Source organism: Anabrus simplex, chromosome 2 (assembly GCF_040414725.1).
Source record: "Anabrus simplex isolate iqAnaSimp1 chromosome 2, ASM4041472v1, whole genome shotgun sequence".
Classification (NCBI taxonomy): Eukaryota; Metazoa; Arthropoda; class Insecta; order Orthoptera; family Tettigoniidae; genus Anabrus; species Anabrus simplex.
This window is the reverse complement of record NC_090266.1, coordinates 201048789-201120877: the sequence shown is the minus strand read 5'-3', so window position 1 is coordinate 201120877 and position 72089 is coordinate 201048789. Positions and strand designations below refer to the sequence as shown.

General features: G+C 40.5%; 1 protein-coding gene across 1 annotated transcript; it reads right to left on the bottom strand.

Annotated features, from left to right (window-relative positions):
- Positions 1-27243: 27243 nt before the first annotated feature.
- LOC136862744 (zinc carboxypeptidase) lies at positions 27244-69580 on the bottom strand. The gene is made up of 10 exons (XM_067138973.2): positions 69572-69580; positions 60690-60846; positions 58778-58914; positions 51004-51076; positions 45352-45496; positions 39178-39338; positions 38836-38920; positions 34168-34370; positions 28206-28290; positions 27244-27731 (listed from the first exon to the last, which is right to left on the bottom strand). The coding sequence occupies exons 2-10, from the start codon at positions 60837-60839 to the stop codon at positions 27541-27543; spliced, it is 1230 nt and encodes a 409-aa protein (XP_066995074.2). The 5' UTR covers positions 60840-60846; positions 69572-69580; the 3' UTR covers positions 27244-27540.
- Between the last annotated feature and the right edge of the window lie 2509 nt (positions 69581-72089).

Sequence of the window (72089 nt, the reverse complement as noted above, 5' to 3'; positions counted from 1 at the left end):
GCAAGCGTCCGTGCAGTATATGTGGATGTGTGTATGAGAAATTGCCGTAATAATAAACAATTTGTGAACCAGACCAGTCTGTGATTAAACATAAAAAGGAAAATCACTAACGAGTGGCGAGAAAACACGTGTGTTGAATGTGTTTTCCAAATTTCGATAATAGAATCCTGGAAGTAGGCCTGATTTGGATGAAGTAACACGTACAGTGGCCTATGTAACAAGTATTTCTACTAAGGCGAGCTTAAGATTGATAGGAAGCTTGTTTCCAGTTCTCCTAAGAAAACACGTAAAGCGACAAAGCTAAGTGAAAAAATACGATCGTTTTACAAAACAATCATTATCCGTAAAACAAGTCATGCCTTCTTTTAAGAAATGAAATACCAACTCTTAATAAAATATTAGCTTCAGTTAATAGAGGCAATACATTGACTACATTTTCTCGTGCAACTCTTCACAGACTTTTAAAAATTAAGAACTTCACTTACGTGTCACGAAATCGCCAGTGGGCCTTATTGAAAAGAATGAAATAGTGTTGTGGAGAAGAAAGTATTTTCGTCTGATTAAGACATTTCATGAAGAGGGTAGATCTATTTATTTCCTTGATGAAACGTGGGAAAATGCAAGGAACACTACTACGGAAATTTGGAAGGATGAAACTATAAAATCTATTAAAGTTGGATTCCGTAGGATATTATCGAGTGGGTTGAAATCTCCCTTCGCGGCAAGCGTGAACGGCTTATTGCTCTCCACATAGGAAATGAAATAATCTAATGGACGAAAGAGAAATACAGACAGTAAAAAGTCTTCTCGTTTTATTCCTAGAATCTAACAGAAATTAAAACTGCCCTTAATTGCTAAAATTTCGAGGGTGCAATGTATAAAGTACGCCGTAGACTTGAACTACCCACACAAAGCTACAAATATTTTGTCGGAATACAGGAGCAGCTGATTATTACAGCGTTCATAAGGGGCAAGAGACTTTGTTGTCGACCGTAGCCAACACTGCAATATTTGAATACGAAGAGCGGCAATAATCGATAACAATACAATGACTGTTGACTATATCGCCAGTGAAATACTGTATATTCTGATGAATTTAGTTCTTTAAACAAAATTTACAAGGGTATCGTGTTATTTGATTTTAAATGTATTTTCTTCGTGATAGGCGGAACCGGTGAATTTCTATAAGAAATACCGTGTCCATTGCCTGTATGAATGTATAGGCTGCGAAAGTTACAATTCCTTATAATATCCTGTCTTTGTACGTATCCTATCAACAAACCTACCGATATTTCCGTACAAAAGTGAATGTCATTTCTTATTTCCCCAACCTAAAATCGAAACAGAATAATCCTAACGTACAACACATAATCTACCGAAGCCAACGGAGCTACTCAAGGTAAAATGTAAAGAAATGTCGCTAATCTTAATTACTACGAGGGGCGTACTATATTGTTTTACACTTTATTTTTTGTACGTCTGGGTATGGTTCATATTACACTTTTGAAGGTAGTGACGTGTAAGTAGTGTCTTGTTCCACCGTTTTGTAGCAGCACACGCATAGGAGCCAACGAATGCACTCGTCATAGCCATTTCATAACAAAACTGTCAGCGTAGAAGCAGACAACATGGGAAGCAACCGTCAGGGACAGGGCTATACGACTTGGTGAGAGTGAATTGCACGGAATCCGATGTGGATGACGTGCAGAGAATAGGAATGACTCATGAAAATAGGTCGATTAAGTTGCACATGGTATTCGGGACGAAAGTCTATCAAATTCTCTGGAATGCCAATACGGTTACTTGAAAAGGTCGAAATTATGAATCAAGAGAAAGTTGGCAGTTGAAGAAAGAAAGGAGATTAGAGTTATTTGCTTTCACCTGGGAAAAGCCAGAAGAGAGGGTCTTACAGCGTCCATAAAGTGCAAGTGACTTATCATCATAGGCAATGGTTGGAGAAAGAATTATTCGACATCTCAGCTGGAAACTTTGGCTCGAGAAGTCACTGCAGTGTCATCACCACAACGCGGAAGAATGGATGATGACTTGCATGAAATAGGAGTGGAGCACGTGTCAATGAGTTTACTGACAACTGAAGAGAATGAGGACATTGTCACCAGTGGCGAATGGCGTCCTGTGAGTAAATGCTGAACATCTTAGGTTGAATCGTGGGATAGCACCAGTAGAACACCGGTAGCTGTAATTTTTTTGTTAGTTGCTTTACGTCGCACCGACACAGATAGGTCTTATGGCGACGATGGAACAGGAAAGGGCTAGGAGTGGGAAGGAAGCGGCCGTGGCCTTAATTAAGGTACAGCCCCAGCATTTGCCTGGTGTGAAAATGGGACACCACGGAAAACCATTTTCAGGGCTGCCGACAGTGGGGTTCGAACCTACTATCTCCCGAATACTGGATACTCCCGCACTTAGGCGACTGCAGCTATCGAGCTCGGTGGTAGCTGTAAAAAGCAGTAGTAAAATAGATGATCATAAGAAAAGAAACAAGGACAGAATCTGAAATAGACAGGACATTGAATACAAGAAGTAAAACAGGAAGTGTGACTAGTAACAGAAAAGCGAAATAACTGAAATGGATTGTTGGCTTTGTTAATATAGAAGGCTTATTAAGTAAACTGGGGACTGATGGAGTGTCTGAGCTTGTAGAAAATTTTAAGATAGTTGTCTTTTAGAAACCTGGATGCCCAAAGGGAAGATCTTATCGTGGAAGGGGTGTGTTACGGGAAGTGTAATGAAAAGAAAGCGAAGGGCGTGAGGGAGGAAACCAGGAGGAATATCACTTCCAATAAAGGAGGAGATCACTAATCATATAGAAGTATTACCTAACAATATAGAGGATGCAGTTTGGATGAAGCTCGATGGTAGATGGTAGAAGACAGAGAGATATACTGTACCAGGAAATGATTGTGGAGCCAGAGCATGGGAAGGATCTCAGTTAGTGTTCGGTTTCTTCTTGGAGCAGGTACAGAGATGGATAGTATAGATGGTAAATCTTTTGATAGAATTCATTAAAAATATTCACAGGAAAAGCACCCTGCAATTGGAATTTCAAACTCAAATTTCCAGTCAATATTTTCCAAAAAGTGCAAAATAAAAGATCGATGCTATTATCTTCTGAGACGTCTATTTGCTTCGGAATGTCCAAAATAAATCACTCTTTTATAGATATCGTATACACCCTACAGTTCATCTAATATGAATTCAAATACAAAAACATCACTCTGCACCTTGAAGTTCATAAAGTTCATCACTTATGGCGCTGACCTACAGTCTTTCTAATATTTTGAACCTAAAATGAACACACACTGTCATGAAAAAGGTGATAGTTTAAATGAAATTATTGATCACTTGCTGTATGACTCTACAGTTCATTTAAGTTGAAAAATAAACTAAAGTAGTGCATTTGCAAATCCTAAAGTTCATCTATGTGAAATTAATTCAATTTATGAATGATTTTGAAAAGGAATTTACAGTTTAAAAGCATGATATAAACCTTTCTTGAATTATTGCAAATTACAAGGTGAAATTCACGCAGAGCACTGTAATTAACTGAGTACTTTGTTAAAAGTCAGTCAGTAAGATTACTCACTCAGGACATGAGAACATCAGCTGGAATCTGCTTATAAGTGTTGGTGTTGTGCTGTACTGCGGCTCGGTGCCTGGAACATTCCGCAGCGTGCAACCAAGGCTCGAACTCAGCAACGGCGACGCGTTCAGTGAAGATACCACGTTAATTTCCCTCTTCGACGTCCCTCGATGGGTACCATATCTGAAGAAATCACGTAAATTCCACGTTGGAAACGACGTTCGATGCAGCAGAATCTCACAGTACTTTGCCGAGGTTTCCGTTGTTCTTTGAGGTAATGTCGGAACACGGAAAGTTCAATTGGCACTATATATTTCTCATATATCACTAGAATTGATATAATACACCGACACAGGTTGTAATGCACATTTCTATTTTCATATTAGTTTTACGGTGTCCATGCTACCCTATGGTTTGTAAGTCAGGTTAATGGAGTAAGGACTTGCAATTGTTTTCACTACGGAAAACACAGTTTTTATATACACACAGTTTATGGAATTAAGATTCAACACTCTCACAGTTCATATAATGTCTGAAGTTCGACCGTAGAATAATAATCACAGTTCATAAGCACTTGAAAAATGTTATTAACAACAGTCTCTACAACAGTCTCTGAAATAACACTGTTCACAGATTAAGACGATTTTATGGCTGGATTTGCAACACACGAGTCTGTACTACTTAATATTGTCATAAAAAGTTCTTAATGTTCACTGAGTTTCTTGTAGTAGCGATCGAAAGATCGAGAAAATGCACATTAAAAATAGTCAATCCTAGCCTTGTTATTGGACGAATGTCTAGTGAAATAATGCCTCATACAGTTCACAATAGTGCTATTGTAGGAGAAATACGTCTCAGAATGACTGAAATGGTCTCAAATTAGGATTTTAGTTCACCACACGCAATGACTTAGAATCTTACCACAGTTCAAAAATACAGTTCAGAATTACGTATAAATGGTAAAGTTCACAATGTCGTATACTGATAAATGAAATACTTGACACTTCAATTCACAATTTATATTATAGCTTCACTCAGTTAACACACTTCTGAGCATTACCTAACGGCGATTTAGTCGGAGAAACGTTTAGAATATTTCCTTCGTCGCGACGCGGCAGAAACTTTACTAGCGACGTCTTCGTACTATTTTCAAAGAGTTCGAGTGTGACCACGATGTCCTCGCGGATCGCGACGGAGCATACTGTCCTTCATAATTGCAGAACACACACTTACTGCACACTGGCCATAACCTTGGTTCACTGACCTATTTATACCTGTCTGCGAGCAGCGATCGGAATCAGGTGACGATGGGGTGATAATTCTTTCCAAAGTTTAACTTATTATATTTCGAAAACCACTGGACGGATTGATCTCAAACTTGCAGGGTTTCACTACCAGAATAGTGGCTACAATTCAGCGTTGGTCTCGTGTTAATTGGTCCAGGCGTTAAAATGTTCATAAAATAATTTTCGAGGGAATTCTGAAGGGGAGGGAAGCTACAGGCAGCGGTGACGTCACTTGACCTTGCTCGACTTGCGCTCTCCCTCACGCAGCGCAGTGAGAACGAGAACATTCTCTCACACAGCTGTTCCTGCATCGGAACTTAACTGTACGCTCATGAGTACAATTTATAACTAGTATGTGCCAGGGCCTATGCCTTCCTGGTACAATATGTATAGGCTTCCTATATAATCATTCGTCAGGGTCACCATTTACAAACGTCTTTTGTTTTTAAGGATTCTTAGAGAAGATTAAATGAGAGGTAACTTCGAAGAAGCATGAATTATTATGTTGGAAAATTGGAATGCACGAACTGGGGAGTCAATCCCAGCATATAGTAAAGAGTGAATGGAGTCAATGAGAGGAAGCAGAAGTAGTCAGGATAAAGAACGGAATGTGTGTAGGGATAAAGTCCTAGAACTATGTGCTTCAGAAAATTATAGATTCTGAATAGATGCCGGTGAGGGATGAAATGGGAAACCTGACGTATATTACAACGCACGGAGGTAGTGTAATTGATTTGGTTGTGTGTACAGGAGATATTTAAAAATGTTAAATAAAATAGAGATTGAAGAGTGGGTCGAACCACATCATTCCCCAGTATCTGTTACGTCGTATTGTCGTTGTTGTTATTCCTTAATGTAATTAATTGTTAAATTGTATCTAATGGATCAGGGTCCAATAGATGGAATGTTTATTCCCCAGCTGTTGGTGTTCAGTAGCTGTAGGATGAGAACATTCTTTCATTCAATCATTCAGCAATGAGGGCTCTCTTTGCAGTTACTGGTTATCCGTGACTGGGAGTGAATAGGTTCCATTTCTTTTCATGCATGACCGGGCGAGTTGGCCGTGCGCGTAGAGGCGCGCGGCTGTGAGCTTGCATCCGGGAGATAGTAGGTTCGAATCCCACTATCGGCAGCCCTGAAGATGGTTTTCCGTGGTTTCCCATTTTCACACCAGGCAAATGCTGGGGCTGTACCTTAATTAAGGCCACGGCCGCTTCCTTCCAACTCCTAGGCCTTTCCTGTCCCATCGTCGCCATAAGACCTATCTGTGTCGGTGCGACGTAAAGCCCCTAGCAAAAAAAAATTTCATGCATGCATTAATTCTGTCCGTTCGTTGATTCATTCATTCATTCATTCATTCATTCAGAATAGAATATTCTCTCCGTAGTTGCTGGGGTTCCGCAGCTATAGGCCGAGTGCCTCCAATTCATTTATTTATTCATTCATGCATCTACTCATCAATTATGAATGCTCTACCCCCCAGTTGGTGGTTATCCGTGACTGGGAGAGAAGAGTCTTATTCATGTAGCTATTCATTTATTCAATTCATGCATAATTTCTGTTGAATGTGGAGATGTAAAGACTTAAGATAGAAATAAATAACACAACCCACATTCAGAATGTGTCTTTGGAGCTTCATACCCAATATCGGCACTTAAATTAAAGGAAGAAACATCAGTCTCAGATTCTGATTTATTGTGAGCCACATACTTAAAAGTCTGGACGTCTGCAATAACATCATGAATATCTTTACAGACATTTTCTGTAAGTCGCTGATAAGTTTTTAAAATTTTCCAAAATATGAAATTAACTGGATTAACTTCACTGCCTTGTCATTAAACCTTTGCTCCATTTCACTGATCATGGTCGTTTAAAATGTCTTCGCATTTTTTTCTCTTCTTTCGAACACCCTCTTTTCACTTCTGCTGCAGTGATCTCTAGATTTTTAATTTCACATACTACTTCGTCTTCACCATCTTCCTCACAGCAATTCTCTATGCTTCTTAAGTGATCCAGAGTTCCAGACATAAGAACATGAAGTTGTGAAACTGTAAGTGATTGATTTTTCAGGGTCTTGCTTAAGTTTGAGACAGTATGTAATGTCGTCTAAAATAACCAAACCTGCTAATAAATTGTAATTATTCGTTTCTAATAGACTTCCTCTCCAAACTTGACAAATCAGCACCATCCATAGCATCATAATGTCCATGTCATCATAATGAATTTGTTGCACAGGAGTACATTATGAACTGTGCGATAGGTACTCAACAAACTGATGTCAACAACTTCTGGAATTTCTAAAACTGGTTCATCGATAGCAAACTGAACTTCATTTAGTATTCTTTCTGTTTGAGGAGAAGTATGGAAGTGTTTGTACATATCCTTGCTAACATGCAATGTACGTCTTATCATGGGATGTTTCTTTCGACAGTTGGTGGCAGAAATCCGTAAAATATATACTCTGAAGTGAATATGTGAAGCGTATTTCCAAAAGGTACCAAATCCAAAAAATCTAAATTGAGATTATGATGGAAAACTTATGTTGGTAGGTAGCTCCATCGTATGAAAGAAAAAGAAATAGCCAAACGACCTAAATCCATATCACACAGGGCATTAAAAATCTCGTTTGATGCCAATTAGTACCAAATCCTGCAATCTTAATGTGCCAATACATACTGTATCCGTACAGCCAATGACAGGCCATTTCTGTGTCACATGAACAGGAGCAAAATGGCTGCGCTATGTTTATCATCATGTAGTTGCTTAAACTTAAACTTACACTAGCATTTTATTAACATCTTCCATTGCAGATTTTTGTTACCCAGTTTAATCTTGGATTTGGAAGTGTGGAACAGGATGTTTGCAGTAAATGCCTTCAGTTAAAAGTGAATTTGAAAGCATCCACTAATGAAGCAGAAAAGAAAAGCCTGGTTATTCAATTTGTTCACAAGCATCGAGCCAAGGACCTTTTTTCAGCATCTTAATGAGATTCTAGTGAATTTTGATCTGATGCAAAACCAGCCACTTCCCAAAACTAACATTAGTGAAGCATATTATGCCTGGCAGATGTGGTATTATGCACTAAGAATAGTGATTCATGAAACTCCACATACTAACCATTTCTATCTCTGCTTAGAATGTGAGGGAGGGAGAGGGCCCAATGAAATAAATTCATGTCTGTGGGACTTTCTCTTAACGGTGCAGAAACCCTACTGTGACAAAAATAATACTTCAATCATTCGTGTGTTCTATGACAGCTGCTCATCACAAAACAAGAACTACTGTAAACTTTTCTTGTTATGCACTAACTTATTGCCAATCATTTTACCTCCAAAGTAGAATGGCTTTTTCCTGCAAGAGGACACTCTTACATGCCTACATACCATTTGGAATGGTAGAGAAAAAGTTAAGGAAAAATTCACATTCTGCTTCCTGAGGAATATGAAGCTTTGTTTGGTTAAACTGGAACAGTTCATGTGTACAATGTAAATTTTCATTGGGTAAATCGGCAAGAACCGTCTAAGACATTTATGACACCAGGGAGAAACTTAAGAATAAGTAAGGGAAGAAGAATCACTGTGGAGCCAAGAACTGGTCTGGTTGGATTGCATCCTTTTTATTCCCTTGCACCATTCTGTGAACATAGAATCTTAAAGAAAGTTCTGAAATATGATAGCATTCCAACACAGCTTAAGCAGATTGAAAGTCAAAGTCATATCAAGGCTGCAGAGAAAAATGATGTAATCCAACTTCTCAGGGACATGGGGTACAAGGTTTACAACTTCCCCGTTTATTCACATGCATTAAATTTGCCAGATGATGGTGTTGTTAATCACTGGCGTAGCCAATGGGGGCCAAGTGGGGCCGGCTCCCCCCCAAAATATCTCCTGAAACTTACGCCGAAATGTTAAATTGACGTAGCGACAAAGAATCTGCTAGCAAGGCTCAATAGGTCTAATCATAATTTTCCACATTTATATTGCTTGAATGAAAGGAAAACACTTAGCATTGTGATGCGCGGCGATATTTCCCTGTAGAGGCATCAGTATTGGGAATGTAACCGTTTGTTGACAAATGTCAAGACATGAGGAAAAGGGGTAAAAAAAGAAATGAAATGGCGTATGGCTTTTAGTGCCGGAGGGTCCGAGGGCAAGTTCGGCTCGCCAGATGCAGGTCTTTTGATTTGACGCCCGTAGGCAACCTGCACGTCGTAATGAGGATGAAATGATGGCGAAGACGACACGTACACCCAGCCCCTGTGCCAGCGAAATTAACCAATTAAGTTTAAAATTCCCGACCCTGCCGGGAATCGAATCCGGGACCCCTGTGGCCAAAGGCTAGCACGCTAACCATTTAGCCATGGAACCGGACAGGAAAAGGGCAATTACCAAGGGATTACTCAGTTTGGGGCCGGAACGTGACCACCGAGATAACTGGGGCCACGGCCAGAAACAGCTGTAAGCTTACAACATAGTGTCAGATTTTTGCACATCAGTTCTGGGAAACAACAATGTCCAAGGGATCCTCGGGTTGTACCGTGGTTGAGAGATGTGCTGTGTTTAAATTGCAGTCTTGGTAAGCCTGTGACAGGATTTTGAGCTGCACGTCAGTTCCCCATTTTTTGCCATATAAGTAAATTTTTTTGAAGAGGGCCATTTCGTCACTGAGAAGCCAAAACTATGTACATCCTCGGTAGGTTATGAAAAAGTTTTTAAAATTCTAACAGTAGCAAGACAATCGCGGATGCGTGCCTAAGTTCGATATGAAGGCCTATATATTTTGTCAAATGGCCGGAGATTGATTGGAACATCAAATTGCACCATCAAATGTGCAGGTAAATATTTTGTAATTGGCGGGCGTGATAAGTCAGTTCCAATGGTTCTATCTTCTCATCAGGACGGCCCAGGCTTGAATCGCAATCGATGCATGAAACATTTTAAAAATTGGAAGTCACGTTGTATTGATATGGATTCTACTTAAAACACTAGATCCCGTCCCTTACCTTTCTTTATACTTTTGAGCCATAACCGCGTCATTTATGGTGGTGTATTTTGAGTATCCAACCATTCTTCGGGCTTACCTTGTACCTTAAATGGTGAGTGGATGCAGTGGCGCACCCACAAAATAATTTTAGTGCCGGAGGGTCCGAGGGCAAGTTCGGCTCGCCAGATGCAGGTCTTTTGATTTGACGCCCGTAGGCAACCTGCACGTCGTAATGAGGATGAAATGATGGTGAAGACGACACGTACACCCAGCCCCTGTGCCAGCGAAATTAACCAATTAAGTTTAAAATTCCCGACCCTGCCGGGAATCGAATCCGGGACCCCTGTGGCCAAAGGCTAGCACGCTAACCATTTAGCCATGGAACCGGACAGGAAAAGGTGAGTAATAATGCTGAACATATCAGGGTTGAAAAGACTTGGGTATTTATATAGAAGGGATTATTAGAGAATGCAAATATTAAGATAATAGAGAAAAGTAGTGCAGCAGAAGCCAAGGCTTGCACTAAGAAGTATTTTAGGGAGGCTTCTGTTGATATAAGGTTTTTTGTATCAGTTATCAAGGGGATAAAGGATAGAAGATTGATTTCAAACCCTATTCACACTCCTAGTCACGAGGTTGACGTAGCGGCAATAAGTGTACCTAAAATTAAAGTTGCAGTAAATAAAGTCTTAGCAGGAGTATTGAAGTCGAGGCCAGTAGTGTGGATACAACTTTTCCTTGGAAGGGGTTGTGAAAAGGTTTTTAAATTTTTATTTAGAATTTTCTTTGCGTCGCACCGTAGGTCTTATGGCGACGATGGGAAAGGAAAGGGCTAAAAGTGGGAAGGAAGAGGCCGTGGCCTTAATTAAGATACAGCCCCAGCATTTGCCTTGTGTGAAAATGGGAAACCACGGAAAACCATCTTTAGGGCTGCCGACAGTTGGATTTGAACCCACTATCTCCCGGATGCAAGCACACAGCTGTGCGCCCCTAACAGCACGGCCGACTCGCCCGGTGGACATGGAAAAAAAGCCGGTCCTACCGAGTGCAGTGACGGATCTTCAGTAAATATTGATGGTTTTGATTGTTACCATGTACAATCATAGCTTCTGTACTCTTAACATAAACCGGCCGCATTATTGAAACTGTTGGTAAAATTGATAATATCGTTCTTCGTTTGTGAGGAAGTAGCATTTTCATTTAATTTGTCTTCTTAAAAAAAGGAACCACGTTGGTACTACACCCAATGAAGGTGACTACCTTCCAGGTCGTAGATATTTCGATTACGGGAGACTCAAGTCCAACTCTACTGCACCCACAAACAAGGTTGTGTCTTCCCCATCCCATGACTTTCTTAACTCTGTCAGTGCCGGGAATCGAATGCAGGATGCCTTAAGTCAAATTCTAAAATAAGGAGACCTAAAAGTAACCAGCCGGCCCCGCGGTGTAGGGGTAGCGTGCCTCCCTCTTACCGGAGGCCCCGGGTTCGATTCCCGGGCAGGCCAGGGATTTTTACCTGGATCTGAGGGCTGGTTCGAGGTACACTCAGCCCACGTGTTTATAATTGAGGAGCTATCTGACGGTGAGATGGCGGCCCCGGTCTAGAAAGCCAAGGATGACGGAGGAGAGGATTCGTCGTGCTGACCACACGACAACTCGTAATCTGCAGGCCTCCGGGCTGAACAGCGGGCGCTTGGTAGGCGATGGCCCTTCGGGGCTGTTACACCATGGAGTTTGGTTTGGAAAAGTGAACAGAGAAGGAAGCGACACCCCTGCAAGGTTCTTTAGCTTCCAGCTAGTTCTTCTGTCCGGCCTCGTGCACATAGGACAGTTGAAAAACGTACGTCGTAATAAATGCTCCTCAAAAAACATTTGTAAAAATACTAATCACAATACTAATAACAATAATCACAAACGCCTCCTTTTCATGTGGCTCAGTTGGTTGAGTCGCTGTCCTTCTGAGTCTGAGTTCACAGGTTCAAATCCCGGCTTGGGTCGGTGGCCCTTAAAACGGTGTTGAAATGGCAACAGCTCCGTGTCGTTGGTTATGGACCGTTAATAAAAATTATAAATACGAATATTAGCGTCACAACACTGTAACTTTATACTACTATATTCTGTATCCCAGACTTGCGAGGGAAACTGATTAACAATTTGCTTTACGTCGCACCGACACAGATAGGTCTTATGGGGACGGTGGGATAGGAAAGGCCTAGGAGTGGGAAGGAAGCGGCCGTGGCCTTAATTAAGGTACAGCCCCAGCATCTGCTTGGTATGAAAATTTTAAACCACGGAGAGCCATTTTCAGGGCTGCCGACAATGCGGTTTTTCTTTACCAACTAACAAAATATATATACCCATTCGCTTTACATTCTATATTTATTTATTTATTTATTTATTTATTTATTTATTTATTTATTTATTTATTTATTTATTTATTTATTTATTAGTGCCTTCTGTACAGTGGCGAAGTTAGCGCTCCAGGCCCTCTCGTATACTTAACCACATACTAATCAGAATATTAAATAAATTACTGAGATACCTAAAATATTTAAATTACATGAATTAATAGAATTGAAAAAATAAATTTAAATATATTACTAAATTAATATTAAAACTCATTATTAATAAAAAATATTTAAAATGACTAATCCTCAGGCACGCACACATTCATATTCAACCATTAAGTCAGCTGCCCTCAGCAGGTAGTCTCGGCAGGTGACCTTAAATCGTGATTTAAGAATAGCTAGTTTCTCTGACCTGAGCTGGCAGGGAATTCCATAATCTGGCGACAGTCGCCACAAATGATCTATTAACTTTATTTGTGGGGCGCAGTGGAATAGAAAGAATGAATCTAGAACGTGTATTTAAGCTGTGAAATGATGATAAAGAAGCGAATTTAGAAGAAATATACAATGGCTGACTTTCAGTTACCATTCTAAACACCATCGTTAAAGTGTGTAGCTGCCGACATTTATCAGACATCAGCCATGAGACAGCCTGTTAGTATGGGGTGATATGGACATCGTGCCCGGTATTGTAAATAAATCGCAGGCAGGAATTCAGTGCTCGTTGAAGTTTAAGTGCTTCTTCTCTCGTCATGTCAACTAAAACAACATCACAAAAATCAAGAATAGGGAGAATGAGTGTCTGTATGAAATTGGCCTGTAGCTCAAATAGAAATACATCCCTCTGCCGTTTAAGAGGGTGAAGCACTCCAAAAATCTTTTTACGTATTTCTTTCGTGTAATCAGACCAATCAACCGTTTCATTCATAATTACGCCGAGATTTTTAACCGTTTTACTGTAGGGAATAATGTTACCATTCAGTAGGATAGGCGGGATTGCGACATTGTTTGAGCAGCTCAGTAATTTTCGTGATCCAATTCTGTTTGCCTGAGATTTCGTTGTGCATATATATTGAGTCGTCGGAGGTCATTGTTAATATCTTGTCTTGCAATGTCGATGTATTTGAAGATCGTCAGCATAGAGGTGGTGTGTGTTATATCCTGTCACATATTTATTGACTTGTTTTATATGGCGCGGCTCAGGCTATGAAGCCTGCTGTTATGCCAAACCATCTCATATGTACTACAATTGTACAAACTACAGGGTATTAACATTTATAATTAGTAATTACATATAATTAATTATAAAATTAAACTTAAATAATAGTTATAAACAAAAGGTAAATTTCTTAGAGTCACTATAAAAAAATTAAATACTAATTTCTTAAGTCTATGTACCATTTATAACATATTTTTTAAATACATTTCTACTATGTATGTCTCTAATTACAGCCGGAAGGGAATTCCAAGAGCGTATGGTTGCAGGTATGAATGAGTTGCCGTAACCGGTCGTGCGGTAAACTGGGAAGCTCAGCAGGGAAGAGGTTTCTGACCTTGTAGGTATACTGTTTGGAGATGATAAGTATTTAAGATCCATTGTCAGATAATTTGGTGTGTCTGTACGGAGGATGTTGTGAATAAGCGAAACAGAGTGAAGGTTTCTTCTCTCCGCCAAATATAACCACGACAGCTGTTCAAGACAAGGTGATATATGACAATACCTGGGCATATTTAATACAAAACGGATGCATGTATTAAAAGCCCGCTGAAGTTTAGCGTTAAGTCTGGTGTTTAGATTGCTGTATATTACGTCACCATAATCGAAGGTGGGTAGAATTAAGCTTTGAACAAGTAACTTTCTCGTATTTATAGGAAGGAGATCCCGTAAAGGTTTAAGAGAGTGCAAAGAAAAGAATACTCATTGGCATATTTTTGTCGTGTGCTCCGTCCAGTTTAAGTACTTATCAAAAATGAGGCCAAGGTTTCTTACAGTTTCGTTTATTTGTATTGGTGTTGCGTGGAATAGGATTGGGGGAATTTTAACACTTTTCAGTTTGGTATGATTACTTTTGTATCCAATTATGATTGCTTGCGATTTGAATGGATTGACTTTAAGAGAGTTATTTTTAGTCCAGTCTTTTATATTTTCCAGGTCATCGTTTAGTTTGTTAATGTCTAGGTGGATGTCTTTCGGGTTTGTTTGTATATAAAGTTGTATGTCGTCTGCGTAGAAATGGCATTACACGTTTTTATATGTTCTGGTAGGTCATTTAAGTACAGTGAAAATAGCAGTGGCGCTAGAACACTGCCCTGAACTACGCCAACTTCAGTTTGTTGCCAGTGTGATACTTTCGTACCTGCTGAAACGATATAAATACAGAAAATTAGAGGCCCTGGAATACTGCCCTGTGGAGCAACACTAAGTTTCATTTTCCATTTAGAGGCTTTGTCGTTTACTGTTGCACGCTGTTGACGGTTACTCAAGAAAGAACTAAAAACCTTAAGCGCAGCCAGGTCGAAATTTAGCAGTTTGATTTTCTTTATCATATTCGGAATTACTACAGTGTCAAAGGCGCCACTGAAGTCAAGAAGTATAAGTATAGTGAGCAGTCGTTTGTCCATAGCGTTTCTAATGTCTTCAGCAACCTTCGAAAGTGCTGTCGCGGTACTGTGATCCTTCTTAAATCCAGATTTGCAAATGGTCCAAAATAGCATTTTGATTTAGGTATTCCAGAACTTGCTCGTATACTAAACGTTCAAAGGCTTTCGAAAGCGCAGGGAGTATAGACATAGGACGATAGTCAGAGGGTGATTGTGGGTCTAAACTCTTAGGTATCGATATAATATTGGCCGTTTTACAGACAGTAGGGAAATTTCTGTTTGGTAAACAGTAGTTCAGTATGTGCGTCAGTAGTATAGGCAGGACAGCATCCATAATGTTATGTATAAAATTAGTAGGAATATCGTCTACTGTACACCTGTAGCCTTTGATTTAATGGAATGCAAAGCTTTTCAACCTGATTTTCTGTGACACTGTGAAATGTGAATGGTGGATTGGCTGGAGGGGAGGGCGGTGAGTCGGTGCAGTTAATTGGGGTAAGTTGAATATTTATTCTACTAAAGTAATCGTTCAGTTCGTCAAGTGGAATGTCAGAAGTCGTCTGTCTCTGTTGATGTTTTCCTATTCCCAGAGCTCTAAGATGGTCCCATGCGCGGTTAGCTAAATTCAGGAAATATATACTTCTTTTATTTCTGATTAACTTCTTTGTGCGATGTTTTAAGATGCGGTAAGATTCGAAGTCTGTGTCATCTAGGGTTTGTTTATAATATCGAAATAACGAGTCATGGTGGGCCATAATTCTCTTGGCTTCAACATCTAGCCATGGACAAGAAGGGCGAGAAACCTGTATTCGACGTGTGTGTGTATTTCTTTGCCGCATTATTTGTATAAAATGTCCCTTCTTTATTTCTTATCACATGACCATTATCATAATAAAATTACCGTATTTATTCTAAACCAGAATATTGCATCTTTACTCACACTGTTTATTCTTGCATTCATTTCACTTGTACTCGGAGTATATCAAATACTGCAGTTATGTTGGGATGGGAGTAACAGTGGTAGCTGAGGGAGGGGGGGGGGATCGTCCAAGGAGTCCAGACACCCCAGGCGTTTTAACGAATCTACTTTTTTTGAAGCATTTCATATATAACGTATTTTAATATTAGCTTCCGGAGTCCGACTCATTGGCTGAATGATCAGTGTTGAGGCCTTCGGTTCAGAGAGTCCCGGGTTCGATTCCCGACCGTGTCGGGGATTTTAGTCGCGTCTGATTAATTCTTCTGGCTCGGGGACTAGGCGTTTGTCCCAACACTATCCTCTTCATATTCAGACAACATACTACACTACCAACTACCAAAGAAACACACAACAGTGATTACATCCCTCCATATAAGGTTGGCGTCGGGAAGGACATCCGGCCGTAAAACAGGGCCAAATCCACATGTGCGGCACAGTTCGCACCCGCGAACCCACAGATGTGGGAAAAGCGTGCGGGGGCGTGGAATAATAATAATAATAATAATAATAATAATAATAATAATAATAATAATAATAATAATATTACTATTAGCTTCCGTAATCCGCACGAATCCACCACTTTTACTTGGATCCAAGGACACTAATTTCCTTTTATGTATTCTACACCACCTGAACTCTGGATGTTTGGACACCTATCAAAATAAAATTCTGGTTGAATGGGCCCCCCCAAACTGAAATCCTGGCTACGCTACTGTTGTTAATTATAATGATATTAGTGACACTGAAATACTTTATGATAGCATAGAGACCACAGAAGTAGGGCCTATAGAAGAAAGGGTCTGGATTTTGGTTAAAATTTTGACTAGTTAAATTTAATTTTGCATGCTTTTGTTGTCATATATTAGGAAATTCATTGTTTATTTATCTTTTGGTTATTTCACAAGTTATTTAGTATATTCATGTTCTTTAGACACAAACTATAATCATAATTCCTTAAGTTCAGTACTGGTACTTTGCATCATTTTCATTGTTTTTTTCAATTTTTTAAAATATTATTTAAATAATCTACGCCTTCGCTGCAAATAAATGTAATTATTGTATAACTAAATTTAGTCAGTTTTCGAAGATTCGGATGACTGCAGTGAAATTTATGTCTTTCAGGTGAAAGTATTTAGAGTTTCAGTGCCAAAAGTACCAAATCCATCATTTTCTTCGAATATTTCCTAAACCTCAAAAGGTTAAGCAGAAATACTTTGTATAACAATGCATTTATTCTATCTGAACATAAGAAAAGTACTCAAATGAATTTTCAGTTGAAATTTTACACTCTGAGTGTTTTTCCCCTCTCCTGTAAAATATTACATTTTGGATTTGGTACCTTTTGGAAATAAGCTTCTCATATATGGCAATTCATTTCCGTTTTACTTCGAAAGTCGAGGTTGGACGCCATTTACACATCTACTGATATTGGCAGCTCCATCAAACGTCACTGCTAGTACGGACTCATGAATACAGATTCAGAATTGAAACTCTTCAATTCTAACATACACAGAAACCTTTCCTCAACTTCAACAGGGGATTTTGCAGCATATCGAACCAACAAATACATTTCGCTAGAGCTACTTACCTTAGTAGATTCATCTGCCATTACAGTAAAGTATCTATCAAGGATAATAATTTCGTCTTGAGCGTCGTAAACCTCACTAGCACGATTTTCTAGTTCTGAATCTGCGTTCCTGCTAACATATGTAGTTCGTGCACTTTGAGATCTAACCCAGTTTTCAGGGTCATTGTTACTTTTTTATAACTTTTCTGTTAATTAACGGCGCATACTTTGTCGTATGGGAGATTTCTTCTTTCCAGAGGAAATGCACACTTTCGATTAAAGTTGAGAGAGCCTGACTATTCAAAGCGTTTTCTTCTTCACTTTATTTAATTAACTGTGCATGGACAGGATTATTCGATCCCTGTAACCTACAGGTTTCCAGAGTCACACCTTTGGCATGCTTTTCAGAATGCGCGTGCTTCTCTAATTGTCCCGTTCTTCCTGTATCTTTCCGAATCTTAATAAAGGAACCGTTATGAACACACCAGCGCTCATTTTATACACCGGTAGCTCCAAGATCAGTTTTAAATGAGTCTCACAGAATTTGCAAAATGCACCACCCCCATTTTGATCAGAATATAGCCATTCGTACTTACGCTCCCATTTATGCTGATATTTGAATTCATGTTCAAGACCGCTTTGTTCTTGCACCCTTCGGGTAGCAACAATGTCCTCGGTTGAACAACGTGGAAGAACAACTTGAAGAACTTGTTTCACTATTACAATCTACAGTAGTTGCATGAATTATCTTCAAAATTTAGTTTCTTCCGAAAGAAAATTAAATTACGTTTGAGATTTTAACTTCTTCATTACTAAAACACAATAACTTCATAGAGGAATGATCACAGACCAACAGACTCACACACCGCACCTCATATAGGAACACGGCCACGAATGCCAATCATGGAGAAAATTAAAACCAACGTTGAGTTCGTTAAGCACACATTTTAAGAAATAAATTTAAAAAATAAGCTGATTGTTGTCATAGCGGATTTTTTAATTTTCGAGTTAATTGCACCAAAAGCGGTTGAACAAAGCTTACAGAATTTATATCTCAAAGCCCAATAATACAGTTAATAATTCATTTGATTTTTCTTTATTACAAGTCACCTATCATTATTCCTCATTTATTTTGGATTGTGAGGAGAATTCTTCATTTACAAGCCTTTGTAAATGTAAGGACCGTCTCTATCTCTTATTTCTATATGCCATTTTATCCCATTTCATTTCACCTCATTCGCCATAATTATAATAAGAAAAAAAGCATGGTATGATATTTTAGTAGGAGAGTATGTCTTTAAATGAAATACATTACCGGTACTAAGTTTTTAGTGAAGGTTATTTCATCTTAATTTCTTGCATTCAAATTTGATGTCCGTGTATATTTTAGTGCAAAATACTGTATATGAATTCTTCTTTCGGTAAAGCTCGCGAAAGTATTAAAGCAGTTTAATTTAATAGGGCCTATATTAACGGAAATATGGGTCATTTTTTCTAACAATGGTTGAGTGCGATGCCATTTGATAATAAAGTTGTGGTCGAGACCGCTAATATTTCATCCAGCCTTAGCACATAAAGATTATAAAGAAAAAGGAGAAATTGACCCTCAGTGAGTTGACAGGTGAGGTGTGTGCTTGCGGTACACAAAAGTAAATGAAAGTAAATAACTTACGATATTGTGAGCGACTGCAAAACGACCTCGATAATATTGTGAGATGGGAAGCAGATAGTGGTATTATGGTAAACGGGATGAAAAGTCAGGTTGTATGTTTCACCAAGTGGAAAAGTCCGCTCAGTTTAAGTACTGTTATGGTGGGGTGAAAGTACCTCGAGGGAATCACTGTAACTACTCAGGTGTTAATATAAGGAAATCTCTTCACTGTGGTTATTGCGTTAACGATGTTGTAAATAAAGGTTCCAGATCTCTTCACATGGTTTGGGAGTATTTAGAAGCTGTAGTAATAATGTACAGGAGAGGGCGTATGAGTCTCTGGTAAGACCCTAATTAGAGTATGGTTCAACTGTACGGGACCCACATCAGGATTACTTGATACGAGAACTGGAAACGATCCAAAGAAAAACAGCAGGATTTTGTTAAGGGCGAACTCCGACAAAGGAGTAATGTTACAAACTTTGGGCCGAGAAGACTTGGGATTAAGGAGGCAGGCTGCGCTATGTTCCGAGCTGTCAGTGGAGAGATGGCGTGGAATGATTTTGGTAGACGAATACGCTTTCGAGGACCTTTTAAATGGAGGAAAAATCATAACATATGAAACTGAATTGAAATTAAAGAGGACAAATTGTTTCAAATATTCGTTTATAGGAAGAGGAATTGGGAAACGGAACAATTTGTGAAGGGAAACGTTCGATAATTTTTTAAGTTCTTTGAAATCATATAAGAAAAGACTAGGTAAACCAATGATGGGGGATCTGCCACCTCGGTGATGGCCCTAAATGCAGATCAATGATGACCGATTGATTGATTGATTGATTGATTGATTGATTGATTGATTGATTGATTTATGAGGGTGTTTAAGTACAGCATCCGCGTGTCATTAGTTTCTGGCACGTTAAAGAACCTCCGTGCAAGAACCCGCCACCCTAAATTCTACTCTAATCATAAATTAGAGTAACTTTATAGAAACAACATCTTCATTATCATCAGCACCATACTAGAGGTTTTAAACAGTAATGGCAACATGATACAAAAGCTACAGTACGAATATATTGGGTAGTCGAAAAATGTTTAGGTTTTTAACATTACGACATTTTACATTTACGGAAATAACCTTACCGGACAAAAAATTATTCTCCCTAGTGAGCACGCACAGATGGATCGTTAAACCTGTACAGATGGCGCAGAGAACGAGTCTCGTGTTCAACCGCACGCGCACTGCCTCTACGTGCGCATAAGGCAGTAGCGATCGGTGAGACATTGATGTTTCAAGCGGAGTGCACATCAACATGCGTAGATGTACGGATGTAACATAGTGGCAAAAAGGGGTAATCGTGTTTCACTGTCCCCATGGCCATACGGTGCGTAAAGTTGCTCGATCTGTTGGGGTTTCGCAGCGGACTGTTCAACGTGTCTACAAGCAGTGGTATACTACACGTGACCACGAAACACGACGTCAGAATTGTGGTCGGAGAAAGATCCTGACTGAGAGGGACCGGAGACGCGTTTCACGGCTTTTGAATCAAAATCGCCCTCAAACCCGACAGAAATTGCTGCAGTCAGTGAATAAAGATCCATCCCAACCTGTTAGCGAGATAATATTGCGACGGGAATCGCATGCGAATAACATTTTGGAGTCGGTCACCTCGCAAGAGGCCATTACTCACACAGGTACATGCAGTTGCGCGTCTTCAATGGGCTAGAAATCATCAAACTTGGATAGTGGCTGATTGGCGGAACGTAATGTGGTCTGACGAATCACATTTTTGCCTGTATACCAATGACGTACTGTACCGGTTACGACCTGTACATGAGTATTTTTTGAGTATAAATGACATTTAATTATCACGCGTGATGTTCTGAGCACGCCTGGTTTGTTTACCGTCAGCGGGGAAGCAAGCGAGTGAAGGACAGCTGTGAGCTGTGACGTAGCCACAGGGGTTAGCTAGACCGCCCGCCCGTCACACCACGTGTTCCCAGCCTGGACTCATATATTCTAGATTCCACGTCACATCTTCCAGATTGTTCGACGGGGAAAATTTTGTAACTCCCGTAATAATTATGCTAGCGGCTTGAGCATATGTCATCTTGTTTGGGATCACCTGAACGTCGCAATGCTCGAGTTTCAAGTAAATCCATCGAGGAATTTAGGAGATATTCAGTCAAGCCGTATTGTGACGTAGACGCCCCGGATCGAATAAAAGGAGGGCCCACTGTAGCCTGTTCACTCAGTTACAGCTGAGTAGTCAGCGTGGACACTCTCGCTGCTACTATCGTCGTGTAGTGACAGTCCCGACGAGGAACTCTGTAATTTTCTAAGTATTCATAAAGTGAACTTGTATTTTCTTCGAGTGTAGGAGAACGAATTCTTCCAAGTATTCTCAAGTGGACTTGCAATATTTCGAGTGTTAAAGAACATTTTCTAAGTCTTCATAATTGAACTTACAATATTTACGGGTGTTCGAGATTGGAATTTTTCCAATTATTCATGAAATGGACTTGTATTATTTACGTGTGCTAAATTCATAATTGGACTTGTATTATTTACGTGTGTTAAAGAACGAATTCTTCATAAATTGAACCTGCAATATTTGCGAGTGTTAAGAGACTCATTCCTCTAATAAACAGTGATTTATAAACTTTGCTAGTGATGATCTCTGAATGTGCTTTAAGTTCCCGTAAGCATAAATTTGTGATTTTGCTGGTACTGGATCAAAGACTTATAAACTTTGCCGGTGATGAACTCTAACTTCATTCAACGTCTTTAAAACATAAATTTAGGATTTCACCTGTGTTTATTGAAAGACTTGGATACCTTGCCAGTGATAGAATATAAATTTATTCATGTGGATGGACTTGTGTTTTTCGTCCATGTTCATTCAAAGACTTGTACATTCGCCAGTGTTGAATCAAAGACTTATAAATTTTGCCAGTGATAGACTGTAAATTTATTCATGTGGATGGACTTGTGTTTTTCGTACATGTTCACTCAAAGACTTGTACATTCGCCAGTGTTGATTCAAAACTTTATAAATTTCGTCAGTGATAAACTTTAAATCTATTCAGATTTTCATGTGGATGGACTTATGTTTTTCGTCCGTGTTCATTCAAAGAATTGTACCTTCGCCAATGGTGAACTTAAAATTTGGTCATAGTTTCATGAGAAGGGACTTGTGTTTTTCTTGCCAGTATTTATTCAGAGAAGAAGACTTTTGCTAGTGGTGAACTCTGAAATTATTTTCCTCGTATACAGAGACATATCATTTTTACGAGTGTTAAATTTTGAAAGTTTTGATGAATAATAACCAGTGACTTCGCTAATAGGTTAATCACCCAAGGTTCTTATGAACTCAGATTTATCAGTACTGCGAGTGACCTTGGAGACATCAACCCTCTCAGTCACATTGGACTGAGATAGTAAATGATTATCTGCAACATCACCAGGATCATCGGGGTTCAACCTGGGCCTTGAAAGTTCGAGGCATCACTACCTTCTACCAACCCAGACAGTCCAGCCGCTTCTGTACGGAGTCCCTGGAATCTTCTGGAGTGTGTTCCAACCTGCCCGGCTTGGTGAACTGGAGAATCCGAGCCATATTATAGGACTATGTGGAAGACAACTTATATCTACCTGGAGGTGATGTGCAATTTCATGTCTTATATGAATAAACTCATGTTCAGTCAGAGTCAAAGTTTTCTTGTAGATAGGACCCTACCTCCTGTACCGAGCCCTAGCTACCAGTCACCCAGTTTTTGCCCTGAGAACTATATTCTTGCTTACTTTAAAATATAATCTGAGAGTCGGGCTCTTTTACCGGTACAGTACGTGGTCGAGTCCATCGAAGGCCAAATGAAGCATTTCATCCTGGATGTGTGCAAGGACAGGTTCAAGCCGGAGGTGGGTCTGTGATGTTTTGGGGGTGTTTTTCGCACCATGGATTGGGCTCGCTCACTGAAGCGACCACTAACACGAACCAGCATGTTTACTTAAACATTCTGGATGATCAGGTGTTGCCTTTCAGTTAACATCTATATGATGAGTACGCTATTGATGACCCGAAGTTTTAAGATGGCAACAGCAAATTTCATCGGGCTAGACGCATATCTGACTGGTTTTATAAACAGTCCCTCGCTCTATTGCATCTCGATTGGCCTGCAGATTCACCTGACTTGAACCCCAATGAATATCTGTGGGTCATGTTGGAACAGCGAATAAAACGCCGAAATCAGCATCCCCGCATTTTGGTGCAATTGCGCGATCACATCCTCAGCGAATGGCTCAATCTGGATACGACGTACCTGCACAAGCTTGTGAACTCACTCCCCAACCGAATCCAGGCGATTATCAAGTCCAGAGGTGGAGTTACATGGTATTAAATGATGCTTGAAATTATTTCTCCAGAGGTGACGAATTTTTTGTCCGGTGAGGTTATTTATTTATTTCTCATTTATTTCCGTCGCAGTACGAAAATCATAATAAGGGCTGTAGTACATGGGCCTAAAAGTCGTGTTACTAGTTCAAGTCTAGACGCAGTTCCCTCCTACACCTAGGTTGGACTGAAATTTTGTCAAAAGGACAGGAATGTGAGTACAGAAACTGCTAGTATAGCTTGCACTCAAAGATAGTGGGTTCGAACTCTACAATAGGCAGCCCTGAAGATGATTTTCACAGCAAATGTTGCAGCTGTACCTGAACTAAGATCATTGACGATATCTTTCCTCTCGTAGTCCTGTCTCATTCCTCAATCGCCGTCTCACAGTGTTAGAGCGACGTTACATTTAACATTTCCAGCTGTTCGGGAATAGAACAATAAGAAATGTTAGATTGTTATTCTAGAAAAATGGTCAAATAAAAGAAACGTGTGTCCATTTCACTGATATATGACTCGTTGATGACAGGTGGTTCAGCTTCTAAATTGTTCACTCTGAAGGATACAGCTCAACTGACGACTGACCTTTTATAACGAAATTTGCGACAAACCAATTATACCTTGTGTCATGCTTCTGCATGACTTTTCATTCCTCTCCGTCCTTAGGTCAGTGGCCTCGGGATCCCACGATCGTGACGTAGTCGGATTCCGAGGGACGACATTCGACACTCCATGAAGTACGATCAGCTACCATCAATCACCACTGATCTGCGTTTAGGACAGTCAAAGAGGTGGCAGATTACCTATCTGTCGTTTATCTGATCTTTTCGTAAATAACTGCAAAGAATATTGGATATTTATTGAACGTCCTCCTTGGAAAATTATTCCAACCCCTAACTCCTCTTTCTATAAACGAATTTTTTCCCCAGTTTCTCCATTTGAATTCCAACTTTATCTTCGTAATGTGATCTGTCCTACTTTCAAAAGCATCACTCAAACGTTTTCGTCTAGTAATGTCATTCCGCGCCATCTCTCCACTGACAGTTCAGAATATATCACTTAGTCAAGCAGCTCGTCTACTTCCTCCCACGTCTCTCCAGCCCAAACTTCGCAGCATCTTCGTAAGGCTACTCTTTTGTGGGAAATCACCCAGAACAAATCGAGCTGATTTTCTTTGGATTTTTTCTAGTTCTGGAATCAAGTAATCTTGGTGAGGGTTCCATACACTGGAACCATATTCTAGTTGGTGTCTTACCAGAGACGTATATGCCCTCTCCTTTACATCCTTACTACAACCCCTAAATGCCCATATAACCATGTGCAGAGAACTTTACCCTTTATTTACAATCCCGTTTATGCGTTTACCCCAATGAAGACCTTTTCTTATATCAACACCCAGGTACTTAAGGAATATTCATCCCATCAACGCAGTATGTCGAAAGAGAGATCCATGTTTCTTTGCTATTCTACAGAGTAAAGTGGAACGTTACAACTGACGAGCAGGTAGCCTAGATAGCGTCGAATTGAAGTGCCTGTACACGGTAGCCGAGGCCTTAGATTACGATTATAAGTCTAATTTCAAAATTCCATGTGCATTGTTCTGGATTTGAACCGCAGTTGCCTTGGGCCTTCACGCTCCACAAGGGGGTGGACGAGAATAAAATGAGATGACGAGTAGTCAGCAGATTTCGTCAGCCATTTTATGAGGGACAGTGGCCTGTTTTATCGTGTACAATGTGTATTTTCTATTAGTTTTTATTTTAACTACGTTGACTCTGTGTACTTTAATAAGTTATTTTAATTTCTAACTTGTATAATATTTATAACTGCACTTCAAAGCAATGCCTTGTTCTACCGTAATCTGTATTTTCTATCACTTTATCAGGAAATATGGCATTGCGAATTAGATCCACTGATTATTTTGAACTCATAACAGTTTTTTATTATAATTCGTTTTAATTTCTCGTCAAAGGACAAATTTAAACATTTTAATTATCATTATATTTCGTCCCATCGTTTACCATTAAGGGTAATGACCTAGTAGTTAGGCCCTTTAAAACAATCATCATCATCATCATCGTCGTCGTCGTCGTCGAGAATAAAAGAATACAGTGAAATACTAACAATAAAAAGTTGTATCTGAATTCAATTTCGTAGTTGTGCATTTTAGAGGAAATATTCCTTCTCTTCCACGTAACAGTATTTCTTTACGAGATATATTTCGTTATTTATGACAAAGATTATTTATGTGGATTTGGTAAAGTTCATTTGGTATATCATCTCTGTCTCACCGGGAGCTACTTCTCAATTCTTTTATTCCCGATCTACTGATATCAGTATTAGGATTTCTTGTATATAACCTATGCCTTTCACTTAGCATATACATAGAATTATTTTACACTCAGTTCATTAAAAAATACATAACACCTTGAAAGACTAGAGATAGGAAGTTCATATTCACAGGACATGTTCATTAGTATGTTCTTCAGAAACGATTAGCATTTCAGTCACCTTGGTTCATCATGTGTCCTGTTACCTAAGGGCACTGAGTCCTCCATGAGCACTGATAACTTGTTCCATGCGTGATGGCATCGATGCGTATATGGTGTCCTGGGGTATAACTATCGCTGCTGCATTCAGCTGGTTCCGCAGTTCATCTTTGGTGGTTGGCACCGGGTCACAGCGCCGCACCCGTCGTTTCACCATATCCCACACATTTTCGATTGGCGACATGTCCGGTGATAGGATGGGCCATGGCAACAGTCTGACATCCTGTGACAACAAGAAGGCACGTGTTCGTGCAGCAACATGTGGTCGCGCATTGTCCTGCTGGAATGTGGCGTATGGGATGTAGTGCAGAAAGGGTATGGATACGGGTCGTAGGATGTCATTCACGTAAGTCAAACTGTCACAGTGCCCTGGACACGCACCAATTGTGATTTGTGGTTGTACCCAATAGCACCCCACACCATAAGGCCTTGTTTTGGCGCTGTATGTCTTGTGCGAATGCAGTCAATGTGATACCTCTTCCCCTATCTGCGGCAAACTAAAATGCGGCCATCATTTTCAAACAAGCAGAACCTGGATTCGTGCAAAAACACTATCTGCTACCATTCCTGTCCCCAGTGACGCCGTTCCATACGTCATTGCAGTCTAGCATGGTGGACGACGCCGGTAACTCCTGATAGTGTACAATGTGTTATACTGTTTCACTGTTGCTCCAGAGCCGAGGACGACGAAGATCTGTCCTGTAATGCTATTCAGATGAGGTGTCGATCTTCTCGGGGAGTGGTGTGGGTGGTGCAGCCAGACCCATCTCGTCGTGTTCTTCTGCCTTCTGTGAACCATTCTGTACATACCCGTTCACTGTCGACACTCTTCGTCCCTCACCAGCAGCAATTTCCCAGATGGATGCATCATATTCTCTCATGCCAATAATGCGTCGTCTTTCAAACTCACTCATTTGACGGTACGATTCTCGCATACGTCTGCGAGGCATCCTGCACGTCTGCTCAAGCCTCGGTTTATAGCGACAATGAGAGCCGCAAGCACCTTTTACCAGTCGGTGGTGGTGCACCGAGGTATCGATGTGGACCTTGAACCTGAGAGCCGACATGGTTCAATGCTAATCATTTTTTCAGAACATACTAATGCACATGCCTTGTGAATATGAACTTCCTATCTCTAGTCTTTCAAGGTGTTCTGTTTTTTATGAACATACTGTATTTAAGCAATAAGAATATAGTTCTTAAAATAAATTTAATATTATACCTTCTAGGATTAACCTTATTCTCATTACAGCGCAGACAATTCATTAATAAATATATATCTTTGTTCATATATTCAAATATATTTTCTTTCTCTCAGTCGTTACATACAATACATATTTTCTTGTACATTAATGATTTGCTCTTTCATCGATAATTCTATTGAATGCTAATTTTTCAACAACAGGGTCTTTTACAATTAAGTATTTCCAAAGAACATTTCGTTTAAGATGCATTCTGTCACGAAATAACGTAAGATAGGAGTTCATCATTCTGCTTGAAGATTGTCATTCCATCAATTGTATATGTTCTCTAAAACAAATAATGAACGAAGCAAACAAGGGTAACGTATTTTACATTTTAACGAATAACTTTCCTAGCTTCCTGTAAGATAGTGAGAACGGAGTCCAGTGTCTCTTCTCCGGTAGGGATGATCTGTGAAGCAGGCAGAGTGAAACCGTATCGGCCTGTGTCTCTCAGTTCATAAGTGTAGGTAATAGGTGTGTTGAAGGTACCACGCACCCAGTCCATGCTGCCACCACTTGCTACGTCTGAAATAAAATGGAAATTACTACTCAACAATTCATTTCTGAAAAGTGCATCAATATCGTATAATAGATCATTAGGTAAGTTGCTAATATCATGACATTCTAGAATTAGGATAGAGGCCTATTCTTAAAAACAGCGAAAGCCTCGTTAACTATGAGAATGAATTGTTAATGACGATTCACGTTCCCTCCTTACAATTTTAAATCTTATAATAAATTATTTAGACATATTTATAATAAATTCATTTGAATTCCTGCAAATTAAACTATAAAAGAATAACTCAACTTTTCTTGAGCATCGTTCTTCGTAAGATCACGAACGATTGAAACTAACTCTAACAATGACAGACTGAATCTCCAATCGGTCTTGTAAGAGTAATATTTGGGAATTCTTTATACGATCTGGTCTTGAAGAAATTAAGAAAGTTTAAACTAATTAACCACTGAATGAGGAACCTACAACAATATAATACTTACAGATGGTTTCTGCGATGTTGCCAAGTGTATACTGTGTGCCGTATCTCTTCGCCAGGGCAGCTTTAGCCTTCGTACCAATGGACATCTAAAGAGAAGGACCAAATCAATTGGACATATAACTTATTTCACTTATTTTACAAGCTGTTTTACATCGCACCGACACACATAGGTCTTATGGCGACGATGGTACAGGAAAGGACTAGGTGTGGGAAGGAAGCAGCCGAGGCCTTCATTACGATACAGCCCCAGCATTTATCTTGTGCGAAAATTGGAAACTATGGAAACCATCTTCAGGTCTGCCGACAGTGGGGTTCGAACCCACTATCTCCCGAATGCAAGCTGACAGCTAGGTGATCAAACCGCGCAGCCACTTACTCGGTCCGTCTAGAGTTTTGCAACTTAAAGGACGAAATACTGCACATTGGATAATAATTGGAGAATCATGTTATGTAATGTATTTCGTTGTACGATTATGCTATATCTAGCTAGATTTAATCTTTTCAGAATATAAAATAAATAAGTAAATGAATCAAATAAATAGTCCGCCTCTGTGGTATAGTGGTTAGTGTGATTAGCTGTCATCCCCGGAGTCCCAGGTTCGATTCCCGGCTCTGCCGGACTGGAACGGTGTCCACTCAGCCTCGGAAGGTCAGCTGAGTAGAGGAGGGTTCGATTCCCACCTCAGCTATCCTCGAAGTGGTTTTCCGTAGTTTCCCCACTTTCTTCTCCAAGCAAATGCCGGGATGGTACCTAACTTAAGGCCATGGCCACTTCCTTCCCTCGTCCGTGTCTATCCCTTTCAATCATCCCATCGCCCCACAAGGCCCCTGTTCAGCATAGCAGATGAGGCAGTCTGGGCGAGGCACTGGTCCTTCTCCCCAGCTGTATCCTCCCGACACAAAGTCTCACCCTGCAGGACACTGCCCTTGAGGTGGTAGAGGTGGAATCCCTCGCTGAGTCCGAGGGAAAAACTAACCCTGGGGGTAAATAAATAAATAAATAAATAAATAAATAAATAAATAAATAAATAAATAAATAAATAAATCTGATGTATAACTAGAAACCATGGAGTTTGGCCTATTTAACTGCACACTAAGAAACTAACGGACACTAAAGAGACTGCCAGACTGACGAATGCGCGTGGCAAGCGGGTGATTCATACCTCAGTGTCCATGACCTTGACCCAAAAAATGTACCCCTGATACCCTCGCTCACAGCACACGCGAAGTATCCAATACTTGCTGTGGCGATATACAAATCGGTTAACCGCGACGAACGATATTTTTGCGTATTTGCGCTAATAATTCTGTTAATTAAAGAAAATAAAACAAATAATTAAGAGCCTCCGTGGCTCAGGCGGCAGCGCGCCGGCCTCTAACCGCTGGATTCCGTGGTTCATATCCCGGTCACTCCATGTGAGATTTGCGCTGGACAAAGCGGAGGCGGGACAGGTTTTTCTCCGGGTACTCCGGTTTTCCCTGTCATATTTCATTTCAGCAACACTCTCCAATATCATTCCATTTCATCTGTCATTCATTAATCATTGCCCCAGAGGAGTGCGACAGGCTTCGACATAATTCCTATCCTCGCCGTTAGATAGGGGCTTCATTCATTCCATTCCTGACCGGTCGAATGACTGGAAACAGGCTGTGGATTTTCATTTTCAAAACAAATAATTATCCGGTGAGACAACATGGCTTGCACAAATTGCTTGTTAGAATAATTCGTATAATTCCTAGTTTCAGCCGGTTAATATGGAATAAAAATGTAATGTTTTCTTCTCTTGCCCCCCACCCCCCCTAATCGTCGCTACTGGTCTTCAGTCTTCCTTTGATGGCTGAGTGACTGATCCGTTTAAACTGATAGAACCTCAAATACCTGTAGGCTAAAATTCTCCTGATTCCAGACCTTTCATTACTTTCTTCTCTGTGATCTGAAATCCGTCAGTAGGCTCAAATTTTCCTTGTTTCAGATGAACTGCTCTGCATTTCTCCATTCCGAACTCTGTGTGTGTATCATCAGAGAATCTCTTCGTTAAGGCCAGAAGCTGGGTTGGTTGTACGTTGCTAGCGGTGTACAGTTTAGGGCAGGGCCTCTCAGGGTGCATGCACTGTGCACGGTGCAAAAGACGACTTCGCTTGGTTGACCAGAGTGTAGAACCCCACTCCTCGATTTGGAGCAATAGCGCTGTCTCTCTCTTTCCCCACGCCTGTCTCGCTCGCTCCCCCTGTCTCCCTCTTCCTCACTTGCTCCGTAGCGCTCCAAATCCGAGCTGAGTTGAGACGAGTTGAGTCGAGCTTAGCCGAGTAGCCCGGAGACGAAGCGTTGGTCCGAGCCGATCCGAGCGGGACCGATGCACCGTGCACAGGAACTCTGCACCGCTGTTTGCACGCGTGAGATTTTGGGCGTTTGAGAGGCCCTGGCTTAAGGTCATCCATGTAGAGGAGGGGACTTCATTGGTGGTTCATTCAGATGTCTTTATGTTGTAGACGTAGCCTGCGCTGTTATTATTATTATTATTATTATTATTATTATTATTATTATTATTATTATTATTATTATTATTAATATTATTACACTGCCTAACAAGAAATGGAAGCACTCAGAAGGGGAGGAGGAAACGAAATGTAACTTCATGTGTTGAGAGGGTGTGTGATGTTATTTCAGTGATTACAAACCCAAGTCAAATTTACGAAGAACTTAGTAGTGCGAGCCCCAATATCAGTATGACGTTGCACCCCGTCTGGCTTGGATGCATGCGCTCATTCGGTCGAGAAGGGTGTCGTAAATACGTTATATCCTCTCCTGAGGCAAGCTGGCCCGCAACTGTTGAAACTAGTCCTTGATATCCTGGATATTGGCACTGGGACGGAATTTACGTCCATGCTGGTCCCACACATGTTCTATCGGGGACAGATCTGGGGATTTTGCCAGCCACGGGAGTACCGCAACATCAAGCAGACTGTTCATAGAGACACGTACCGTGTATGGGTGAGAATTGTCCTGTTGAGAAATGGCACCAAAATACTGTCGCTTGAGAGGTAACACATGAGGAAGCAGGATGTCCGTGATGTACCGTTATGCCATCACAGTTCCCTCAATCACTACCAGCCGTGAACTGAAGTGATAGCCGATGGCTCACCACACCATGACGCCAGGAGTACACCGCTGTGCCTCTCCAAAACTTTGGAAGAAAGGGACCTCTCCCTAGGTCGCCGCAATGATGGTCATCCTGGGTAGTGCAGAACCGCATTCATCGCTGAATACTATAGTACGCCATTCATCAGCAGTCCACGCTTCCCGGTCACGGCACCACTTCAAACGTAGCCGTTTGTGTTGTGGTGTTACCGTTCCCTAGTCTGGCTGCTGCTAGTCCCCGACCAATGGTGCGGGATGGCACAAAATGTTGCAGGAAGTCCATTACTTGTTCTCGGAAGCCAGGCGTAGATGCGTAGCGTTTACGATGTGCTTGGTGCACAATACGGCGATCCTCCCTTGTGGCGGTGAGACGTGACGACGAGTATGCCTGGCCTTACGTTCCGGTGCAGTCCAACATCGGGCCACTGTCACGTCCGAATGCCCCACAAATCTGGATACTATACAATTCAACCAGCCGGCGAAATGGAGCCCCACAGTAAGGCCTCTTTCAACCTCTATCAGGTGCTAGTAACGCTGTCTCACACGAGTACACGACATCTCCATGTCCTTCAGAGTGATCACTCAACATCGGACGCTGTTCACGCCTCTTATATAAGTGACCGTTCTACCTGTCACAGAGAATTGCCGATGATGTGTACGTCTATGAAGTTACATTGATATCCGACCATTTCTTCTGGGTGCATAATTTTTTGTCAAGCAGTGGATAATTATTTATTTATTTATGCCGCCATACTGGTCTAGAGGTAAGCATTAGTTGCCTCGCACATGGCAGGCTCGGTTGTATTCTGCTACGTATCTGGTATTAGTTTCCGGATCTAGATCGGGGGTGTACTTAACTTCAGAAATACATCTTAAAGTAGAGGTGGGCGCAATATCCCGCTCTCAATCAAGCTGGTGGTGATTTTCAGTATTTTTCTCACTTCACTTCACCAATTAAGCATCCACCGACCAGGAGAGATACCGCAGCAGCGAAGTTTTATGGGGCAGGCTGCACACGCACTAGAAAACCAGTAGTAACAACATCGATCATTTTAGGTGAATGGCTCCGTGGCTTAGTTACAACGTGCTGGCCTTTGGTCTGCGGGGCACCACGTTCAATTTCTGGTCGGCATATGGGATTTTAACCGTAGAAGGTTACTTCCGTCCGCCTCTGCGGTGTAGTGGTTAGTGCAATTAGCTGCCAACCCCGGAGGCCCGCGTTCGATTGCCGGCTCCTCCACGAAATTTGAAAAGTGATACGAGGGCTGGAATGGTGTCCACTCAGCCTCGGAATGTCAACTGTGTAGAGGGGGGGGGGGGTGGGGTTCTATTTACACCTCAGCCATCCTCGAAGTGGTTTTCCGTGGTTTCGCACTTTTCCTCCAGGCATATGCCGGGATGGTACCTAACTTAAGGCCAAGGCTGGTTCTTTCCCTTTTCCTTGTCTATCCCTTCCGATCATCCCATCCCCCCAAAAGGCCCCTATTCAGCATGGCAGGTGAGGCCGCCTGGGCGAGGTGCTGGTCATCCTCCCCAGTTGTGTACCGCGACCCAGTCTTAATCTCTAGGACACTGCCCTTGAGGCGGTAAAGGTGGGATCCTTTGCTGAGTCCAGGAAATTTCCAACCCCGGAGGGTAAACGGATTAAGAAAGAAGAAAGAAAGAGGATTACTTCCCGTCGTTCGGGGACTGGGTGTTATGCTCTAAAACGCACAAACTTCAAGACGTTCCTTTTTATTACGCTGTAGCTCACACGCAGCCAAACCTCCACGAAGGACTGCACCCAGGTTCCACATTGATATTGTTATCATTCTACGTGCAATAACGTGTGTAATACCGCACTTCCTGAATAGATAGAGATACCCTTTAACACAAGAATGAATTTCTCATTACCTTTCATTCATCTTTCTTAATCCGTTCCCTGGTACGGGAGCTGGGTGTATGTGTCGTCTTCATCATCATTTAATCCTCATCACGACGCGCAGGTCGCCTAAGGGCATGAAATCAAAAGACCTGCACCTGTCCTCGGACACTCCCGGCACTAAAAGCCATACGCCATTTCATTTTTTCAATCCGTTTACCGTCCAAGGTTGGTTTTTCCTTCAGACTCAGCGAGGGATCCCACCTCTTTCGCCTCAGAGGCAGTGTCCTGGTGCGTAAGACTTTCGGTCGGAGGATGAAACTGGGGAGGGAACCAGTACTTCGCCCAGGCGGCCTCACCTGCTATGCTGAATAGGGGCCTTTTGGGGGATGGGATGATCGGAAGGGACAGACAAGGTAGAGAGAAGGAAGCAGCCGTGGTCTTAAGTTAGGTACCATCCCGGCATTTGCCTGGAGGAGAAGTGGGAAACCACTTCGGGGATGGCTGAGGTGGGAACCGAACCCACCTCAACTCAGATGACCGAGTTCGATAGCCGCAGTCGCTTAAGTGCGGCCAGTATCCAGTATTCGGGAGATAGTAGGTTCGAATCCCACTGTCGGCAGCCCTGAAAATGGTTTTCCGTGGTTTCCCATTTTCACACCAGACAAATGCTGGGGCTGTACCTTAATTAAGGCCACGGCCGCTTCCTTCCCACTCCTAGCCCTTCCCTATCCCATCGTCGCCATAAGACCTATCTGTGTCGGTGCGACGTAAAGCAACTAGCAACTCAGATGAAACCCAAGGCTGAGTGAACCTTGTTCCAGCCCTCGTGCCGCTTTTCAAATTTCGTGGCAGAGTGGGGAATCGAACCCGGGCCTTCTCGGGACTTCACATTTCTTTCTCTATGAATTACACTTAGGGAAACAGAGATAAATATTTACAATGTATGAAGGAAGTACTTACCAGTGTGTCGTAGTTGGAGATGTGTTCAGTGCTATGACCATATGGAATAAGCAGAAGCTGACTGTAGCTATGGAATGCAAGGTAGACCTGGATCTTGTCAGCGATGCTGGTTATGTACTCGGACAAACTCTTGGTTTCAATTTCAGAGAACGCTTTTGACCCAGCATATGTCTCAGAGCACTCGTTAGAACTTGCACCACCATCTATAAACAAAAAATATCTTCAATTATCCACATTAAGTCACCGTGAGCTCTACTGTATACCAGGTGTACGCATAAGTCTTTTCCGGTTTCACTAAGAGATCGTTCCAGCGAACAGTACGCAGCGTATGGATTGGGCATATGCGTCAGTTTGTTCGTCTGACATTAACCTACCAACACACAAAAGTTGAGCCCGCCGAATACTAGTGTCTGTGTTGTATTGTTCAGTGATCATGCCGACGATTGTGCCTGAAAAAGAACATTTGCGGCACGCATTGCTTTCCTTATTTAATCAAAATTAAAAGGCTGTGGAAAGTCATCGTTTGCTGGTAGAAACATATGGTGAACACGCTCCATCTATTAGAACATGTGAGACATGGTTTCTACAATTGAAACGTGGTGATTTCAATGTGAAAGACAGTGCGCGCTCTGGTAGACCACAACAATGCGAAGACGAGCAATTGCAGGCGAAACAACGCTATCGCCAACAAATGATTAATTTAAATCACGTATTGACCGAAAGACGACCGAAATGGGCCAGAAGACATGGAAAAGTGATTTTGTTACTCGACAATGCGCCGTCTCATACAGCAAAACCAGTGAAAGACACTTGGAAATCGCTTGGATGGCTCATCCTTCCACACCCGCCATCTATCACCTCTTCGCAGCAATTTCGAGAAAGTTGGAAAATGGCTCGACGAATGGTTTGCCGCAAAAGACAAGCAGTTTTTCTGGCATGGTATTCAGAACTTACCTGAAAGATGGGCGAAGTGTGTAGAAGGCGATGGCCAATACTTTGAATAAACAAAAAATTAATTTCCCTTGAAAATTACGGGTTTTCTTTACCACAAAATCGACAAAAACTTATGCATACACCCGGTATAGCTGTACGGATCAAAATGCTCTACCGTAGCGTAACGGTTAGGGTACTGTCAGAAAGGGCTTGTATGTGGTTAAAATGGTACATGCAGCTCACCTCAGAACGAGGACACGAGTGTACTTATTTAGAAGCAGTTAGCATTGGTTTATCGCACCAGCGTGTAGCAACAGGAAGGGTATGGTGCCTTAAAATAAGTCCAAAACTGGCCCTAGGTGCTCCTCCGATTGCATGTAAAAGTACAAACGATGGTGACATTGAAGAAAAGTGCTGCACAATTAATGCTGATTCCTTTTAAAAATTTAGTACCTCCATAGATATCAGTATGTGTGTATGGAAGAATCTGGTGAGAAATAACACTCAGGATAGAATTGGCTCTAGCTCAACGGGTAGAACATCGGATGCGAAATTTGAAGGCACATGGTTAACCATTTTTGTTTTTTTACTTAAAATTCTTTGGCATGTAGGCATACTATACCAGGTGGTTTACAAGCCCCTTACGATTATTTTTATTCATCCCGTCGCTTTTATTACAATTATGAAATACATCGGTCCCTCTCCCTAAACCGGAGTAATATAGCGACATAGCAGATTTGTCAGAGACGAAGAGCACACGCATATAATCCCAAAAGAATCAACATTAAACAGAAAAGAATAACGTTTGTGGATATACTAGAAATACCGACAGGTTATGGAGCAGATGTAAAATATGCCACTTTGAAATCACTTAAGGAGGACATTATGTGATGCAGTAGGCCTATATTAATCGGGGAGCAATAATAAGACAGTTCTAAACTAAAAATTAATAACTATCGAAAAAAATGATAAAGCGGAAACTACCTTAGCATAACTGAAGACAGAATTAAACTAACAAAGAAGGAAGTATGACGCATAGCTAACCCAATGAATACAGGTGCTGACAAGCAAACGACTGGGACGCATTCACGATATGGTGACGTCAGTCACCTGGTCATTTTTTTCATAGGAAGAAGCTCCGGTTCCAGAGTAGGCTTTGACTGCTCCGTGGTTCGACAGTTCTGCACTCCCAGCGACACACCAAACCGAGCAGAGGAGGGGTGGCCGCGGCTCTACCGTAACCACTGATCTCTATACATGGATGGCTGGTGGCTTGGGTAGCAGTAAGCCGAATAGAAGATGACTGGCGTAGTAAGATGGCAGCGAGCGCACGGTGCAGAGGACCCACTGAATAGACCACGAGGAGCGCGCTTGGTTTGTTTATGCTTAGTTCAGTGACGCCAACCTCCTTGATTGTAGTTCCACGGGTGTTCTGTGCTGTGTTATTTCAAAAGAAATAGTAGTGTATTTTATGAATTTAGGTTTGTTGCCTTGTAGTATGCTTGTAAATTCGTTCGTTCGTAATCTGTTTATCCTCCAGGGTTGGTTTTTCTCTCGGACTCAGCGAGGGATCCCACCTCTACCGCCTCAAGGGCAATGTCCTGGAGATTCAGACTTTTGGTCGGGGATACAACTGGGGAGTATGGCCAGTACCTCGCACAGACGGCTTCACCTGCTATGCTGAACAGGGGCTTTGTTGGGGGATGGGAAGTTTGGAAGGGATAGAGACAAGGAAGAGGGAAGGAAGTGGCCTTAAGTTAGGTACCATCCAGTCATTTGCCTGGAGGAGAAGTGGGAAACCACGGAAAACCACTTCCAGGATGGCTGAGGAGGGAATCGAACCCCCTCTACTCAGTTGACCTCCCGAGGCTGAGTGGACCCCGTTCCAGCCCTCATGCCACTTTTCAAATTTCGTGGCTGAGCCGGGAATCGAATCCGGGCCTCTGGGGGTGGCAGCTAATCATACTAACCACTACACCACAGGACACTGCTTGTAAATTACAAAATTAAATTTAAATGTGCATGTATTTATGTGAAATCCGAATGAAGAAACATCCTACCGGGTATTAACATACCGCAGTGTTCAGCTTATGGATGTACAAACAGAAACGATCAGCAGAAGGAGAAATCATTTCATCGGTGAGTTTTATACTGTACATAATAATCTTCCTAGGGTAGTGTTTTGAGTTTTAGGTTATTGCATCTTATTTCGCATATTCTGGGAGCAAAATGGCAATTTTTCTAGGTTTCCGTTCTCGAAATCCGAACATCTAAGATCATGGATTAGGAGTATCAGGCGGGAGACTTGGGAGCCTTCTAAAACAGCTGTTCTCTGCTCCCATCACTTTGAGGAAGACTGTTTAGATAAAAATGGACAAACTGCACGCCTTAGAAGTGATGTATAGCCAACTGTTTTCAATTTTACTGAACATTAATTGCAAGAAAAGATTTACTTATATTTTTATTTATTTGTCATAATTAAACTGACGGTTTTGATGAAATAATTGACGTGACCTTATAACAATCTTAGAAAATGAAGTCTGGAGCAATTCTAGACCTTATTTACATCAGTAATAATTATGGGTTTCAGACACTGGAGTGGTGGGAAAAGGCAAAGTGTTGTGGGTGTTTTAGGCTATCCCATTATACTAGTTGTGGTATTTGGGGCTCATTTAACGGGTGTTACATATTTCTGATGATGACCATCAATATTGCTTTGGTAGCTGAATTTAATTAAAGAGGTCTGTAATAGTAAATTAAGCTGCAGGTAATGTGATATATTGACAAGTTTTGAATTTTTGCTGGTTTTATGAATGTGTACATTTGCTTCAATTATATTTTAATTTGATAAACTGCGCGTTATTTCATAGAAACAGGAAACAGGAATTCATTATCAAGCACCGATTATGGTATGTCGAATCTAGGCCTGTATAGTGAGCTACGTTTATAGGTACATCATTTTAAGAATGCATAATTTCGTGACATACATGTATAAAATTTACAGCAATGTTTCCAGAAACTGATTTTCACTCGTATTGCGTTACCGATCGCTAATTGCATGTATTCAGCACCTAAGTTAATATTAGTCGGCCGTTATCATACACTCATTTTTATTGCTATCCCGGAGATTTACTGACCTCGGAACGACGTGTCAGTGATCCCAATGTCCTTATGCTTTGAGTGAACATGTCCCTATATTTTTAATTATTCCAAAGCGTCATTAATTGCGATTTAAAATTGATTATATTATCATTGCTTCCCCATAAGGAGAGCTCTAGGATGGGTACGCCAACATGGCGAACCGCGCGCTCAACGTGGCGTACTTTCTCCTGCAGCGGAGAGCTGCCATCAGCGATCCATTTATAGAGATCAGTGACCGTAACTCTACGACTCTGCATTCGTAAGACGGAGAGGGGCTGGTTCCCACAGTCGGCTGTCCTGAGAATGGTTTTCCATGGTTTTCTATTCTCCTGCACTAAGGCGGTAAGTTCCTAGTACAGGCCACGGCCGCCAACCCTCTCATCTTCTCCGTACATCTCCTTCATCTTATTCCATCTTCCTGGCCTGAGATGTGGCGTTACCGTCTAGGAGGCCTGCCGTCCTCTTCAGAGACGGAGTGAAGACGTATTAGTAGTAGCAGTTGTAGTTCTCCGCGCTTGATGACAGTTGTTCTTCCAACCGAGGTGGTAATCCCACACCCCATCTTTCGAAAAGAGCACTGCAGTGTGTACTCACCCATCCAATGAAATCCCCAGTTGCGGTTAGGATCAGCACCTACACAGAGCAATCCACGGCTACGAGTCTTGCGCCACATGCGGTTCTGAAAAAGAAGAGCATTTTAAATTAATGTATTCCACTCAACGTTTATACTGCATTTACGGACAACTGTTTGCACAGTTTTTGTTTATTTTTTAAAATCAGCATTACCGCTATTTAGGTATTTCTCAATAAGTACTGTCTCAAATTTCATGTCACTTTGAGGTCTGAGCTTACGACACGTTTACAGCAGGATGTACACCACGAGTCAAGCGTTATTCTCTAGCTCTAGAGGTATGGAGTTTTGATTGTTGTACTTACGGTGGTATGTGTGTATTCATATCCATCAGGGTTTGTGCTTGGGAAGATGTACCAGTCGTAGTTCTCTGCGATGTCTCGGATTGAGGCGTTCTTGCTGGTCAGTAGCTGATTAAGAATGTATGTCACAGTAGCTGGAGAAATCCATTCCCTGGCATGGATACCTAAAATTCACAAATCTGTTAGTAAATTACGGAAGTTGCCTTGAAGATGGGTAAGGGTAAGCTTGGCTCACCCAGAAGGGCGTGGGTTCGATTGGAAATTCGGAAAAAAAAATAGAAACAAGACTTCCAATGAGGCATATGCCTATGGCGTTCACTCAGCCTACATCAGAACTGAGTTCCAGGCTAATTCCCGGGGAGAAAAGCGGTGATCTATAAAGTTGACCACTCTATCACTGTGCTGAGATTACGGATACTGGGGGCCTTTACTTTCCGTCTTCCTCCAAGGGTCCTCAGGGCCATTACGGAGATGTTTTAAAAGTTAATTAGACAAGAGGATTGTAAGGAAAGTATCAATTAAAAATGTGTTATTCTTATATATGTTAATTTTCAAGGAGTTTTTAAAAGTCCGGGCTGAGTAGCTCAGACGGTAGAGCGCAGGCCTTCTGAACCCAATTTGGCTGGTTCGATCCTGACGCAGTTCAGTGGTATTTGAAGGTGCTCAAATACGTCAGCCTCGTGTCGATAGATTTATTGGCACCTTAAAGAATTCCTGTGGGACTAAATTCCGGCACCTCGGCCTCTCCGAAAACCGTAAAATTAGTTAGTGGGACGTAAAATTAGTGATCTCAAGAACTGTTCCTTACTACATTACATTGCGGCATCATTTTAAACGTCTTCAGGAAGAGAGTTCATGAAAAAGTGTGTGTGTGTGTGTGTGTGTGTGTGTGTGTGTGTGTGCCTCTTACCTACAGGCCCAGAGTTCGATTCCCGACACGACTAGAGATTTTATTATTGGACTGAGGGTTTACTCTGGCTCGTGAGCCCAACTGATAAACTACTGATATAAAAGACAACGTATCAGGCCAAGAACGCCTCTCATATCACTGACTCCTTAGTTGACCTCACGAGGTCGCGCGAACCCTGTTCCAAATCTCACGCCAGAAATAGAACGTGGCACATGTGGGGAAAGGGCAGATACATCACGACCCTGGCTGGCGCAAACAATGCAAATATATTTTTAAGTAGGCAACAGAAACGCAGTCAAATACCTCTTTTCATTCAAATAACTCGATAAACTAAAAATAATACTTTCCATGAACTCTCTTCCTGACGACTTTTAAAATGATGTCGCAATGTAATGTGGTAAAGAACAGTTTTTGCGATCACTTGTCTCCCACTCCGCTTCTCTTAGTAACGCTGCAAGCAGGGAAAAGGTAATTCAAAATGTCGTCTTCATAACATGTGAGATGTGTGAAAATACCATAAACTGCAATAAAACTCTCTAAGTAAAGTTGAGGGCAAGTGAGTTAGGATTTCGAAGTTACTATAACCTCCGGCATGGAAGGTAACGTATAAGTTACTTTAAATAATATCATTTTTCACTGAGGGATTTTTCAGCCGTTTACACAACATTGAATAATCAGATGTTACTGAACATAAAGTATAAAATTATCCCCAAAAGGGGGCCGATGAGTCGATGAATAATATTTAAAGAATCATTCACGAAATATTGTAGTCAAAGAGTAATCTAGTTCAACTAGGCCTCCCGTTCTTTTTACAATTTGTTTTACGTCGCACCAACACAGACAGGTCTTATGGCGACGATGAGATAGGAAAGGGCTAGGAGTGGGGAGGAAGTGGCCGTGGCCTTAATTAAGGTACATACCCAGCATTTGCCTAGTTTGAAAATGGTAAACCACGGAAAACCATCTTCAGGGCTGCCGACAGTGGGGTTCGAAACCACTGTCTCCCAAATACAAGCCAACAGCTGCGCGACTCTAACCGAATGGACACTTCCCCATTCTCAAAACTGATTTTCTTTTTGAACAGTATCCAAGCCTATTAAAAATAAATCGTGAAACTGACATGAAGATGTTTGAACGTTATTATAGTACTGAAGAGCTCGGTAATTCGAGAAAGACGTAGGCTATAGAGTTAATCTGGACAATAAAAGTTATATATTACAGTTACGTAATGTATTAGAAGAATTCTTAAGCTTTGCAGTAACTCCTTCGGTCCTAATATCCATCAATAATACTTCTACTGAACTCTAGACACTTCAAATGGTACGTGATAAGACCTGGAATGTGTAGCATGCCACGGACATGCCTTGCTAAAACTAGTATCAGGCGTCATGTAATTTCAAAGAACAATGAACGGCTACAATAACGTCTGAAGTGTTTCGTATGGCATATTTCTCATCGACTGGATCTCCTGTGAAAATCCACAGCCTGTTTCCAGTCATTCGACCGAGTCGAGAAAATAGAACTCAGAGAATTAGAGTAAGCGAAGCTTTATCTGACCCTGTAATAATTAAGAGGGGAATTCCTCAAGGCAGTATTATTGGACCTTTATGTTTTCTTATATATATCAATGATATGTGTAAACACGTGGAATCAGAGATAAGGCTGTTTGCAGATGATGTTATTTTGTACAGAGTAATAAATATGTTACAAGATTGTGAGCGGCTGCAGGGTGACCTCGATAGTGTTGTGAGATGGATGGTGGGCAATGGTATGATGATAAACAGGGTTAAAAGTCAGGTTGTGAGTTTCACAAATAGGAAAAGTCCTCTCAGTTTTAATTACTGTGTTGATGGGGTGAAAGTTCCTCTTGGGGATCATTGTAAGTACCTAGCTGTTAATATAAAAAAATACCTTCATTGGGGTAATCACATAAATATGATTGTTAATAAAGGATAGGCCCTACAGATCTCTGCAGATGGTTATGAGGGTATTTAGGGGTTGTAGTAAGGATGTAAAGGAGAGGGCATATCTCTGGTAAGACCCCAACTAGAGTATGGTTCCAGTGTATGGGACCCTCACCAAGATTACTTGATTCAAGAACTGGAAAAAATCCAAAGAAAAGCAGCTCGATTTGTTCTGGGTGATTTCCGACAAAAGAGTAGCGTTACAAAAAATGTTGCAAAGTTTGGGCTGGGAAGACTTGGGAGAAAGGAGACGAGCTGTTCGATTAAGTGGTATGTTCCGAGCTGTCAGTGGAGAGATGGCGTGGGAGGACATCAGTAGAGGAATAAATTTGAGTGGTGTCTTTAAAAGTAGGAAAGATCACAATATGAAGATAAAGTTGGAATTCAAGAGTACAAATTGGGGGCAAATATTCGTTTATAGAAAGGGGAGTTAGGGATTGGAATAACTTACCAAGGGAAATGTTCAATAATTGTCCAATTTCTTTGCGATCATTTAAGAAAAGGCTAGGAGAGCAACAGATAGGGAATCCGCCACCTGGGCGACTGCCCTAAATGCAGATCAGTAGTGATTGATTGATTGATTGATTGATTGAATGAAGCTCCGTCTAGCGGCGAGGATAGGAAATGTGCCGGCTGCCGAAGCCTGTCGCACTCCCCTGGGGCGATGATTAATGAATGACAGATGAAATTATATTGGAGAGTGTTGCTGGAATGAAATAGGACAGAGTACCCGGAGAAAAGCCTGTAACGTCTCCGCTTTGTCCAGCACAAATCATACATGGATTGACCGGGATTTGAACCACAGAACCAAACGTTGAGAGGCCGGGGCGCTGCCACCTGACCCAAGGAGGCTCTGGCTCTCTTGTACACTCCGTTATTAATACATTCATTGTACGTACTGTATTTGTCAAAAATACATAGAATGGGAATGTTTTCGTTTTAGATGGCGATTCAAAGTGGATATGAACATTTTTCAGAATGAAGGAATACTAATCGTTTAAAAAATGTTATAATTATCTTACAAACAAGTCTTGTCAACTTGTTGATTAAAAGGGGTATCCTAAAGCCGGAAGTTTAAAATTTGCTTTAAATAAATTCACCAGTTTTGTCACACTCTCAGTAGGTCTACCGTGACCGAGCGCTTATAGTCTGTGACATAACTGCAGCGCGACTTTAAAAGGAATCCATAATATGTGTGCCAGTTGTGGAAACCCAACATAAATTCCTGAAAATTGGTTAGAATAGAAAAGGGAGGTAGATTTTAGAATCCAGCGCCATTTCCAAAACTGATGTTACAGTCAGTGAATACGAAGGATGGGCCAGAATTCATTACACTTTCTTGACATAAATAAGTGTTCGATTGTCCGACTCGTTGGCTGAACGGTCAGCGTACTGGCCTTCGGTTCAGAGGGTCCCGGGTTCGATTCCCGGCCGGGTCAGGGATTTTAACCTTCATTAGTTGATTCCAATGGCCCGGGGGCTGGGTGTTTGTGCTGTCCTCAATATCCCTGCAACTCACACACCACATATAACACTATCCTCCACCACAATTACAGGCAGTTATCTCACATGGCAGATGCCGCCCACCCTCATCGAAGAATCTGCCTTACAAGGGCTGCACTCGGCTAGAAATAGCCACATGAAATTAAATTAAAGTGTTCGATTCATGAAATGCAGGAGTACGCATATCGTTCTATGGAACTACGTATTTTATAAATATGCTTATTTCTTAAGCTTGACAGGTTTATAGTCCTGTATCCTACTAGGGTCATAACTTTTTCCGGACTTTAGCAACCAAGTAGTGCAAAGAGTTCTGGATCTAAAGACTCTTTTGTCGTTAATTTGCATGGGAAATAATGTCTACATTCGCTGTAAAGCATGTAAGTCCATGGCAATTATCGGAAAAGTAAAAAATTCAAGTTTTATAGTGTAGAATGGAATAGAATAGAATAGAATAGAATAGAATAGAATAGAATAGAAGAGAATAGATATAATATACTGTATTTTGGTGTTGATGGTGGATTGGGAAGTCCTAGTCATCTGAATACAAACAGCACCACGACTCAGAACAGCATGTACAAAATGCTCGCCCTATTCAATAGTAATTGGTATTCCATTCCTCAGGTTATTCTGCCTTTACCTATGGCTCACGACCTGGTATACAACGATGGGAATTCACACAGCGTATCTCGATGATCTTATTTGGGTATTTAAAAATAAAATAGAACTCAGTATATTAGAGTACCGTAGGCGAAGCGTTATTTGACCCTATAATAATTAGGAGTGGAATTCCTCAAGGCAGTTTTATTGGACCTTTATGTTTTCCCATATATATCGATGATATGAGTAAAGAAGTGTAATCAGAGATAAGGCATTTTGCAGATGATGTTACTCTATATAGAGTAATAAATAAGTTACAAGATTGTGAGCACCTGCAAAATGACCTCAACGATGTTGTGAGATGGGCAGTAGGCAATTGTATGATGATAAACGGGGTTAAAGGTCAGGTTGTGATTTTCACAAATAGGAAAAGTCCTCTCAGTTTTAATTACTGCGTTGATGGGGTGAAAGTTCCTTTTGGGGTTAATATAAGGAAAGATCTTCATTGGGATAATCACATAAATATGATTGTTAATAAAGGGTACAGATCTCTGCACATGGTTATGAGGGTATTTAGGGGTTGTAGTAAGGATGAAAAGGAGAGGGCATATAAGTCTCCCGTAAGACCCCAACTAGAGTATGATTCTAGTGTATGGGGCCCTAGCCAGGATTACTTGATTCAAGAACTGGAAAAAATCCAAAGAAAATCAACTTGATTTATTCTGGGTGATTTCCGACAAAAGAGTAGCGTTACAAATATGTTGCAAAGTTTGGGGTGGGAAGACTTGGGAGAAAGGAGACGAGCTGCTCGACTCACAATATGCAGATGAAGCTAGAATTCAAGAAGACAAATTGGGGCAAATATTCGTTTATAGGAAGGGGAGTTAGAGATTGGAATAACTTACCAAGGGAATTGTTCAATAAATTTCCAATTTATTTGCAATCTATTAAGGAAAGGCCAGGAAAACAACAGACAGGGAATCTGTCACCTGGACGACTGCCCTAAATGCAGACCAGTAGTGATTGATTGATTTTTTTTTTTTTTTTTAATATTTCGATTCGTTTCTTATAGTATTCACTGAACTGATAAACTTGATAGCTTTAGAAGGGAATTCACTGTAAAACGAGCAGTTCAATCGCAAATAATGCATAAAGACCAATATTCCTGTGAATATTTAATCGAGATGCTACATTTATACTCACCTGCCTCAACGAAGACTCCTTTGTTTCCAGATTTGTATGAGACTTTGACTCCCTTAATCTGGCGACCTTCATAGCTCTTTCCTCCCACTATGGATGTCACAATGCCTGGGTACTGTTTCACAAGTGAATCCAACCAGTCGTATATCTGAAAGAGTGATGGTTTGGGTAGAATCCGAAGATGTTCTTGTGTTTATACAAGTATGTTATAGACAGAATGAAAAACGTAGACATTTATGGCCAATATACTGAAAGGGCGATGCTCATAGTAGAAATTGGTCATAGAGTAGATTTTCACGAATTACAGATGAATTATTTCAGGGCAATAACACTTCGTTTAATGTAAGCTACTGGCAGTAGAACGATTTACAAGTAAGAAGTATGATAAGATTCAATATGTACCTAGAAATGAATCAAGGCATATTTCTGTGTATGGGAGTTCTTTCCTCTATACCCGAAATATTTCAAGAAGCATTCCGACAGTTAGGGCTGGAGGGAGGAGCATTGCACTTGCCACTGCACGGTGTTCGTTCGTTCAGACCGCTCAGAAGTGAGAGGTTTGGCAACTCCAAGCAACTCGACCCGGCCATCAGGCTTATCTCCATGGCAACCGCAGTGGGCACGCCCACATTTCCATGGCAACCATACTCCCTACTCCCTTCTTCCCACTCAGGCAGGCAGCAAACGGACCTCCCTCTATGAACTGTTAGAATTCATCTTTCAGTGTCCGGCTCCATGGCTAAATGGTTAGCGTGCTGGCCTTTGGTCTAAGGTAGGGAATTTTAACCATAATTCGTTAATTCCCCTGGCACGGAGACTGGGTGTATGTGTCGTCTTCATCAGCATTTCATCCTACGGGCGTCAAATCAAAAGACCTGCACCTGGCGAGCCGAAGTCCTCGGACACATCCCGGCACTAACAGCCATACGACATTTCATTTTCCATTTTATTTCTCAGTATTACGACCATAGTTTGTAATGGTTCTATGGAAGTGTATGTAGGTACAATTTTTTTATTTCGGATAGGGATCGTTACCTGACGACTCAAGAGAAGGTTTTGTACTAGAACTTGATGGAAATGAGTGTCAGAAGTCTTGAGGATACCGTATTTAGGATGGCCGTTAAACTTCGTTGTAGATCGGAATTGGATCACTAATGTTTGGCCTAGTAATCTAATTGTGGGGAGTATGGTAGGACGTCTTTGGTGGAAAATAAAAATGCATTTAATTTCTGACCTCCTCTATTCATAATGAAAATGATTAAGGGGTTTAACTGTAAGAAATGGGGTGTCCTGATTTCCTACAATTGCTTTGATCTTGGAACATTTATTAAGAGTGTTAAGAGTATTAATAAGTATTAAGAGAAAACTACTTGTAGCTATGAATTAAGATATACTTGATTTATTTTCGGTGTGAAGAACTACCTGTCGCTCAGTTCTGATCCCTTACAGAACGTGAATGTTTGCCTAACGAACTCTGCGTATTGCCCGGCCCTGCGGTGTAGGGGCAACGCGTCAGCCTGTCACCCGGCGGCCCCGGGTTCGATTCCCGGTCGGGTCAGGGGCATTTAATTGTAAATAATTAACATCCCTGTCCTGCTTGTGTCGTCCTTAACGTTCCTTTCCTCACATTCAACACTTTAAACTTCCACAATTTCCAAATACACGCAGGTTCATAACATATGGTGCAAGTAGGGGCAAAAGATCTTTCTAGGTCGACGCCCCGAACAAATAACATTTAAAAAAATTCTGCGTATTAGGGCTGCGGCTAAAATTGAACTGTGAAAAGTCTCAAATAATCTGTAATATGACAATGAAACGCTCAACTGAACTAGAATTTACTTATGCTATGCTGATTAAATTAACCAGGAATATTAAATATGTTTTGTGTATTCTGCAGTGCCTAACAAACGCCGTTGCTTACATCATGCAAAGAAACCGTTCGAGAAGTTCTGTGATATAAAAAAACGTTGAGAGAAATTCATAGGCAATACGATTTTGTACGAACATTTCTGAAAATATCAAAAGTTGAAGATGGAAAATGTATTTGTATGTGTTCAATAATCGGAAGGAATCATACATACTTTAACATCAAGCTGAAGTAATATGTTACAAAGTGAACTGTTTTTGCATACATTTCAGTCATAAACATACATACATACATACATACATACATTATCATTATAGACTGTTATGCCTTTCAGCGTTCAGTCTGCAAGCCTCTGTGAATTTACTAAACGTCGCCACAATCCTCGATTTGCAACTAGTGTTGTGGCCTCGTTTAGTTCTATACCTCCTATCTTTAAATCGTTAGAAAACGAGTCTAACCATCGTCGTCTTGGTCTCCCTCTACTTCTCTTACCCTCCATAGCTGAGTCCATTATTCTCCTAGGTAACCTATCCTCCTCCATGCGCCTCACATGACCCCACCACCGAAGCCGGTTTATGCGTACAGCTTCATCCATTGAGTTCATTCCTAAATGAGCCTTTATCTCCTCATTCCGAGTACCCTCCTGCCATTGTTCCCACATGTTCGTACCAGCAATCATTCTTGCTACTTTCATATCTGTTACTTCTAACGTATGAATAAGATATCCTGAGTCCACCCAGCTTTCGCTCCCGTAAACCAAAGTTGGTCTGAAAACAGACCGATGTAAAGATAGTTTCGTCTGGGAGCTGACTTCCTTCTTACAGAATACTACTGATCGCAACTGCGAGCTCACTGCATTAGCTTTACTACACCTTGATTCAATCTCACTTACTATATTACCAACCTGGGAGAACACATAACCTAAATACTTGAAATTATCAACCTGTTCTAGCTTTGTATCACCAATCTGACATTCAATTCTGTAGAATTTCTTACCTACTGACATCAATTTAGTCTTCGAGAGGCTAATTTTCATACCATACTCATTGCACATATTTTCAAGTTCCAGGATATTAGACTGCAGGCTTTCGGCACAATCTGCCATTAAGACCAAGTCGTCAGCATAGGCCAAACTGCTTACTAGATTTCCACCTAACTGAATCCCTCCCTGCCATTTTATACCTTTCAGCAGATGATCCATGTAAACTACGAACAGCAAAGGTGAAAGATTACAGCCTTTTCTAACCCCTGTAAGTACCCTGAACCAAGAACTCATTCTACCATCAATTCTCACTGAAGCCCAATTGTCAACATAAATGCCTTTGATTGATTTTAATAATCTACCTTTAATTCCATAGTCCCCCAGTATAGTGAGCATCTTTTCCCTCGGTACCCTGTCATATGCTTTCTCTAGATCTACGAAACATAAACACAACTGCTTATTCCTCTCGTAGCATTTTTCAATTACCTGGCGCATACTGAAAAGCTGATCCTGACAGCCTCTCTGTGGTCTGAAACCACACTGGTTTTCATCCAACTTCCGCTCAACGACTGATCGCATCCTCCCTTCCAAAATGCCAGTGAATAGTTTGCCTGGTATACTAATCAATGAGATACCTCGATAGTTGTTGCAATCCTTCCTGTTCCGTTGCTTATAGATAGGTGCAATTACTGTTTTTGTCCAATCTGAAGGCACCTTACCAACACTCCACGCTAATTTTACTACTCTATGAAGCCATTTCATCCCTGCCTTCCCACAATACTTCACCATTTCAGGTCTAATTTCATCTATTCCTGCTGCCTTATGACAATGGAGTTTATTTACCATTCTTTCCACTTCCTTAAGCATAATTTCACCAACTTAATTTTCCTCCTCCCCATGAGCTTGGCTGTTTGCAACACCACCATGATAATTTCCTTTTACATTGAGAAGATGTTAAAAATATTCCCTCCACCTCTCCAGTGATTCCCTGGGATCTATTATGAGTTCACCTGAATTACTCAAAACACTGTTCATTTCCTTTTTCCCTCCCTTCCTAAGATTCTTTATTACTGTCCAGAAAGGTTTCCCTGCTGCTTGACCTAACCTTTCCAGGTTATTACCAAAATCTTCCCATGACTTCTTTTTGGATTCAACAACTATTTGTTTCGCTCTGTTTCATTCATCTACGTATAAATCCCTGTCTGCCTCGGCCCTTGTTTGGTGCCATTTCTGATAAGCCTTCTTTTTACGTTTACAGGCTGCTCTCACTTCATCATTCCACCAAGATGTTCGCCTTTTCCCATCTTTACACACAGTTGTTCCTAGGCATTCCCTTGCCGGTCCTACTACAGCATCCCTGTATGCCACCCATTCACTTTCTATATCCTGAACCTGCTTACTGTCTACTGTTCGAAACTTCTCACTAATCATATCCATGTACTTCTGTCTAATTTCCTCGTCCTGGAGATTTTCTACCCTTATTCTTTTGCAGACAGATTTCACTTTCTCTACCCTAGGCCGAGATACTTAGTTCACTACAGATCAGATGGTGGTCTGTATCATCGAAAAATCCACGAAAAACTCGTACAGTCCTAACAGATTTCCTGAATTCAAAGTCTGTTAAGATATAGTCTATTATGGATCTGGTACCCCTAGCCTCCCATGTTTAGCGGTGAATAGCCGTATGCTTGAAGAATGTATTCGGCTAAGCGGCTAAACCCATACTAACACAGAAGTCGAGCAAATGCTTCCCATTCCCATTAGCTTCCATATCTTCCCCACATTTACCAATCACCCTTTCGTATCCTTCAGTTCTATTTCCAACTCTCGCATTGAAATCGCCCATTAGCACTATTCTATCCTTGCTGTTGACCCTGACCACGATGTCACTCAATGCTTCATAAATCTTGTCAATTTCATCCTCATCTGCACCCTCACATCATGAATACACGGACACAATTCTTGTCCTAATTCCTCCAACTGAAAAAATCTACCCACGTCATTTGCTCATTTACGTGCCTAACAGAAACTATGTTGCGTGCAATGGTATTCCTGATAAACAGCCCTCCCCCGGACTCTGCCCTTCCCTTTCTAACACCCGTCAAGTACACTTTATAATCTATCTCTTCCTCGTTATCTCCCCTTACCCGAATATACTTACTCTTAGCACATCCAGATGAATCCTCTTTGCTGACTCAGCCAGTTCTACCTTCTTTCTTCCATAAGCCCCATTAATATTGATAGCTCCCCATCAAATTCCATTTCGTTTGCCAAGTTGTTGCCAAGGAGTCCCTCGCCTGTCAAATGGGAGTGGGACTCCATTACTCCCATAGGTCCGAGGCTTGCTTAAAATGTTCTGAGCTCGGTAAATTCGTGAAGCAGGATGCTACCCTACTTGCACATATTCCAAGTGATGATCTCTCCTCTAACGGGTTATGGAGCACCGGTGAATAGTATAGTCCTAGCCGCCTGAGCGCAAGTAGGGCCATGACTCAGAATATGTCCGAGATGCCCACTCCCATTCCATAGCAACTGGTATCCCGACTCTCAGGACCACTTACTAGGCCACTCAGCCGTTGCCCATGGTTCACGAACTAGGACGTGACTACAGTAACCCAAAAACATGAACCATTCAGTCATAAAGAGTAGAAATATCACAGAGTGGAACATAAGATGCTATTGTGCAGATATGCACCGTTCAGTAAATAATAAAAAAGCAATGAAAAGACAATTTTGTAATGTTAAGCCTTAAACGTCAGGACCATGAGCTTTAGTTGGAAACCAAACCTCAGTCATTAGAACTTACATTTTGAAGTCGGTAGTAATTGGTCCATCCAAATCCAGATCTTGGAGTAGCACCCTGCTCTTGGTCAATCACCCTGGAAAAATAAAATGAAGAGACTTTAATGATTCGTTTTTATCCCTCCAAGACGCCGGTACAATTGGATTCAGTGAAAATTCTGTAGAAAAATAATGGAAGTAACTTCTGAAAGTGGGAATTATCGACATTTTTAAACAAAAAATAACTACATTCTCTAATGCATATTTTTGTATTACTCCTCCATTAGGCTTCTCTAGCATTTTCATTTACACATTGCAAGTAACTTAAATGTAAATATTTTTTGTTGTGATGATTTTGATGTTATGGTATAAAATGACGAAGTAGTGAATAGACAAATTATTAAATGAATGAAAACAAGCAAACTTACATAACTGTATAATAAAATAAAAGGTTTGTAACGTAACTTTTATGACGGACAAAACGTTATGGAACGTTTTTCATACTGTTTAATGTCCTAAATCATAGGATAAACGGAGTTACACTTTCCTGGATGAATGAAATGAAATTGATTGAGAAATATATAAATGTGTTGTCACTCCATAATTTTATGAGTAGATTGAAACATGCATTAAACAGCAAAATGAGTGCTGCTCTGGGACCTCCACTCACGAGGTACTGTAGGTCATCGTGCTTGCTTGCCCGGCATCACATTAACAGTTAGAATAGGTCTATGTTCGAGATGAATATTATAGAAGGAATTTTGCTATTCCTTACCACGTGCAGAATTCAACAGTTCGAGTAATATCAATTTAACATAAGGTTACGAGCATTCTTATGGGAGCAAGGAGACGGCGTATCATGACGTCTTGTTAGTGTACCTCTCCTCTTCTCTGTTACTAATTTTGATGTTTTGAGAATTTTTGTTCTTGCCGTAATCAATTCATCCCACAATAAAAAAAACAATGCTGTTAAAGTGACACCTTATCTTACGATGGAGCGAATATAATGTATTGTGAGTCATACCTATGCGTCTGTCGTTAAATTTTATTAGTTTTACCAGGTCAGTGTCAGAATTTTGTATTACATGGAGTCCTAAATTCTACCACAGCACTTCCTACCTACTGTCTGATACTGCGCTGTACGCTTAGTGACGTCTCACCAAGCCAGTTGCTGTTTGAATCACGATGTAGGGCACTCGAAATTGAAAATCATGTTCAGTTGATTCGGATTTCACAAGGTCTCACGTTCACGCACTTTTATTCTCTCCTTTTTTCTTTTCGTATGGCAGCTAAGATGTTAAGATGTGTCCTAGCAGCATAATATTCTTCCTCTTCTGACTCTCTCACCATTAATAATAATTAATGATAAACTATTGAAGTATTTTTTTTAATTTCTCGAGAGTTCTCTGACTAGGATGTTAGTGTTCATTGTATTAGTACTAAACGGTGTCATTGCATATCCACAGCCTACGTACAGGGAATATGTACACCATTCAGGTAACAGATGAACCTTTTTCTTGTCCTCAGACTGTCACAAGGTAGGTGGACGTGTGGGGACACCTTGGAGATTTCCAGCTCCGACGTTTTCCCTTTACTATGAAGATGTGTGATTATTGGACCGTAAGAGAAAAGTCATATGTCTTAAAACGTATACACATTTTTAAAAATAAAGCTGAACTGGTGCGACCAAGATATGAACTTTCTACAACATTTATGTACTTCAGGGTGGCATTTAGAAAACTAGAGTGGAAGTTCGGTTTTTACATATCTTATGGTGTATTACATCAATTTTAAATACTCTACCTATAGTTGAGACTGAAATGATGTTCACCAACTCTACTCTCAATACCCTCCTGATATTTGTATTTGGAAGGAATCAAGAACATCTGTCCAAAATGGTGCATATATCATTAAGTGACGTTGCGAATGCTCCTGATAAAGAACACAGTTGCTGTGAATGTGTGTGCAAATTACCAGATGAATATGGTTGATTATTTAACTGAAGTGGTCAAATTTGAACAATTACGCTAGAGATTATTGATGATAGCCGTTCAAAGGCACATGCTTAAGCTTCTTACTTCTGCACGATTCTGAATCCTACCTTGTTTTTGTAAATCTTTTATACTGAAATAAGAATATATTTGGGGTATTTGAAGAGTTTGGGTTGGTAATTGGAACTATGAATAAGAGACAATAGTCGCTGGGAACCTACCGGACAAATGAGTGATTAAATGTCACTGAATAAAGATAGTTGTGACCCAAACAGTCCATTCCCTGTTGTAGTTAAATATTAATTTTGAATTCCATTTTGTATAAAGCAGGTTTTCCTTGAGAAAAAGTTAATTCTTTCTTTGTATTGAATGACAACACAGCTTTCCTTTAATAATAATAATAATAATAATAATAATAATAATAATAATAATAATAATAATAATAATAATAATAATAATAATAATAATAATAATAATAATAATAATAATAATAATAATAATAATAATATAATTTGTTTAACTTTCGTTCTAACTACTAACGGTATTAAGAAACCTTTAAGGGGAATTAACTGTTTTTAAATGTTTATTTTTAAATAGAATGAAAATAATCCCATTCTACTTCCTGGACATGCCTTGAATTATTCATGCCGTAGTGGAAATGGATGGTTTGCGATACTGTAAAAAAATGCCTAATATTTAAAATATGAGGCCATTTTGTAATTTGGTGCAATTTTTTAATTTATTCCTTTTCATGAAGTAACTATACATAGTGTGATTAGAGGCACGTGTTTTATGAGAACAATTATTTAAAGAATAAAGGTAAATTGTATTCGAATTTCTGAATATAGGATTCCTAAGTACCTTCACGAGGTCACCATAAGAAAAATCCTCGTCATGGGTACTCGTAATTCAGATATTCGTCCAAGCACATGTAGCCGACTCCTAATTAGTGTCTAGTTTAATTTGTACGAGTGAGGAAGTTCTGCATGGAACAGGGTAATAGAACAAAGTATAATGCCATTGCCTAAAGACAGGGGGAATACCTTTCACCCAATTGCCGATTAATTTTGAAAAAGCAAATCCAACACAGTTGGACAGGAAAGAATAAATAATGGAGTCATCAAATGAAGGAGAAATACTACTCTGGTTCAAGACATTGCACAATCGGTAGTTCCTACAGTTACAACATCTTTTCATACTCTTAAGTACTTACATGTTAAATATTCTATTTTGGCAAGGACTGTGGTACATCCTATCTGTTTTTGCCTTGTCAGAGACTTCTTTAAATAAGTGGAAATTTGCTACACTTCAGTTATAAGTAACTAAATATTCTCCTTGACTACTAGAAGGGAAATGTCTTTATGCTGACTATTTCGGCAGACTAGTCATAATTCTGTTAGTCACGACATACTGGTCTATGATGTGATATCCAGTTATAACTGGCCACGTGACTGCAATATTTCATAAAACGAATTCGTAGCATAGACACTAGTCTACAAAAAGCATCTCACTACATTATATCGGAGTGCATCGTCGTACATCCTAGCCTAGTGATAGACATTATCGATAACCCTAACTGTTCTCTTTCCCAAATTAGCCGTAGGAAAAATCAGGAAATAATTAAGAACTTAAGGGAAAATAAGTTAACAGGGTCTGATAATATTGTTGGGGAGCTCCTGAAACTGGGAGGTAGATCTATTCTACGCTATTTACTGTGTCTCTACACAATACGCAAATTCCAAAAGACTGGAAGAAAGCAACTGTAGTCCCGGTTTTTTAAAGTGGACATCAGGCTGCTAATGGACAACTATAGACCTATTAACCTTACGTCTATTGTATGCAAACAAATGGAACACCTCATTTCAGAATATCTAAGGGAACAATGGGAGAAAAGTTTGCGGAATTATGGCCGGCAACATGATTTTAGGAAAGGTTTGTCCTGAGAGAGCCAGATGTTATCCCTATTTCATGATATTAGCGAGTCATTAGACAAAGTTGTGGAAGTTGATGCTATTGTAATTGATTTTGCTAAAACATTTTATGTAGTATCATATGACATTCTGATCCGAAAAGTGGTAAAAAAAGCATTGATTGGATCCAGAAATTTTAACAGACCGCACGCAGAGGGCAAAGGTAGGAATTAAATACTCCGACGAAGTTTCTATAACGTTGGGAGTAGTACGGGGTAGTGTTATAGGGCCATTCCTATTTACGGCGTTTATCAACGATCTGCCGAACGAAATTCGAGGTGAATGCAGAATCTCACTATATTATATCTGACTGCATCGTCACACATTCTTTGATATATGAGGTGTCACGTTCTCTTCATTTGAAACTAGTAACTTGGTTAGAATTCCTGTACACATTTCTCCTTTGAGTTTTATATCACCTCTCGATGCACCAACCTCAATCCCGCATAATTAGGGTGACCGGACTTCCCACATTTCCCGGACACGTCCTGAATTTGGGCCCAAAGTCCAGGAGTCCGTAAAACAGTGTAAAATATCCTACATTTCAAATGATACATAAACATTTAACTTTTTCCTCATTATTAATTTCAAAACCACATTTCTCATAGTATAAAGGCCATCAATTAGGATATTGCGATATTTATATAAATACTTATCAATAGCAAGTATTTTTTTGCAAATATAAAATGTAAAAATGAGTGAATTTATGAATATTGCTGAATACTTCTTGTTAATACCTGGACATAACACCAGCGTGAAGAGAATATTTTTTGTAATGTCCGTTCAGTGGTTAGATGCAGGAAATCAGATAACACCGGATCAGTGTAAGGTCTACTATTAGATAAGTACAATTTTAAGGAATTTGAAAGTAAGGACTTTCGTAAGTACGTGTTGCATAAAACAGATTTGCTGGCAAAAGAATCCTCTCCTGACAGATATGTTTGTAGATGATTGCTTAAAGGCCATCCTATCCTGTTGTAGCAAAAGAAATATACATATGTGTAAACTGTTAATATAACATTTAATTACATTACACTCATTGTAGCGCAATGTTCTTAAAATAGTCTTAAATGTAAAGAACGCCATAACATGCTAGAGACAAAACTTAGTAGCGTGGCAGTGTCCTACATTTTTCATCAAATGTCCTATATTTTAGATCTCTGTGTCCTGTATTCGAGCGTTTTCGTCTGGTCATCCTTCACATAATTGATGATGCTTGTTGTTTTAAGGGGCCTAACATCGAAGGTCATCGGCCCCCTTCACATAATTAGTGTCATATTACTACAGACACAATATTAGCCGAAGTTATCAAAAGAAGGTTCTCCACAAAAGAACTTGAGAACGATGACTGGAGATGTTTCAAGTCCCTGATGTTATTCGACAATAATTTCCACATCATAGAATATGGTACTAGATCATACTAGGTCATCTAATATAGGATTTTTTCACTCACTCACTCACTCACTCACTCACTCACTCACTCACTCACTCACTCACTCAATCAATCAATCAATCAATCAATCAATCAATCAATCAATCAATCAATCAATCAATCAATCAATCAATCAATCAATCAATCAATCAATCAATCAATCAATCAATCAATCAATCAATCAATCAATCAATCAATCAATCAATCAATCAATCAATCAATCAATCAATCAATCAATCAATCAATCACTACTGATCTGCATTTAGGGCAGTCGCCCAAGTGGCAGCTTCCCTATCTGTTGTTTTCCTAGCCTTTTCTTAAATGATTGCAAAGAAATTCGAAATTTATTGAACATCTCCCTTGGTAAGTTATTTCAATCCCTAACTCCCCTTCCTATAAACGAATATTTGCCCCAATTTTTCCTCTTGAATTCCAACTTAATCTCCATATTGTGATCCTTCCTACATTTAAAGAGACCACTCAAACGTATTCGTCTACTGATGTCCTTCCACGTCATCTCTCCACTGACAGCTCGGAACATACCACTTAGTCGAACAGCTCGTCTCCTTTCTCCCAAGTCTTCCCAGCCCAAACATTGCAACGTTTTTGTAACGCTACTCATTTGTCGGAAATCGCCCAGAACAAATCGAGCTGCTTTTCTTTGGATTTTTTCCAGTTTCTGAATCAAGTAATCCGGGTGAGGGTCCCATACACTGGAGCCATACTCTAGTTGGGGTCTCACCAGAGAAAAATATGCTCTCTCGTTTACATCCTTACTACAACCCCTAAATACCCTCATAACCATGTGCAGAGACCTGTACCCTTTATTTACGGTCATATTAATGTGATTAACCCAATGAAGATCTTTCCTTATTTTAATATCTAGGTATTTACAATGATCCCCAAAAGGAACTTTCACCCCATCAACGCAGTAATTAAAACCGAGAGGACTTTTCCTATTTGTGAAACTCACAACCTGACTTTTATCCCCGTTTATCATCATACCACTGCCTACTGTCTATCTCACAACATTATCGAGGTCATTTTGCAGTTTCTCACAATCTTGTAACTTATTTATTACTCTGTACAGAATAACATCATCTGCAAAAAGCCTCATCTCTGATTCCACATTTTTACACATATCATTGATATATGTAAGAAAACATAAAGGTCCGATAATACTGCCTTGAGGAATTCCCCTCTTAATTATTACAGGGACAGATTAAGCTTCACCTACTCTAATTCTCTGAGTTCTTTTTTCTAGAAACAGAGCCACCCATTCAGTCACTCTTTTGTCAAGTCTAGTTGCACTCATTTTTGCCAGTAGTCTCCCATGATCTACCCTATCAAATGCCTTAGACAGGTCAATTGCGATACAGTCCAATTGACCTCCTGAATCCAGGATATCTGCTATATCTTGCTGGAATCCTACAATTTGGGCTTCAGTGGAATAATGTCGAACTCGATAGCTGCAGTCACTTAAGTGCGGCCAGTATCCAGTGATCGGGAGATAGTGGGTTCGAACCCCACTGTCGGCATCCGTGAAGATGGTTTTCCGTGGTTTCCCATTTTCACACCAGGCAAATGCTGGGGCTGTACCTTAATTAAGGCCATGGCCACTTCCTTCCCATTCCTAGGTCTTTCCTATCCCATCGTCGCCATAAGACATATCTGTGTCGGTGCGACGTAGAGCAAATAGAAAAAAATCAGTGGAATAACCTTTCCTAAACCCAAACTGCCTTCTATCAAACCAGTTATTAATTTCGCTAATATGTCTTATGTAATCAGAAAGAATGCTTTCCCAAATCTTACATGCAATGCATGTCAAAGTGACTGGCGTGTAATTTTCAGCTTTATCTCTATCACCCTTTCCTTTGTATACAGGGGCTACTATAGCAATTCTCCATTCATTTGGTAAAGTTCCTTCATGCAAAGAATAATCAAACAAGTACTTCAGATATGGTACTATATACCAACCCATTGTCTTTAGTATATCCCCCGAAACCTTAAAAATTCCAGCTGCTTTTCTAATTTTCAACTTTTGCATCTGACTGTAAATGTCATTGTTGTCATAGGTAAATTTTAATACCTCTTTTTCATTAGTCACCTCCTCTATCTGGACATTATCCTTGTAACCGACAATCATTGCATACTGATGACTGAATACTTCTGCTTTTTGAAGATCCTCGTATACACACTCCCCTTGTTCATTAATGATTCCAGGAATGTCCTTCTTGGAACAGTGTTACAACTCATTTCCCTAACGCTCCAATAGTTTATATAACTCAGGATTTATTAATTTTCACCGAAGTTACGGTTCGTTATGTTTAAAATACCAAAAAAGCCTACGTTTGTTACATTATTTGTTCAGAACTAATTTGCAATACAAAAAGTGAAGGATCTTACTTTTGAACATCCTCAATGTAGACTTCGTTTTTAAAGTTAAATCTCTGCAGGATGTCTTCAAATTCAGGCAGTTTGTGAGGAGGTACCATGATGTCAACGGATGCATTCGCCCTGGTAGGTCCAGTCCAAAAGCTTAACTGCAACAGACATTCAAGTAACTAGCTAAACTCTTTTCATAATGGAACTTGGCTAACGGTAGATAATATGTGAAACAGCTCATGAAATAATCTGTTAAACAAAATCATGTTCTGCATATTATCTCTTCTCCCGGTCGCCATGGAGTTCACGGTGGTTAACGGGATAGGTACTGTATTTAGGATTATATTACTGCTGCTGAAGATTTCTGACATGAAATTTCCTATATTACTTCAGAAGATTATTACACGCTGTTTAACACAAACATGAGTTTTATTATGAATCTCCTCAGGTTGTCCGCCAGAACAGATCAACTTGAATAACCTTTTTTTTAATTTGAATTGTCAAACACTTTAGTACACTACACATCAACCTTCAAGAACAGAGGATATTTTTAATGACTCTTATTTTGATATTTTTTCCTGAAAGCACCAAACATGTAGGTTTCATTACCTGGATACAAGTCAAAGTTTTACGTACTCAGATCCCTCCACAAACGACAACGGTTTGTAATAAGAATTAAAGTACTCTTTTGAATGTTTATGTGTATTTCTCTTGTAAAGGCTAGGAGGAAGGAAGGAAGGAAGGAAGGAAGGAAGGAAGGAAGGAAGGAAGGAAGGAAGGTAGAAACAAATAGACTTTGACCTGCACTAATCGTCCAGAGAATAGCCCCTTACAATCACATTTCGCTTTTCAAGATGCACCAAATTTCTCACAACCAGTTTACAACATATGAATCTTGGATAAAAATACAAAACAAAATATTTATGTTAACATTTTGCCCTATGATATTTCGTAGTCTCAATTTCTTAACGCTGTAGAATGGAGAATATCATATTACATTATATATTGTTCTCCATTACCATCGTACTTACCGTAGCTCAAATTCGATGTGCTGAATGTCGGAATGAACTGATCGGCAAACAGTCTCTTATGTATTTGTGACAATTAAAATCGTTCAACTTTCCAAACAGTATTTTGAACTCCGAAACACTGAGTAAACAATGCCTATTATACTTTCTGTGCATAATTTTTTACATTGTTAGGATGAAAGGATGATGCTGTTTTCATCAGAAAATATAATATGACACCTAAATACTTCTAGGAATTCTAAATTCTGCAGTTACTGAAACATAGGTAATAAATTACAGATTTCAAGCAGTGAAGTTGACATTAATATGAAGCTGGCTGGATTGGTTTTCCACAAGAGAAACATAATCGTAGATCTGATGTTCCCCCCTTTTAGTTTGAGGAAAGAAATTAAAATAAATCTTGATGTCATGAACGACTGATGAAATTTCTACAGTCTGATTATGAAAGACAGAGATTATTGATAGCAGATGCAGTTAGTTCTCTTGACAATTTCAAATTCTCGACGAAATACCAAATCTTAATATTAAGTTAAAAGATCAATCGCTTCCCTATCAGCCAGTATTTATTTGAAAACTAAATTTGAAAACAGCAGAGAGTAACACGTATAGTAATTTACCGTTTATTTCCCCTCTAATAACATTACCTTACACTGCCTTATTTTATTGAAGAAGCTGAGAATAGAATGCGCATCTTCATCTGGCAAAATGTAAAGAATATTTCATATAAATGATTTACTCTCTCAAGTGCACAATCGGGTTTCCATTTTTCTAGAAACACTTATTAAATTGTGTACGGTATGTGAAAGCAGAAGAAGTTGAATGTTTGCAATAGCTCAAAGGCTAAAAGGAGAAAGAGGAGGAGGATGAAGAAAGAGAAGAAGAACAACATCGAAGTAAGAACTTACATCGTGGTTTGTGTCGGAGAGGTGACGCAGAAGGTCCACTTGACGCAGGGTCTGGGGAACTACACGGATCACTTGGTAGTTGTCGAAGCGGGCCTTCCCTGCTCCCATTACCACAGGGAGGATTACCATCAACAAGTATAACGCCACCATCTTGCCACTGAAAATAAGGGAATTCACTGTTACCATTTTTTATAAAAAGAAGGTATCAAGAAACATCATCTCGCAACAACAACAACAACAACAACAAAACAAACTTGAACCAGCTATATGAGCGTTAGAGCGTTGGTCATACTGATGGGTGATTTGAAAAAAATACTTCGATATTTCAAATGATATCCTAGGTGTTAAATAACAGAAGGTTTGAAATAAATTTAACCGCTTAGAGAGTTAAATGTGGTGAAGATCCGAAAACAAATATATTCATTCCTTCCTCCGAAACGGTTTAACGTACGAAGACAAAGTTCCAAATAGCGGTATATTTGTTAAATCATAGGTGTGAAACAGGAAGTATTTTTTATCGTTTCACCCCTAAAATGTTAAATGAGATTAGCTGCGTAAACGAAATTATTCATCCGACCAAAACTCTTTGATGTACAAAGCTGTAATTTTAGGAGAAGGTCTTTTTATATCCTAGGTGTAAAATAGTGTATACTTCAAAATATTTCTCCCCTGAGGGGTTTAGATGGTGGTTGATTCTCAAAAACGCAATAACCATTCTTGCGAAACCGTTTAAGGTACGAATTTATTATTTTGTTTTTATGAAGGGTGGTCTTCTACATCATAGATGTTAATAAATATTTAAAATCATTCACCCCTTAAAAAGTATTCACTCCTCCATTATTGTTCGAAGTAGAAAATCAAAATTTAACAGGTTGGTCGCTTTTACATCCTAGATGTTAAATAAGATAGGGTTTAAAAAATTCAAATTATTCCGTACCGGGTTCAAGTGAGTGTTAGATCAGAAAGTAAACAATCACTCCCCCAAAACCGTTTGGCGTACGAACTGAGAGTGTATTTTACAGGCTCAGTTGACAGTGGACTCTCTAAAATGTAAAACTTTGAAAACTTTCATTTTAAAACCGTAGCGAAGCGCGGGTATCTTGCTAGTAGATACATATATCTATCAGGCTGGAACTTCACAGACTATGCATATTTAATGTTTTTATAGTACTATTATAAATATTGTGTGGAATGATATCACAAATTATACACCATAATTTATTTTCCTTTTAACACAATATGGGGAGGATTAATATTGGAACTTTTACTTTTAAGGTTTAATTACACATACGCTAAGGTGAGAGGGGCAGTATTAACTTGAAAACACGATTGATGGATGTACTGAGGAATCCCATTATATTATTGGGAGGTTATGAATCATATTTTCGTCACTTTGAAATCGCTTGAGAAAAAACGAAACATGATAACAGACATTCTTCGGAAACAATAATATATATATACATATATATAAAGGTTTTGACTAACAGTCATCTACTTCCTCCTTAGCGCCACAGCCTTGGGTAAGTTTCGGCCTCATTCAGAGTAGTGTCCCATACGTCTCCTTTATTTTCTTCCACCACCTTTGTACCTTCATCTATTGAAGGTTTTGTTCAACACCATCTAGTCTAATATTCCTTGGTATTACTCTCTCTTTCTTATTCAAATAATCTTCTGTTTCAGTACTTCTTTCCCTTTACTATTCTTCCTTCCATCATACACTTGACCCAACCAACGCAGGTCTACATAAAATATTTAATCCAGAGCTAATGGCAAAGAAACAAGAGAAAGAACGACGCATGAAACACAGTGTTCAATGTGGTTGACAACCAAGTGACTAGACTCATTCACCACGTGAGGATTCAGCTTTACAAAAACTGGCAAATTTGTCATTGTTCCCATAACAATAAGTTCTGTACGCTGAGTGATATTCAGTTGCTTTTTCTGCCGAGGTGCCAGCTTCCAAGTAAATGTAAGATTGCACTCGGGAGATGCTAGGTATGAATTCCACCGTCGGCAGTCTTGAAGATGGTTTTCGGTGTTTTCCAATTTTTACACCAGGCAAATGTGGCATTGTAACATACTTAAGGCTACTGTTGCTTCCCTCCCATTTAAAGCACTCTCTCATCACGTGTCGCCGAAGAGCTATCTGTGTCAAAGCGTTGTTAAAAGGCGCAAGTAAAACACAAGGTAAATCTTATTTAATTTCGAATCATTTCGTAGTTTTGTCTGAATTATAACGTAAAGGTGATAACAATAACGTAGGCTATATGAACAGGCTGGGACACTGTAAATAATTGTAACTCGATTGACCTATCTAAGGCATTTGATAGGGTAGATCATGGCAAAAATGAGTGCTATTGGACTAGAAAAAATAGTGATTGAATGGGTGGCTATATTTCTAGAAAACTGAACTCAGAGAATTAGAGTAGCGAAGCTTTATCTGACCCTGCAATAATTAAGAGGGGGATTCCTCAAGGCAGTATTATTGGACCTTTATGTTTCCTTACATATATATCAATGATATGTGTAAACAAAGTGGAATCAGAGATAAGGCTGTTTGCAGATGATGTTATTCTGTACAGAGTAATAAATCAGTTACAAGATTGTGAGTGGCTGCAAGGTGACATCGATAGTGTTGTGAAATGGACGGTGGGCAATGGTATGATGATAAACGGGGTTAAAAGTCAGGTTGTGAGTTTCACAAATAGGAAAAGTCCTCTCAGTTTTAATTACTGCGTTGATGGGGTGAAAGTTCCTTTTGGGGATCATTGTAAGTACCTTGGTGTTAATATAAGAAACGACCTTCATTGGGGTAATCACATAAATATGATTGTTAAAGGGTACAGATCTCTGCACATGGTTATGAGGGTATTTAGGGGTTGTAGTAAGGATGTAAAGGAGAGGGCATATAAGTCTCTGGTAAGCCCCCAACTAGAGTATGGTTCCAGTGTATGGGACCCTCGCCAGGATAACTTGATTCAAGAACTGGAAGAAATCTAAAGAAAAGCAGCTCGATTTGTTCTGGGCGACTTCCGACAAAAGAGTAGCGTTACAAAAATGTTGCAAAGTTTGGGCTGGGAAGACTTGGGAGAAAGGAGACGAGCTGTTCGATTAAGTGGTATGTTTCGAGCTGTCAGTGGAGAGATGGCGTCGGAGGACATCAGTAGACGAATAAGTTTGAGTGGTGTCTTTAAAAGTAGAAAAGATCACAGTATGAAGATAAAGTTGGAATTCAAGAGGGCAAATTGGGGCAAATATTAGTTTATAGGAAGGGGAGTTAGGGATTGGAATAGGGAGATGTTCAATAATTTGCCAATTTCTTTGCGATCATTTAAGAAAAGGCTAGGAAAACAACAGATAGGGAATTTGCCACCTGGTCGACTGCCCTAAATGCAGATCAGTAGCGACTGAACTCTGCATTTTATTGGCTTCATGCAGGGATGGCGTTCTCTTACTGCAGGTGCATCATTTTCTACGACACACTTTATTATCACAAGCCAGGCTATTTATTTATTTATCTATCGTATGGCTTTTGGTGCCGAGAGTGTCTCCAGCGAGCGTGGACGGCCTCTACCGTGTATGGGAACTGAGCATTTTTGTAGTGGCGTATAGTGTTGAGTGTGGTTTGCAGGAATGTTCCGGACAGTACAAACACCCGGTTCCCGAGCCAGGTTAATCTCCGACGCGATTGGGAATTGCACCCGGGCCGCCCTGAACCGAAGGCGACTACGCAGACCATTCAGCCAAAGAGGAATGCTTTATGAGATCAAGTTGGCGAGTTTGATCTAGGCTCAGTTCGGTGGTATTTTAATGTGCTGAAATACGGCAGCCTCATAGCGGTTGATTTACTGTCTTTTTTTACGCTCTGCTTTACGTCGCACCGACACAGATAGGTCTTATGGTGACGATGGGATAGGAAAGGGCTGGGCGTGGGAAGGAAGCGACCGCGGCTTTAAGTAAGGTACAGCCCCAGCATTTGCCTGGTGTGAAAATAGAAGCTCACTGAAAACCATCTTGAGGGCTGCCGAGTGGGGTTCGAACCCACTATCTCCCAAAAGTAAAGTGATATCTACGTGACCCGAACCGCACAGCCACCTGCTGGTGGTTTACTGTCTTGTGACAAAACTCCGTCACCTTGGCGTCCCCGAAAACTGTAAAGGTAGTTGATGCTCGACGTTGCCGAAATATAAATATTATATATGCCAGAAAAGTGAATCTTAATGAGGCTAATTATAGTTCAAATTTCATTATGATACACGTTCTCCACCAATCAGAGTTCAGATTTCAATTATTATGATACAGGTTCTCCACCAATCAGAGTTCAGTTTTTCATTATGAAACAACTGTTTGACCAGTTAGGTAAGGATAGCAAAATCAAACATGTTGGACACACATATTAACTAACATCAATACACCTTCCACTTCCAATATTCCACAACCACACGGCACATTCCCGTAAATTCACTTCACCAACTGTACAACTTTCTATCGAAGCTTTGAAAACATATGACATTACCATAGTCTCTGGTCCACTCGCGGAAAATCAATCACCCAGCGCATGCACTCTGCGCTCTGTTCAGTAAACTCAACTGTCAAGCGAGATCTCGACAGAAATTATGAATATTTAAAAAATAGAGTTATAATTATCGTCGAGCATAAACAGTCGTATGCAGCTCGCCTCTAATGGTAATTAAGACACTCGTATGGAAATTATAAAACTCGCTTCGCTCGGTTTATAAACATACTCGTGTCTTAATTATTGCCATTATAGGCTTGTTGCATAATGTACTAATGTGGGACGTAAGAACCAAAAACATCATTAAATCGCAGCTCTAATTGAAATTGCCCATTAAATAACTTCGTTAAGAAACAGTCCTACGTGACGTAGATCTGCTATATACATATGCCAGCCTGCAATGATGAATGCGAAGACGTATATTTAATGTACATTTCGTTGAAATGATACGTCTCCTTGATAGATCTAGGACTCACCATCTTGAATTTGTTACTGTATGAGTAATTTCTTTAAGATTTTATAAGCAGAAATGAAGGGTGAAAATGCCATAATGGTGATTTTTTATTTGCTCGGAATTGGGTGCAAGGACCATACGGCGTAACGTGTCCAAGGCTGGAAGTCTGGAGGTGCACAATATCAACTTCCAGCCTTGGACATGTTACGCCGTATGGTCCTTTCGAGCAAAAATGGAACATTCACCATTATGGAAATTTCACTCTTTTCCATTTTCTCTCTTCAAATATGTGTAAGATAAGGGAGTAGAGAGATCACAAAAAAAAAAAAAAATGAAGACGAGAAAGCAGGCAACTATATTTTCGTTTACGGCCATTAGAGACCACGTTAGATAACAGTGACATGTTTCTGGAGGCCTTCTTCACAGCCCAAAACTTTAGCATCCTTTCTCTGGCAGCCTGTCTTCTTTCTTCCGTCCACCCACGGTTAAGTTTTGGTTCGTCATGGAATCCCTGGAATTTGTCGATCACTGACCTAAACTTTGTTCGGTTTGAGATGTCTTCTTTCGAAAAAACGAAATATGTAACAAACATCAAAATAGCCCCTCGGTACCTAAAGACAGAACACGGTAAAATAGAAAGAGTTGATAGCTGTAAGTACTTGGTTGAAACAGTGCAATTGAAAACTAATGAAAGAGAAGCAAGTAACACCAGACGGGAGAAGATGGCTGCGGCTTTTCGTTGGACATATCCTATATACGAGAAGAAAACCATCTCCAGACGAGGTAAACTAAGGCACTGAAATACAGTGATTAAAACGGAATGTCTGTATGCTTGTGAATGCCTCCAAATGACAGGGAAAGCGGGACTGAGAGAAGCTGAGAAATTCGAAAGAAAGATCCTTCGAAAAATAATGGGTCCAAAGATTGTGGATGGACATTATAGGTTGCGATGAAGGGAAGAACTTTACCCTGACAATGAAAGGCTAACTGAGTCCATGAGGAAAGGGAGACTTAAATTCTATGGGCATTTATTTAGAATGGATGAGAAGAGACTAACGAAAAGAATTTTCACAGTACTAGACAGCAGACCTAAAGTGTCAGACAAATGGTTCAGGGAGGTGAGAAAGGATCGCAAACAGGTGGGACTAAATTCAGAAGACATCTGAAACCGAACAAAGTTTAGCTCAGTGATCGACAAATTCCAGGGATTCCATGACGAACCAAAACTTAACCGTGGGTGGACGGAAGAAAGAAGACAGGCTGCCAGAGAAAGGATGCTAAAGTTTTGGGCTGTGAAGAAGGCTTCCAGAAACATGTAACTGTTACCTAACGTGGTCTCTAATGGCCGTAAACGAAAATAATAATAATAATAATAATAATAATAATAATAATAATAATAATAATAATAATAATAATAATAATAATAATAATAAAGAAAACTGCTAAGAACTTGCAAGGTACTTTTCAGAACTTCTTAACTGCCCCGAACCCACTGAAAGATTTCTTGAAGAAGCATCCAGTTTCACTCAGCCAGAATCACCTCCACCAAACCAGGAAGAAATTCAGAGCCACAGTAAACAACTAAAGAACAACAGAACCTCAGGAAGAGTCGGGATTGTTGCAGAATTCCTTAAGAATCTTACTCCAAATTCACTCAAGGAACTTACAGAAATCATACAGAAAATCTGGAAAAATGAAAAACTCCCAGAAGACTGGAAATGTGCCTTGATTCACCCACTTCACAAAAAAGGAGACAAAACTGATATCAACAACCATAGGGGAATCTCCCTCCTTGAAGTTGGATACAAAATTATCTCTGCATGCCTGTTGAAAAGAATACAAGAACAACTAGAACATAAGATTGGTGAATATCAAGCTGGGTTCCGCCCTCACAGATCGTGCACTGAACAGATCTTCAGCCTCAAAACCGCTCTTAAATCCAGGGCCCTTAGAAACCTTCCAATCATCTGTACTTTCGTAGATTTCAAGAAGGCTTATGATTCAATTGATCGTCAATCTCTGTTCAGCATCCTAAAAGAACAGGGACTAGACACTAAAACGGTAAACTTGACCAAACAGACACTCACTGACACGAAGTCAAGAGTGAAATTCATGGGAGAAATCTCAGACGAATTCTTGATAAAAACTGGTGTTCGGCAAGGAGATGGACTGTCACCCCTCCTCTTCAACCTCGTCCTAGATAAGGTGATGAGGGAATGGGAAAAAGAACTGAAAGCACAAAATAGCTGGAACCCAGTAAACATTGGGACACAAAAAAATCAAGCTTGAAATTCCATGCTTAGCCTTCGCGGATGACCTGGACCTTTTGTCCAGCGATGAAGTCACAGCAATAAAGCAAGTTGAAATTCTCCAAGAATGTGCCAGAAAGGTCGGACTCCATATCTCCTTCCAGAAAACTGAATTTTTATGTGCAAAACTAGACATCCATAGTCTCAATACAAAATACGGACAAATCAACAGAGTCCCTCACTTCAAATACCTGGGCGAAATCCTCGAACCAACCGGACAAGAGAAAATATCCCAAAACAACCGTGTCCAAAAACTCAGAAGAGCTTATGGGAGAACAAGAGAAATCTACAACAGAAAACCACGTTAAGATTAAATATTACAATACTGCAATCAAACCTGAGGCTTTATATGCAGGGGAAAATCTAACGCTTCATAGAAAGGGCGAGCTGGAAAATATCCTAAAAGAAGAGCGAAAAATCATGAGGAAAATTTTAGGACCAAGACACACGGGAGAAGGGTACCGCCTCCAAACCCGGAAATCCACAGAAAAATTATCTAAAATTGCGGCAGACCTCAGGAAAAGAAGGCTAAAATATTATGGACATGTTAAAAGACTTCCAGAAACCAGACTAACCCACCAAGTTCTTGAAAGAGTTGATAAATTGAAGAATTTTCCTTGGATACAACAAACAAAAGCGGACATGAAGAACGCACAAATTCAACCCGAAGACATTTTGAATCGATATATATATAGAAAGAAAATTGACAAGTGGAAAGTTACTCCAGAGAATGAAGTACCAAAAAGAGCAGGTACCAAGTGGACGGAAGAAAGGAAGAGGATCTTTAGTCAACAGATGAAAATATCTTGGATCCTCCGCAAACGAAATCATAAATAAAGCTTCGTGTGTTCCGAAAGGGACCATTCACGCATAATAATAATAATAATAATAATAATAATAATAATAATAATAATAATAATAATAATAATAATATACCGGGCGAGTTGGCCGTGCGCGTAGAGGCGCGCGGCTGTGAGCTTGCATCCGGGAGATAGTAGGTTCGAATCCCACTATCGGCAGCCCTGGAAATGGTTTTCCGTGGTTTCCCATTTTCACACCAGGCCTTAATTAAGGCCACGGCCGCTTCCTTCCAACTCCCAGGCCTTTCCTATCCCATCGTCGCCATAAGACCTATCTGTGTCGGTGGGACGTAAAGCCCCTAGCAAAAAAAGAAAAAATAATAATAATATTATTTGCTTCGCGTCCCACTAACTACTTTCACGGCTTTCGGAGGCGCCGAGGTGCTGAAATTTAGTCCAGCAGGATTTCTTTTACGTGCCAGTAAAATTAGCGACACGAGGCTGACATATTTGAGCACCTCCAAATACCACCGGACTGAGCCAGGATGGAACTGCCAAGTTGGGGTCAGGAGGCCAGCGCCTGAAACGTCTGAGTCATTCATCCCGGCAAAAGTAGGCAACTCATAGCTCTATTAATTACTGTCTCACGTACCTCCACTGACCTCATATGAGGACTAGCTACTAGTTTCTACTACTACAAGTGGACACTGGAAATAAGTGAAATATCCCATGTGTCTGACTGAAGTGAATCAGCACCAAAAGATTTTTTTTTTAAATATATCATTCTGTTGATGGAAGCTTACCTGGTCAGAATGTCCTGCAGTGCTCCGATCAGTTTCGTCTTTTCCTTATATAGCTATTAGCGTGGCCTTCAAGGAGATGCTAACCGATATCAGAGTCTTAATTAAAATCCCCAGCAGTATTGATTGATGAGCACGATAACAGAACAAGATCGCATGGCTCAATGGACTTACAATCTCATTTCTTTGTCTTCAGCACTAATCCAACTGACACCTCTTTTTTGTCGACTACGTCATGAAGTGATTTCGTTGTGTGGGGAACATCTCACGCATGCTAATGAGTACAGTTCATCAACTATTCCTCAAAAGTACTCTACGAATATCTAACTGATAAGTACATATACTTCTTTGAAGAAAAAAGAAAGTCGCGTAAGTAAGTATGAGCTGAGACATACCCTAAAAAACAAAACAACGATCTAATCAATTGACAGCACTTGACGCATTCTGTTAAACTCTCAACTTATGAGGTCGTATTTCTGTGAGTTCTGGGATATATATTATAATAATAATGTAATTTTGCTTTACGTCTCACTAACTACTTTTTCGGTTTTTCGGGAACTCCGAGGTGCCGGAATTAAGTCCCGCAGGAGTTCTTTTACGTGCTAGTAAATCTACTGACACCAGGCTAAAGTATTTGAGCACCTTCAAATACCAACGGACTGAGACAGGATCGAACCTGCCAAGCTGGGGTCAGAAAGCCAGCGCCTCAACCATCTGAACCACTCAGCCCGGACAAAATATATATTATGAGACGACCCGGAAGGACGTGAGTTCGATTCACTCTCAGGAAGTCCAAAAAATTAGAAACGAGATTTTCATTTCTGAGGAGGCACATGACACAGAGGTCTACTCAGTTTACACCTAAAATGAGTACCGGGTCAATTCTGGCTATAAAGGCGGCCGGACATGTAGCTAACTGCTCTATCCAACGTTTTTCCGTGGTTACGAATAGTGGAGTCCGCCTCTGTGGTGTAGTGGTTAGCGTGATTAGCTGCCACCCCCGGAGGCCCGGGTTCGATTCCCGGCTCTGCCACGAAATTTGAAAAGTGGTACGAGGGCTGGAACGGGGTCCACTCAGCCTCGGGAGGTCAACTGAGTAGAGGTGGGTTCGATTCCCACCTCAGCCATCCTGGAAGTGGTTTTCCGTGGTTTCCCACTTCTCCTCCAGGCGAATGCCGGGATGGTACCTAACTTAAGGCCACGGCCGCTTCCTTCCCTCTTCCTTGCCTATCCCTTCCAATCTTCCCATCCCTCCACAAGGCCCCTGTTCAGCATAGCAGGTGAGGCCGCCTGGGCGAGGTACTGGTCATACTCCCCAGTTGTATCCCCCGACCAAGAGTCTGAAGCTCCAGGACACTGCCCTTGAGGCGGTAGAGGTGGTATCCCTCGCTCAGTCCGAGGGAAAAACCGAACCTGGAAGGTAAACAGATGATGATGATGATGACGAATAGTGGAAGCCCTTACCTCTCATTCATCCAATGGACTTCATGCCATTGCTTTTCTTTGCTTCTATTAGGAGATGATGTGATGACGATGATGATGCTTGTTGTTTAAAAGTGCCTAACATCGAGGTCGTCGGTCCCAGGAGATGATGTGACCGAGATTGCACTTGAATTGTTCTTACTGACAACCACAGAAGGTAAACGATGAAATGACCGGGCGAGTTGGCCGTGCGCGTAGAGGCGCGAGGCTGTGAGCTTGCATCCGGGAGAGTAGGTTCGAATCCCACTATCGGCAGCCTTGAAGATGGTTTTCCGTGGTTTCCTATTTTCACACCAGGCAAATGCTGAGGCTGTACCTTAATTAAGGCCACGGCCGCTTCCTTCCAACTCCTAGGCCTTACCTATCCCATCGTCGCCATAAAACCTATCTGTGCCGGTGCGACGTAAAGCCCCTAGCAAAAAAAAAACCCACAAAAAACGATGAAATGAAATGCCGTGTGGCTGGTAAGGCCTGGTGCAGGTCTTTTGATTTGACTCCCATAGGTGACCTGCGCGTCTTGATGAGGATGAAATGATTATGAAGACAGCACATACACCCAGTCCCCGTGACAGGGGAATTACACAATTATGGTTAAAATTCCCGACCCTACCGGGAATCGAACCCGCGACCCTTGTGTCCAAAGGCCAGCTCGCTAACCACATAGCCATGGAGCCGGACAGGTAAACGATTAGCTACAGTAATTAAGGTTACCTGTGTTTGTGATCAATTCATTTAGCACGCGGGGGTGACTAATTCGGATAGTAGAGTGCTGGCCTTTTGAAATCAAGCCGGCCCTAGTACGAATATTTCACATGAACGGCCGTCATACGAAAGCTACTGTCAGCTGTTAAAGCCTGTGTACACAACAACACAAAAGACATGGGACTAGAGCCCTGCGTGGCCGACTTTGAAGACCATTGGTTAAATGAAATAGTCTGACGCCCGGCTAACATCGCCGAACCACCAAACGTTTCTGTAAAGCAGTATTTCATTCTACAACCGAGTATGAAGTATCGGGTCGAGTCTGTGTACGTTAAGT

Coding starts and splice junctions, on each gene's coding strand:
- LOC136862744 (XM_067138973.2), bottom strand. CDS start 60,839: ATGGTGGCGTTATACTTGTTGATGGTAATCCTCCCTGTGGTAATGGGA. Junction 51,077..58,777: donor TACATTGAGGATGTTCAAAA/GTAAGATCCTTC, acceptor TTATTTTTCCAG/GGTGATTGACCAAGAGCAGG. Junction 28,291..34,167: donor TCTCCAACTACGACACACTG/GTAAGTACTTCC, acceptor CCTTCTCTTTAG/ATGTCCATTGGTACGAAGGC.